General features: G+C 44.6%; 1 protein-coding gene across 1 annotated transcript; it reads left to right on the top strand.

Annotated features, from left to right (window-relative positions):
* The first annotated feature begins 36,980 nt into the window (after window positions 1–36,980).
* Window positions 36,981–48,784, top strand: BOD1 (biorientation of chromosomes in cell division 1). Its single transcript, XM_081900135.1, has 5 exons — window positions 36,981–37,027; window positions 39,819–40,350; window positions 41,833–41,957; window positions 46,115–46,314; window positions 47,958–48,784. Exons 1-4 carry the CDS (start codon window positions 36,996–36,998, stop codon window positions 46,311–46,313), a joined length of 888 nt encoding a protein of 295 aa, XP_081756261.1. The 5' UTR covers window positions 36,981–36,995; the 3' UTR covers window position 46,314; window positions 47,958–48,784.
* The last annotated feature ends 23,305 nt before the right edge of the window (window positions 48,785–72,089 follow it).

The raw sequence follows: 72,089 nt of genomic DNA, 5'->3' as shown, positions 1-72,089 counted from the left end.
AACATAGGCTCAGTGCTTTTTTCTTGGGGGACACAGGGGTACACATGCGCCTAAACATGTTGTGAATCTTTGTATTTTCGTCTATTTACTGTATTTATTTTTCCCAATTTGAACTATAAAATGGTGATTTTCTTGAGTCAAAATGAGAGTACCCCTAAACATTTTCTTAGAAAAAAAGAAGAAGCACTGCATAGGCTTATACCAGACCGGCAGCCATTCCAGTCCAATATTAGGATGAGTTAACATCAGTACCCCTACTGAAATCCTCCAGGTTTTGTTGACACCTTCCCCCACTCCCCAAAAGGCATTCCCTCTTTGACGTTGCTTTGAAAAAGTACAGGAACCCTGTGCTTCCTTGCATCTGGCTACTTTAAGCCAAACACCAACGAAAAAGAGCAAAGAGCTCTCTGTAAACCTATTGCCAGGAGCCACACGCCTTCTCAGTTGCTATAGCAACCTGTCTGACTGGCCAGATCCCAGAAATAGGGCAGCTATGAAAGACAGAAGTAACAGCTCTGGGTTCTTACCACCCTGATGGGCATGTGCTCTTTTGGCACTTGATAACTTTTTTTCTTTGCACTATCCGTTAATTGTGCAATAACTAGGCATTTCTTTATTGTGTACCTGTCCTTTCTCTCCCTGCTTCCTGTGTTCCTTTGGTGTGGATACCACATTTCCTGAGTGCTCAGGGCACAATATTGGATGGGGCCAAGCTGCTGCTTGATACCTGATGATGGAAAGTCATATCTGTGAATTTATTTATTTACTAAATTATTCTAGACCACTTTTCAGGGTAAAGTACCTTCACAGGTATATTACTGGCCTTAAGGCATTATTTCTAAGTGCCCATTTCAACTTTAGGTCAGGACCATGCCCTAAACAATGAGAATCCTGCAAAGAAGAATTACATGAACAATGCAGACAAATTTGAAGTCCCATCAATGAAACACGGTCAGCTTCATAGCTGTGTACAGTCGAGGGCGAACAGATAGTTCTTTGACTTCCTTAGGGTTTCATGGAGTATAAAATTGCCTGGGACTATAGGGAATGAAAGCTCTTGATTGCACCATATGGCCTCTTGCTGGCCCCTGCAATATTCCTATTCTCTTTGTTCATCTGCAAGATATTAACATAACATCCCTTCGACACACCATTAAATGGAGTCACACACACAGCAGAATGTAATTTTATGGCCAGATCCTGCTCTTAGGAGCGATGACGACCAAACTAGCTAATCAAATCAGCGCAAATTTGCAAACACCATCTCAGCAGCTGTGACTGTAAATATCAGCGGCAGAATGTGAATAATCCTGTCCGCAGGATGACTTGAGTAATGGGTTCCCAATGGGCGTTCCAGCCATCAGTTTGCTGCCTGGCAACCCAAGGGGGACTCTGATTTTGATGAGCCTGAAACAGCAGATGCCGTTATCATGATGTAGCAGCTATAGCTGGCTTCCCAGAAAAAATAAACTTATTTAGACAAATGGAAGGGGAGATGGAATGCATTGCATCCTGCCTTTTGTGACTGTTGATGTGTGCTTCTTTAGTGGGCCTACATGTGTGGGAAGTCTGTCTGTTTGTCTCTCTCTCTCTCTCTCTTTCTCTCTAGCGTTCCCTTTGGCATTTTCAGAGCAGCTGCAGCAGACTGCAGTTTTGGGTAATCTTTCAAACAGCAAACCATCTGCATCTTTTGAAGAGTGGGGGCTGGGGAGGCATAGATTTGCAAGCAACATATATGTTCCAGAGTTTTGGTACAATTCTGTATTTATGCCAGTTTCTGCAGGTGTAAACTAAAGCTTCCAGCAGCCCAGAGGTTATGGACATATCCAGGGACGACTCAGTCCATTTTGCTGCCTACGGAGAAAGACACGATGGTGCCCCCTCTCAATTCACAACAGATCCTATTGGGTGAGATTTACCTCGTAAGCTGCACCATTGGAGGCCCAGCAGAAGGACTTCTGCTTGCACAAAAGAACTGCCCCATTCTCCTTCCCACAAAATTGGCTCAGTGGGGGCAACAGAACCCACCCACCCCCCAGAACACCACATGTACCCAGAACACCACATGTACATTTCCAAGTACAATTCAAAATGTTGATGCTGACCTATAAAGCCCTAAATGGCTTAGGCCCTGTATACTTGATGGAGTGTCTCCACCACCATCATTCAGCCCAGACACTGAGTTCTAGCTCAGAGGGACTTCCGGCAGTTCCCTTACAGCAAGAACTGAAGTTGCAGGGAACCAGGCAGACAGCCTTCTCAGTAGTGGCACCCACCCTGTGGAACGTCCTCCCATCCGATATCAAGGAGATAAATAACAATACAACTTCTAGAAGACATCTGAAGGCAGCCCTATAGAGGGAAGTTTTTAAGGTTTGAGATGTTTTATTATGCTTTTATATTTGTTGGAAGCTGCCCAGAGTGGCTAGGGAGACCCTGTCAGATAGGTGAGGTACAAATAATAATTTTTATAACTATTAATGGGTGGGTGGATTTTTCTGTTTGGCAAGCTAAGATGCTTGCACAGACGAAATGTTAGCCATAGTGTAATGCTAATTCCACCCATAGTGGTACCTGGGTTTTTTCCTAGGTAAGTGGGGCATCCTGTTGCAGCCTAATTCACATGGGCTGCAACTCTAGACAGGCCATTTTACATTTCTTGAACTTATTTAGGTTTACCTTGGTTGTTGATGGGCTTCACCTTTTATGGGTTTGTCTAAGCCAGAGTGGCAGATGATATATGTATATTCATCAGATTGGTGAGCAGATGTTTCTGTTTTGCTTTTGGTACATTTCATAAAGCTGGTTGCCTGGAGATAACAGGGGATAAGTAAAATGGAAACTAGTTGAGGGTGAGGCAGTTCTGAGCAGTCTTGACAACTGATACCAGAGGGATCAGAATGTGGGGACAGTTGGGGCAGTTAGGCCCAACTGTAGTGATTGTAGTAATTTAGAGACATGTCCTTAAAAGAAACACTGGGGTGGGTGTTTTAGAGATTATCCCTGGAAGACAGTGTGTGGAAGTGGCGCCTGACTGGCTGAAAGAGGTCCAGCAGAAACTTCTTGTTGTAGCCGCTAATTAATTAAAGACACTATGTTAAGCCTTGTCTCAAGGTATAGAACCCAAACATATTACATTTATCCTTTGCGTTGTGGCAATGACTCCCCTAAGTATATTTTTGACTGTGGAATTGTGCCTACCAGTTGTTCACACCATTGGGTGATATTTTTCTTCTCGACCTTTTTTTAAAAAAACCTGAATATTTTGCTGTTCATTTTATCGAACAACAACACACTTCTATGGCTATGTAGAGGACTCTGTTCATAATGAATCCTTGCAACTCCTTTGTTCAACTTGTCGTTCATTTTTTAAAGAAGGCTCAGTGAGAAATCCTGTGTCTGCTCCCAGAGGTGAAACATTAAACGGGTAAATATAAACAAGGTAAAACTTAAAACACGTTCCCATCCTCCTACAAAGGGTCATGGGAAAAATGTGATGTCATCACAGGAAGTTCCTGTTAATATCCCATAATGCTGCATGGGAAGCTGACAAGTACATGATAAATGACGTATATATTTTCACACACTGAAGATTAACAGCCCTTTTTCTCCCAGGACATCAGGCTAATGTGGGGGAGAGATCTCCTCCAAATTTCCCAGCTTCTGAAGCCAAGGGGAGGAGAGGAGGCATATCAGTTACACATGGGGGTAATGTGGGCTTGCTTATTTGCTGGGCGAGTCACTGTCATTGAGCAGAGATGTAGCCTTGGTTACATTCTGTTCGGATTAATGTAGCACACTCTAATTGGGGCTTTCTTTGAAACATACTCAGAAACTTCCAACTGGCTTAAAGAGCTGCAGCCAGATTGTTGACCAGGGCTGGATATAGGAATTATATAGTTGGCAGGGTAGCTAAATTGCAGCTAGAAAGCCATCAAAACAATGTGCAGTTTTGATGCTTTTCTTGAAATTAAAACAATGTCCGAATACTTCTTAAAATATTCAGAAGCTTTTACTTGCAGAGTCTATAGCTAAAGAAAGTACTTATGCAAAGTACTTATATGCACAGGTTCATCAGTTACCCACTGTCTTAGCAATCCGCTCCTGATTAGTATTCTAATAAGTATAACAAATCCAAGGGATCTCCTCACCCCTTGTTACTGGTTTGGGAGTCTTCTTTAGCTAGAAGAACTCTCCCCTCCTGGCTAGAAGAAGATGTGGGGCGTCTGCATTCCCACAGCTTCTACCTCTCCTGGCTCAGACTCAGCCCTCCAGCCAACTCCTGCTGGTATACCATCCCCACACAGTCAACCTGCTCTTCCTATTTAAGCTGTGTGGCTCTTTCCTCATGCTTTAGATAGTCTTCTCGGTGTAGATGTTCCATTCAAATCACAGTTCTCCCACAGTCAAATCCTATCCTAATCCCTATCTCCCACCTCAAATCAAGCCCAATCTAACTCTCTCCCTCAGAAACTGCCCCTTTTATTCTTCCTCCCAAAGTGCTGCTCCACCCTGCCATGGCTTGCTGTCAGGAGCCAATCAGAGAGAGGCTCCATCACTCAGGTGGAATTTCTGAGGGACTGCATCCCTGGACTCTGGTCTGGCCCTTCTGTACATCCCAACTCCCTTGCTAGAACAGCTCTGCCGTTTCCAGGCACAATTAAAGTCCTGGTTATCACCTATAAAGCCCTACATGGCTTAAATCTGGAAGACCACATTCCCTCATACAAACCTGCCCTGGTTTTGAGATATTCAGGGGAAGCTCTTGACTCAGTCCCTCCACCCACACAAGCACCCTTGGTGGGAACATGAGAGATAGTGTATGCTTCAGCAGAAGGAGGTGACTTTCCCCCCCTCTTCCACTGTTCTTCCTCTAAATTGTTTCCCCTCAACCCTCCAGGGGCCACATGAGGAGGAGGGAGAAAATTCTGTTACATGAGTGGACCTTGATCTGCTCGTACCTAAGGGACCACCTCTCCCGGTATGCCCCATGGAGGACGTTAAGGTCCATAAACAGCAACACCCTAGTGGTCCCGGGGCCTAAGGAACTTAGATTAGCTTCAACCAGAGCCAGGGCCTTTTCAACACTGGGTCCGGCCTAGTGGAACGCTCTGCCTCATGAGACCAGGGCCCTGCAGGATCTGATTTCTTTCCGCAGGGCCTGTAAGACAGAGTGGTTCCACCTGGCCTTTGGCTTGGAGTCAATTTGATTCCCTCCCCCTCTTTCTTTTTCCTTTCTCCTCCTGTGATGAGGCTACATTTTAATTGTTTTAATGTTTTATGTTGTATTTTAATCTTGTTTTTAAGTTGTATTCATTCAACTCGTTTTTATTATTGGTTGTTAGCCACCCTGAGACCGGCCTTGCTGGGGAGGGTGGGGTATAAATAAAATTTTTTATTATTATTATTATTATTATTATTATTATTATTATTATCATCATCATCATCGTTGTTGTTGTTGTTGTGCAGCAGTTTAGCTGAATCCCACCATTGGTGTTTTTAAAAAAACAACAACTTGAAGTATAGGTGGCAAAGCTAGGTGGCTATTAAAGAAGGTTTCATTGTACATTCATCTCTGTGTGGCTCCTCACTTGAAACATAAATGATATTCACCAGACTGCAGTGGAGGGAAATAGGAAAGGCAGGGTCTCAATCAATCTTGCTAAGAAACCAGCCCCATCATAACAAAGTACAGGATACATAGGCTTTTTGGATAAAAACCTAGTACTGGAAACATAGTGTGTGCACAGTAAACAGGAGTGTGAACACAGCCTTAGGCTGCTTTTGGGTTAGATGTTGAGCCATGACTCTTCCACAGTTTGGGAGCTGGCAAGTAGGCAGGCCTTGAGGGTTCATCAAAAGTCAAACTGAGATCTTGGCCCAAACATCTGAAGATTATAATATGAGAAAGAATCACTGAGAAGACGAGAGACTGGGACGCAGCATCAAAATTCAAACTGGTATCTCTTGATCCAAATGTCTGCAAATCTTAAGGAAACATTGGATCCAAAGTACCGGTGCAGAGATAACAAAATAACCTCTTCTGAACTGCTGCCTCATACCTTTGAACTAATCAACAGAGATCAGGATTTTTACAGAGCAGGGTGTAACTCTGAAAGTGGAACAAAATCACCTCTCAATAATTGATTCAAATATTGCAGCAGCTGATGCATACCTAGCAGTCACCATCTCTACCACAACATCAAGTCAAACACTTTCCTCCCTGGCCAGCAATGATTACCCTACCACTGACGAACCACCCAGAAGGGAGAACATTAATGCTCTTTAATCTCAGTCAAATGCCTACCACCTCATCAAAAAGGACAGGAATGAATCCCAAGTCATTAAACCCTGGGCATAGGCCATAAGTGGGTAGGTAAGACATCTCCAGGTGCTGTGAGGCCATGCAAGGGAGCCACTATGCCATAAATGTAAAATGTTGCCATGGGCCTGGAAGGAAGCAGGTCCCTTTAGTTTGATGCTAAAGTATGTAGTCATATAGACTTCATAAACTGGTCATTGGTGGGTTAATCCATTGACCATGGAAATTGTTTACAGAACAGTACACAGAATCAGATAAGTAACGACTGATAGCCTTGAACCTTCACTCCCCAGAGTGAGACTATGGGGGCAAGCTCTGTACAGCTAACTATGAGGAGAAGCAACAGATTTAACCAAGATTTCAGATAATGGGGGGTGGGGGCACATTTCAGCATAATCTGTCTTCCTGGCATGTGACAAAGTGATTCCCATTTTAGGTCATGCTGGGTGTAGTAAATAAGAGCATCCCAATGTCATTTCAAGCAATGACAAGGACATTTCAAGTGAACTTTTACATCAGTGCTATGGATGGATCCTGCGAAGTGCATAAAGAAAACCCAGGAAAACGGGCTTGCATTGGAAATGGGCTTGCTTTGGATGAAAGAGACTGACAGTCAAACCCTACACAGCCACAGTGCTCATTTTAGATGCTGGACAAGGACCAATAAACTGAAGCTGAAAATGGAGGCCTTGTGGGTGAGTGTTCCCAGATCCAGGAATTAGATGAGTTATATGTTCCAGACAGGTTGCACTCTACTTTAAGTAACAGGTGTATAGTCGGGGGTACTCCTAGAGCCATCACCGTTACTGGATGTCTGAATGACCACGAAGGCTAGGAGTGTTGTTTACCATTTTTGGCTGGTATGCCATTTCTTTCCAATCCAGGATCGGATTAACTTGGCTACAGTGGCCTGTGCGTTGCTAAACTCAAATGTGGATTGCTGTAACATGCTTTATGTTAGCAAAGTCGCTTAAATAACACAGAACTCCTGGGAGAAAAGTATTGATACCATTTTACTGGGGGAAACTGAACATAAAACTACAGCTGAAGGAGAAATAAACAGTGAGGCCTTGTACATAGCAGGACAACATTCAACAAAATATTTAGAGAGAAAACCCCCTCAGAACTAGAGCATGTGCCACCTCAGTAAACATTGTGCCATTCTGTGTGGTTGCCAAGCTACACACCACTACCTGTCCCCCTCTTGGCTAGTAGATTTTAACCCTAGAATTAATCCCTCATAGACAAAACTGACTGATCCCTGCTGCTGTATGTCCAACGCTCTATGCAGGGCTGTCCTTATGCTTGTGCAGAAGCTGCAACTAGTTCGCAATGCTGCAGCTGGACTGCTACATGCCTGCAACACCTCTCCTGAAGGAGCTGCAATACTTGCTAATATGCTACCGAGCCCAGATAAAGGTTTTGTTATTGACTTATAAGGCTCTAAACAACATGAGAGGACGTCTTTTGTCATATGAATCTGCCTGCACTCTAAGATCTTCACAGGAGAAGGTGTCCTGGCCTGGACCTGTCCATCTAGCGGCAACCAGAACGAGGACATTCCTTGAAGTGGCATTTGTGTTATGAAATAGTCTCCCTTCCTAAATATGGTGGGCACTTTGGATGTTAAGTTTCTACCAGCAGTTAAAAACTTTATTTTTACACAAACATTTACTTGCCTTCTATATAGACTTAACTGTCCTCTACTTAATGATGTATTTTGTTTACTGTGTATTTATCTTGTTTGATGTGATGTGATTTTTATTTTATCCTTGTATACCACTTTGATTTTTATTTTATTCTTGTACAATGAAAAACAGTAAATAAATATTTTAAATAACTCCATTTATAATTACATTAGCGATACTGGCATAACCATACCCATATCTTCCATAATTATTCCAGCATCTCAGTGATGGCCCTCCAAGGACTATGGAGACATGATCTGAACCATTACTGCAGAATACATTAGTGGTTTTATGACCATATATGTGTCTGTACATGTAATGTCTGTCACTATTCACAAAGAAATACAACCTACATTGCTGTTCTGCACATAAAACACCTCTGTGTTCATTTCTAATGCACACAGACTCTTCTCTCTAGTTGCTTTAACCTACATAGGTTATATTCAAGCTGTTACCAAAATCAACTCACAATAATCACAAAAGCATTAAAAAACAACAACATTGCACTCACTATAATATCAAACACAATAGCGAACAACAACAAATTCATCCAAACAATACCATTCAATGAAGCCAAAGTAATGCAAGGATACTTTCTAATCACATGAACTCTTACTCCAGAACAACAAAAAATGGATTAGCTGCAGACTCCTCAAGTGTCCTGAATTAATTGGGACATCATGAATTGACAGAAGCTGCCCCGGCTTTTGTTCCCAATCCTGAATGTCCTGATTTCACTCCCCTCTGCTGGTGGCGCCAGCAAGGGACCAGAAAATGGGCGTGGTGAGACTTGGCGTAGGCTGGGGCGTACTTCCGGCAGGCTGCAACAGTCTGTGCCACATTGGGAAACTTGGCGCAAGCCGGGGCAGCCTTCAGGGACGCGGACTTATAAAAAATATTGGGGGGGGGGCCCCGGGAAAGCTCATGAATAATAAATAAGCTCATGAATATGCAAATAAAGTGGCGCCGCCTCCTCGTGAGCGAATAGGGGAGAGCGTGCTGCGCCTATTAATCAGCTCCAAAGGAAATTGGGTGGAGCTTTTGCTCGGGAGGGAGGGCAGGAGGCATGCAGCCCGCCCCTCCCTGTGCATTTTGGGCTGGGGGAGGGGCGGCGATGGCGCTCTGCTGGAGGGGCGCCGGAGATTATTGGGGGGGCGGAGCCCCCCCAAACGAATTTTTGAGGGGGCTCGGGCCCCCTCAAGCCCCATGGAGTCGGCGCCTATGGCAGCCTTCCACTAGGCCACGCCGCTTCTCCCGATGCAGTGCAGGCCGGGGCAGCCTTCTGGTAGGCTGCTCCAGGCATTGGTGCTTTTTCCGACACTCCCCGGAGGCTGCACAAAGGGAGGAGGTGAGGAAGAGGTGAGCGGGCAGGCGAGGAAGGGACCAGTGGCAGGGAGGGGGTGAATGATAGGGTCACTTTCTGGGAGTCCCGGGCCCTATATATAGCAGCTGGTCAACTTTAAGGGGGATCTTCATGACTGTTTTCATTGGCATAAATCCAAAGGGAGAGAGGAGCTGCCACTTCTACCCAGCAAGCTACTATCCCTCAATGGAAAACACAGACAACATTATCTCACTGGACCTTTCTCTTTGTGCTGAAGAGGTCACTGTCACCTCAACCTGAAGGTGACTTGTTTACCGTGGTGAAATGGAGATGTCAGTCAAATGTCAGGAAAATGCTAATGAATGGGAACAGCTCATGTCAGGCTGAATGTACACTTTGCTCCTGAATACTGAAGCATGATGGCACACAAATGACTAAGCAGCCTTGATAAAGATTCAATAGGCCAATGTCAGCTCACTTTGATTAAACAGTCCTCTTGTATTGGTGTCAAGGCATTGAAAGGTGCATTAGGTTTTCTCCTCTTCCTGAGTCTAGCTCATGGGTAAACAAACTAAGGCCCGGGGGCCAGATCTGGCCCAATTGCCTTCTCAATCCGACCCTCGGACGGTCCGGGAATCAGCGTGTTTTTACATGAGTAGAATGTGTGCTTTTGTTTAAAATGCATCTCTGGGATATTTGTGGGGCATAGGCATTCATGTGGCCCCCCACAAGGTCTGAGGGACAGTGGACCGGCCCCCTGCTGAAAAAGTTTGCTGACCCCTGCTCTAGCTCCTCTTCAGCACTAAAGCTATGGAAACAACTTTAATAGCCAGCCAAATAAAACAGGCACTCAGAGGCCCCATATGCACAAGGACCAAAAATCACTAGTAGTACAGAAATAGCTAGGGTTGCCCTCTTGCAACCTAAAGATGTTACCTATATTTTACCATATTAATGCAGCAAAAGAGGTTGCCATTTCTGCATCTTCTAGTCCATACTTCTGGTCTATGGCTTTGAAATGCACAGGGGTCATTTTTCACAGTGCACTTTTGTACATAGAGGTTAGCAGCTGCACACACCTTTGCACAATAACATCATCTAAAATGGCAGCTGCTGTTCATGTGGTCTGTATGGACAGGTGGGCATGTTTTCATTCTAGTGTGCAACAGTGTTCTCTACTCCCCTTTCCTAAATTAGTGTTTCTACATACCTATTTTGTTTTTAATGCAGTCTTTCAAAAGAGAGGGACGGGAAACTGGTGTGTTTATATATACAGAGGATATATATTGGTATAAAGAGTTGGCAAGGTTAAGTTACTGTATTGCTTCCTATTCTGCCTATTTCATTCATAGACCAGTTCAACATAGGAGGGGGGGGCAGTGACACAGCCCTGTCCCATCAATGATGTCGGGAATTCAAGCCCATATCAGGAGAAACTGGCAACAATCGTAGGCACCCGGCTTGATTCCCTGTTGACCTCCCTGTCTGCATTCCCCAGCAAGCTCAGGCTAGGTCTCAATCGGCGATTCTTCTCAAACGTGAGAAGAACACACCCACTCTTTCCTGCCCCCTGGCAGGGGAAAGAGATAGACAGAAACGTATTTACATGCCTTTATTTCTGTCTTTGCAGCGTTACAAAAAACATGACTGCTCTCTTCAAACTCCACTTCCTGCACTAGTGACAAACACTTCCTGCACTTCCTGGACAGGAACAAACGGAAGAGCTCATATTACACTCTGAGCTAATTCCGGTGCTTCGCACAGTGAATTGACTGTCCCTCTGTTTCCCACGGGCAGTCCCAACATTCCCATCATGTTTACTTTTCAAGCTAGCACTTTGCAGCTGCATTGCTTCAATATCGTAACAAATAGATCTGCCCCACAGGAGGTGACATGGGAGAGAGCTCTTTGCGTACACCTGTATGAAGCAAGAGCATTCTTGACCCAAAATGGATTACAACCCTTCCATCAGAATGTGGTTTAGATTGGTAAATAGTGTGGGACAGGGATGACATGGGGATGATGTGTATACAGTACAGCACATTACCACACAGTGTGTGCATGCCCTACAGCAGATAGAGGAGAAGGGTGGGAGGTGCAAACAGTGGCAACGTCTTGCACTGTGTCAGTAAAGGTAAGTGATCTGTGGTGCCATATTGCAACTCCAGAAGTAGCATCAGTGCTTTCCCCCACCTTCAATGATCTTCTGTATTGTTCCACAGAAGGTGCCAGGTCTTCAGAAAAGGCTAGGTCAAGTCCTGCCAGAAACCCTGGAGAGCCACTGCTAATCAATACACACAATACACAAGATTGGCAGCTGAACTTCATATAATCAAAGTTGTTCTCAACTTCAGTACACCCACTAATCATGTCCCTACATCCATGCAAAGGTGAGACAACATTGTACTACCTTTTATTTGCAAACAAGAGCCAATGCTGATCAAAGCACCCTCAGGCTGTTGTGGAAAGCAAAATGTAAGCAGATGTGTATACCATTCCAAGTCAAGCAGAATTTGAAGCTGTAACTGAACATGAGTGGATATAGCGAAACAATACATCTACAGAAGGTTTGTGCCAGCTGAATTGCCATGGTTTCACCAAGTTATGTTTGGTGATTAGTGTGCTGAAACTCCTCTGCTAGAGATCACTGGCCTTTTCACATAGAACGACAGCTTTGAGTGTTCCCTGTGGGGAAAGGAATAAATGTTAACTCAGGTTGTCAGAAGTGAAGGACAAGATGGTGCCTCCTCCCCATTCTACGTAAATAAGTTGACTGGACTGTTGACTCTTACTTCAAAACTGGTGATGGGATTGAGTCCTCCACCATGATTGAGGTAACAACCCAGATGGGGGAGTCCAGGACCGGCTGTGTGGCAACACAGGGGAATGACTGGGAAGGATTCAGAAGGAAATGCTGGGGGCTGCTACTGCTGCCCCAGAACATGTGGCGCCTGAGGCACTCACCTCTCTGCCTAATGGTAGAGCAGGCCCTGTGTAGATATGCCCTGTGTAGCTACTATCACATAAGCAAAAGTTGCCCTGAATATTGTGACCGGGGGGCAGGTGTCACAATACTGGTAAGAGTAAATGTGGAGAAGCTTGATTCAAACATCAGTCAATTCTGTGCTGCTATTCTGTGTCGTTCTAGCCTCTCCTGTACAAATCCTACACCATCAGATGTTTTGCTTAAAAAAAACCCGAGCCCCTCACCCTCCATTTTTTAGGTGACTTGGGCAGACCTAGGATTAAACAAACAGGCCTGCTGCAGTCACATGCAGCTTGAGCTACAGGGCCTGTGCTATAATTGAGCTTGCCAGACTGTTTTCTGTTTTATTCCCCCAGAGAGCGTGCATCTGAACTGATTTGCATCTCTAAACAGGGCCAAAAAATAACGGCAAGGATGTAAGCTGGAGCAAACTGATAGTGTTGCCCATGGAGAGATGCTTATATCTATCATGGACTTTGTCTGAAAACAGTAAAAAGCTCCCTGGTGCTGCATTCACAAGGGAGGCTGCAGTGCAGTGGTGACAAAACATAGGATGCCTAGCTGTGTGCAAAGAGCTTTGTATGGATTCCAAAGAACAGAATGGAACTTGTCATGAAAACAAAGCTGGAAAGGAAGTTGCCTCTGGCCCTCTCCTCCATTGTCAATAAACCCCCGTTCTCAGTGAAGTAGTGAGCCTGTGTCCATATTAGGATCATGGGAAGCTGCCTTGGACCAGCTCAGACCATTGGTCCATGCAGTCCAGACTTGTCTCTCCAATGACCAGAAGCATCTCTCCAGTTTTTCAGATGGGGTCCCTTCCCAGCTCTACGCGGAGGTGCCTGGGATTAAGCCTGGGATCATATGCATGCAAACATAGCCTCTAGACAATCCCTCTAATCTTTCTCCCAGGTGCAGACTCAGCAGACTCAGCTCCTCCATTTATTTATTTTTAAATTCCCTCTGCATTAAAAATTAAATATCAGGGAGAATGAGTGTAGCATTCTCCTTGACATGCTAATTTTCTGTGGTGAGGGGCCAAGGGTTAAACTAGGTGGCTGCTTGGATCTCCTGCAGGTTTCCTAAAAATTAAAACCAGCTATGGAGCTTCTGGATCAGATCAGGATCACAGCACCAGATGACAATTTCTTCTCCATTAAGAGATTTCCTTCTGAAGCTGTTATTGGCCCTTTACCTTTTACCTTTACTTTGGACAAAACAAGATGAGGTAGCAAAAGAAGGACAATCATATCTCCTACAGTCTTTAATAGTCAGGAACCTCTGGAATCTTGCGTTGCTCGTAGATTGTGGTGGCATGCAACAATACAGAAATGTATTATGTTAGGGAAATTACTGTGCATATTTTTGTCAAAACAATATACAAAAATGTGCTTCTGAGGAGAAATTCACACAAGAATATCGAAGGGTTTTTAGAAAGAAAATCTGCAAATTGCTGCAGGAGAGCCGAATTTAAGAAGGGAAAAATGAGAATCTGAGAGAATCAAAACTGACAGATCCTTCTATTCCTAGCCCTGATGAAGACAGCTGAGCATACAAATTTGTCAAAGAATTTCAGTGATTAGGGAGGTGCTACATTTTATGCTGCTAGAATTATTTCCTAATACGGAAAATAAATAACCTTGAAATATTGGATTCCATACCCTCTGTCAATCGGATCTTCTCTTCTGTAAGCAGCAAGACTGTTTGACTGGCTAATCTATGGGTGCCTACTCTGGGTGGCTACCCCTCATTCACAGCATTTACTTTGATCCATTTTCCTGGGAACTGAACATCAGCTGCTGCCTATTTCAGCTTTATCATCTCTCCGTCACTGTCCTGTTCCTGCCCTGAATGCACCTGATCACGAGGCGCCCTAGCTCCTGCGCTGTGCATTCAGATTCAGTACTTTTTCCTGCTTGCTTCAGCAGTTTTTGGCAAAGTTCAGTGGCATTCGCTGGCTTTGAAACATAATTTCCTGACTGCAGCAGTGACTCCGGCTTGTGGAAGCAAAAGGGGAGGGGGGAATAACCAAGTGGGTGGAGACACAGCTTTGATGAATACATCGGAGGCAGTGGTGTTTTTTTTTCTTTTTCCCAGGGATGGGGAGTATCTATTTTTAGCAATGAGCGAGAACTAAAAGGAAAATTAGGAAACAAACAATAGCTATTAGATAACATTAAAGCACACACATATGCAGGCTCACTGCCAGCTGAAAGCTTCAGAGAATCATTTACTCATTCTTAATTCTATTAATAATTGAGATTCATATGCCGACACCCACAAATTTGCCACTGAAGCTTAGGTATTTATATTTCTCTCTCTGTGTGTGAATTTAATTCCCTGTTGACACCTCTGTGCTTGGATTTCATCTCAGAGGCATGTCTGCAAAGCTCAATGGAGACGTACCAGAGCTCCACGGAAACTGATTCTGTGTAGTGGTTTTTCCAAAGCAAATGCATCATACGAAGCAGATAGATATCTAGCTGTATGATTGGCCTGTCAGATGTGTCTGTTTGTCAGATTGCCTCTGTGCTCAAGTTTGCCAGCCATAATAACCCAATTTCCTAGAAAATCAAACTGTATGCTCCTTTCTGCTGTGTGTATATTACTGCTGTCAACAGCAGCTACTGTGGATAGAGAAGAAACAGCACTCCTAACTCCAGAGGGGATTACTGTCTATAGTTTCAGGAGACAGGAGGATGCCTGGGGGGGAAGGGTGATTTAATATTTGGCTGAATTTTCACAAATTTGTTTAGCTCTCCTCGGCTTGAGCAACCAGGGTGGTAACAACTGGATTAAGAAGGTCAAAATGGCATCTTGAGAAAGATGTCTGTATGCAGGCCGTTATACAGCCACCTGGCTGAAGGTAAGTTTGTTTGGGTCTATGTATTCCTTCCTTTTTTATTCCAGTCTCACCATCTACTTTCTTTAAAACTATTATTTATATCATTTGATGCTTGTGGACCTGGCCAGAGTTTTTAGATCCACAAAGCAAAACCTAGGAATCTTCTTAAATAACAACAAAGAACATGGGAGGAAAACAAGATACACGTTCAATGGTATTAGAAAAAGAATAAAAAGCAAAATGCCACCTCACCAATGCATTGTCTTAAATTAAGGGCTGGCGTCTAAAAGACAGAGCAAAAAACTTAGAATTACAAGAATTCATTCTACTCTCCATTTGGGGGGAAAGCATCCCAAGCCTTTTGGACATATAAGGCCAGGAGCAGTGGACCTGTGGCCTAGGAGCCAAGTGTGGTTATGCACACACACCCCACACACATACTGTCAAGAGCCCCATTGAGAACTCTTGGCAGGGCTGGCTGGAGAAGGAAGAATGAGACGAGAACCTGGAGGCTGACCCAGGGGAGGGGAGGGATCCAGTAGTTTAGGAAACTCTGAGCAAAATCCTGAGGAATGGCTGAGTAGATTGTCAGAAGAAAACCCTGCCTCAATTCCAATTGACATTCCTGACACCAAGGAGCCACCTGCCCCAGTCATGGTTCCCCCTCTGGACAGTGAAGTGCTTTCTGCCCCTGGAGAAGGGCCTAGTTTGGGCCAAGCCTACCCCTGACTCATGTAATGCTCATTGCACCAGTGGAAGCAGACCCAGCCTATTGGCAGGAATGTCTGCTTGTTTGCCCACTCACATGGCTGAGAAAGACAACCATGTGAACGACTGTGCCTGGCCCACTCTTGAAAAATTATATGTCCAGGGGGGCGTACGCCTAGCCATGAACCTTATTGCTCTGAAGTTGCCCATGAGGGAATGTAGCCCTCAGCTGAAAAGGGTGCCCCACTCCTGTGTTATGCCATGTTCATGGAAATTAAGGTACACCTAAGCATGTTGGAAAATTGTTGCCCAGTGTTGCCCGTTGCCCATTGCCCTATTGCCTATTGATGCCCATTGGTGCCCATTGCCCGATTGGTGGCAATGGAAACATGACTATATGGGGTGGAGAAGGAGAACGCCTCTGGCATGGGGAATATGATGTAACTGATGAGTGCCATTCCATTCTGGAGTAGGTGCGTAGATTTTATTTATTTATTTATTTATTTATTTATTAACATATATAAACGGCTTAATATTTCAAAAATCTCAAATCAGTGTACAGTTTAAAAACAACAATTAAGCCAATATAATAGCAATATAAAAGCACAAAAAACATAAAAGTGACTAAAGCCAAAAACCCGAGGATTCAAACACACAATATATGCCCAATCCTAGGTTGAGGTTCAATATAAGCTGGGACCTTGTCACATACTCCTTCCTTGGCTGTTTTAGGCCTGCTTTCCTGACTTCATCCAGACCCTGCAACCTTGATCCTGAAGACCCAGTTTAGCAGACCAGTTCAGTGGCACCCTGACTGCCCTTTGTTGCAAGAATGGTGGTCTTTAGAGGAGGTATTTTGATACGCTGATTTGCAGACCCCAGCTTCACTCTGCTTGAGGCGTGCTTCAAATCTCCACCAGCTATAATGGTCAGGAATTTTGTCGCCGCATCCTTTAAACCCACAGAACACAGTAGGACCACAGCAGCAGCACCAACAGCAATCCGTTCAGCCAGACATCTGGCTCCATTTCAGTAGCCTTTCCGTGTAGCTAATGATCTTGCATTCAGGTAAATATATTGTCTAGGATTTGGCTTGCTTTAATATCCCTTATCTGTGATGCGCCATGCCAATAACACATTGCAAGACCGTATGCAAGCGGGGTAGATGAAAGGTACAGAGAGGGGTGTGTGGCAGGTGTGTTGTCTGTTCCATTAGCTCTTGATGAAACAAAGGGGCTCTCCAATGACATCCCATTTTATAAAGCAATGAGATAAACTCCATTCAAATGGAGTCCAGGTTGCCAAGGGATCAGTTAGAAAGATATTGCATCACCTGGCAGTAAAAAAAAAAAAGAGAAGACGTGGTCTCTCCATCCTTTTCTCTCTCTTTAAGACACACACATACACCCAACTAGATTACACTGGTGCATATGGACTGACTACTGAGCATACCTGAAATTTTGCTCTATCTGCTTGCTGTATCTGTTGCAAACATGTGAACAAAAGCGCTTGCATCTCACTTACCATGGCTAGGAAGGCACCACTTCAAGCTGAAGCGAAATGGATGAGCTTCCTATGGCACTGTAATGTGGTGACCATTTGGCAGCACCAGAGGCTACGCAAGCCTTCTTGGCAGTTGCTTTTCGCAGATGTCGCAGCGGTAAAAACTTGGTCCTGTTATTTTAATATGGCCAGAGTGGCTTTAAGTGGCGGGGATTCAAAAGCCATTGAATGGCGAGGCTGCACTGTGACTCAAGGCCCAGCTCATGCTACACCGAGGAGGATTAATTGGATTGGAAACATTCATGACATCATGTTTGACTCGTTTGTTTTGAAAACCTTCCACTGACGTAGGTCCCCCAACCTCTTATACTAACTTCTTGTTCCACTGCCCAGCCACTCTCTAAATCAAAAAGGGTTTCATAATTCCGATGTTTAGATAGCCAGGCACTTGTATAAAAGGGAGTGCTACGCGCAGGATTACAATGACCCAGGCCAAAAATCATTTCTTTAATTCCGTTTCTATCTCACCCCTTCCCTGGGGCTTGGGGTGTGTAATAAGTATAGTCCATAATAAAACAACACGGGCAGAACAGAAACAAAATGTCCCATTAAAATTCACCCATGCCTCCTTAACCCTGGCTGTCCAGTGCCAGCCCAAAGAGGAAAGTTTTATGGCTCTTCTGGAAAGTATTCAAGCTCAGCTGGAGCACACAGTGCATATTCAGACAACTTTAAAATAAAAAAAAACTTCAGTTCTGAGACTAATCTTATTGCATTTCTGTCCCCATTTTAGTGGTTATAGTGAAACATTGATTTTGGCCTCTTTTATTACAATATTTTATACATTTGGAATCTAATCTAATGTCCCCAGGTCTTTTCTTCTGGAGAACGCTGGGTTTATTCAATCTTTCTCGCTTTACCATCTTTCCAGCTTTCCAACATTTCTTTAAAAAATACAAAGCACCCCTTCCAAGAGCTAATCTTTTCTGAGTAATGCAGAGTAAAACATTGCATTTGGCTTTGTTTGGTCCTCAAAGAAGTTATTCTGTGTCCCTCTGAGTTCAGTAGGTGTGTTTAGGACTACAGCTTAATTTAGCTGAAATAATTTCGTGTAGCTGGACGAATGGTCGGGGGATTAGCTTTAGACTGGCTGAAGAAAGAGCTCAGTGGTAGAGCACAGGGGGCCTCAGATTCAGGTCACAGAGTGGCTGTGTATCCTATTTGATTTGATGGTGTCCTATTTAATCCAAGTCTAGTTTAAAGATAAGGAATCATAAAGGGATAGCAAGAGCATTGAAGTTGCCCATCCACACACAAGTCACCTGGCATCTTCATTGTGAGATATTGTACTTCTGTTTAAATTATAGTGATTATTTCTCAATTAACATCTAAATTACAATATGCATTTCCTGCAAATTCAGGTCCTCTTTTGTCTTCTTTTTTGGCAATATGTAACTGGCCACTCTGTCTCTGGCATCTCAAGTTAGAAAGATCACGTCATAGCAAGTGATGAGGAAGTCCTCTGCTTGGGAGCCTACAGAGATGCTGCTGCCAATATGAGGCTAGATGGACAAATAACCTTATCTGGTCAGTATAAGACAGCTTCCTATGCTCCTTGCTAAATATATCATCAGTTTCAAACAAGATGGCTTCTTTGTACAGCAAAGAACCCCTCAGAGCCAGTCAAGAGGTCTGCTTCCTTCCTTACAGGTCAGTAGTTTGCAAGCGATGCTCAGTAAAATCCTGGGGTTCCTTAGAATCTTATCAAAGTTCCTTGATAATATATATTACTTACGGGCAAACCTCACCAACCAATACTTTGCTCTCAATCTTCCCTTGCAATTGGCGCTCTAGAGCTCAGTCCTGGTTCACACAGGGCAATGGTGTGGCCTTACTCCAATGGACTGAGTGTGTGCCCTGGCCTCAACGTGCCCCAGAGTCTTCAGCTATGCCTGGGGCTCTGTGGAAGACGCATACATAGGTGTTGTAGTAAAGTTAGTATTATTTAGAAAACCAATCTTTGGTCAAGTAAAGGGAGTGAAGCCTTATGGGAGCTCCATCAGCCACAAGGACCCTGGGAAAGAAGTTGTGTCTCTTTAAACCCTAGACTATCTGGCTCCTCAGCTGAAAGTTTTATTAGAACCCAGGATGCCTTAATTTAATGAAAGACCTACCACCTGAGTTCGATGGAGTGAACATCCCTCCTACAATGATGTTATCTGTCCTTGAATTGCCTGGGAATGTGTTTCTGGATAATTTCCACGGAAGGGAGGAAGCTCTTTGATTTAAAGTTTGAATTCCAAATTGGCCCAGCTGTCAAGTGGTAAATTGATTGACTAGCAAGCCGGTCATTGGTGTATTTGAAAATAATTTGAGTCTTATGATTGGCTTGAAAGTTACGACGCTAAGTCCGAATTGTGAATAAAAGATCAGGGAATTGTTTTGCTTTTGCGCTCTTCGCCACTGCTCTGCAAATCGCAAAGATGCCCGGCTGTATTGTTCCATCCTAATAGCCGTTGTTGTACCTTTTGAAATGGAGATCTTCAAAAGCCTTCAGCTTGCAAATTCCTAAAGGACTTCAACTATTCTATCTTGTGTTAGAGCTTGTGAGTATGTAAAGCTAGTTAGACTATGCAATGTCTTTATTTTTCTTATCTGTAACCTCGTAAAGATGTGCCTGCTATTCTAGCATGTTTCTTATGTTATTTTAAAATAAACCTTTTAAGAATGAAACTGTTTTAGTTTGTGTGCCTTCCCGGGGGAATAGCTAAGTCCTAGCCTTACGCTTGGTTACGCTCTACCGTAGAACTTCTGCCTGCAAGTCTGTGGATGCAGCTTGTAGAGTGGGGGACAGCCAGGATAACGGATCATAGCCTTCTCCCTGGGTTGTGATTTTGGCTCCCCTGGAACATAGGGAGTGGTGGCAGCCCTACCGGGTCGTGTTTGGTTCTGTTTTGAAAAAAGTAATACGCCTCCCAACCTTGCCCTGGGTGTCCTAGTCTGGCCGGAGAGCAGAGACAGGAGAAGGGAGGGGCAAGCGGTTGGGGGCGAGCATTACTACAGGTGTTCCCTAACAGGCAAGTAGATGTGGAAAGCATTCGCTAAAAGCAACTTGACAAACCACCGTAGCCCACAAATGATCTGAGCTGGCCTGAATGCTCTTAAATGGTTATCAGCAACATACTATGGGCTAAACCATAGGTAGGGTGCAGAATATGTGACTGGATCTCAGGGAAAGGCTATAACTCAGTGGTAAAGAAAAGACATAATTTTGCATGCAGAAAGTCCTAGGTTCAATCCCTGGTGTCTCCAGGTTGTGTTGTATGGGGGTACCCAAGGCTTTCATCTCCTGCAACTAGCAGGCACATGGGGGAAGGAGCATTGATTACAATCCAAAGAGCAGTAGGGATAAAGGGTTACAGCCTCCCTCCTGCTTGCCGGATTTATGTATAGGCTAAGTAGGCTGAAACCTGGGGCCTCTAAATTTTGGGGGCCTCGCCAGCCCATTCCCGAGTGGGCAGTCTCCCCTCCCAAAATTGCAAACCCAAGACTTCATGCAAGGGCAGGGCAACTCGGGCCCAGCAACTATGAGACTCAGGACTAGCCAGTGGGGCCCATTTTGAAGCAGTGAGGGCCAACTTGATTTTTTTTTTGGTACAGCCCCATTTCACAGCCAAAGTCTGCAAAATCTTATAGATATAAATAAAATCCATCTAGGTTGCCCTGGAGCAAGGGGAGGCGCTTAGGAGCGGTCCGCAGGGCCCAATTTGGCCAAATTGCTCCAATTGCCTTAAGGTCAGCCCTGATGAGACGGTGCAGAGGTCGGACTGACAAGCCCTGCACCTTCCAGGTCCTATTCAGAGTACAGACTCAAGGACTTGTTATGGAAATAAAGGGGAGGGCACTTATTGGAAATCAGTTTTGTCACCTATTGCCCCCCCCCCAAACAAAGTGGCACTAATAAATAAAAGTTCCAGGGTGGCAACAGAAAGGAAACTAAAAATGCTTTCGCAGTTCATCAGAAATATCCAGCAATATTTCATCAGAAATATCCAGCAAGTCATCAGAGGCAGCTGCACTTGCAAATGGAAACAAAATATCTATGAAAGGAAGAGGAGCAGGTTTGCTCAAGTGTGTTGCAGATGATGATGATGATGAGGTAGAAATACTGTTTGTAATGAAGTGAGAACAGTAGTTTACTTGCTCGAATTAACAAATAAGAAAGTTTTGAGAATTTACATGCTAGATTAAAAGTGATTAATTCATTGAGAAGAGGATTGTAAGAAAAACACTGGGGACTAATTTGAATAGTAGAGTGCCTGGTATCTGGTGGGCAATCTACCGTATTTTTCGCTCTATTGGACGCACCGGACCACAGGACGCACCTAGTTTTTAGAGGGGGAAATCAAGGAAAAAAATATTATCCCCCCCCCAGCCCCAAAGAGCAACGGACAGGCTGCACGCAGCCTGTCCACTTCTCCCAGAGCTCCTCGGGGCTGCGGGGGAAGCCCGGGTCCCCCCCCCAGCCCCAAAGAGCAAAGAAGCCAAGACAGCGCGTGGGATCCATAGCCGCGCAACTTCTCCAGCCAGGAGCTAAACCTCTCCAGTGCAGCTAAAGAAGAAGACAAGGCAGCAAGCGCGATCCATCCCTGCCTTGGCTTCTTCTTTAGCCTTGCGCAGCATCTTTAGTCTTGCGCAATGGGATGGATTGCGCCCGCTGTCCACCGGGGCTGGACTAGATGACTCCTGGGGTTCCCTTCCAACCCTGCAATGACCTCGGAAGGTGTTTGGGGTCTCCACCACTGGAGGCTTTTAAGCAGCGGTTGGGGGACCATCTGCCTGGCGTTCTTTAGCTGTGATTCCTACATTGTGAGGGGGCTGGGCTAGATGACCCTTGGGTGGCCCTCCCAACTCTATACAGTCCTACAGTTCTGCGGCAGGAGATCCACAGCCACTTCACACAATGCTCACTCCCAATTTTCATCTAAGAGACATGTGGCTTCAGTGTCTAGGTAGGTACCCCCCTACCTGCCACACTTCCCCCACCCCACTTAAGCTGAGGGAATTCCTGCCCAGAGAAGCTCCCAGCAATCACGGAGGAGGAATCCGCTGCAGCCGTGAGCAGCGGAGGATCCATGGTCCCCTTCCTTCTCTCCTCCGTAGTTGCTTTGAAGGAGGAAAGTGGGAGAGGAGCTGCTTACACGAGTGTAAGCTGCTCCCCTCCCACTTTGCTGCTTCAAAGGGAGCCCAGGACGAGGGAATCTGCTGCAGCCTCGAGCAGCGAAGAGGATCCATGGGTCCCCTCCTTCCCTCCTCCGTGGTTGCTTTGAAGCAGGAAAGTGGGAGAGGAGCTGCTTACACGAGTGTAAACTGCCCCCCTCCCACTTTCCTTCAAAGCAATTACGGAGGAGGAATCCGCTGCAGCCTCGAGCAGCGGAGGATCCATGGTCCTCTTCCTTCCCTCCTCCGTAGTTGCTTTGAAGGAGGAAAGTGGGAGAGGAGCTGCTTACACGAGTGTAAACTGCCCCCCTCCCGCTTTCCTGCTTCAAAGCAATTACGGAGGAGGAATCCACTGCAGCCTCGAGCAGCGGAGGATCCATGGTCCTCTTCCTTCCCTCCTCCGTAGTTGCTTTGAAGGAGGAAAGTGGGAGAGGAGCTGCTTACACGAGTGTAAGCTGCTCCCCTCCCACATTGCCGCTTCAAAGGGAGCCCGGGAGGAGGGAATCTGCTGCAGCTTCCCCCACCTCCCGCAGAAGCCGAACGCTCTTTAAAGGGGCTGTGCGGCTTCTCCTGGCTTTTCTGGGAGGTGGGGGGATTCCCCCACCTCGTAGAAAAGCCCGCAGGAGCCGCGCAGCCTTTAAAAAGGGTGCCGCTCTTGGGGGCTTTTCCCCCAGGAGGGAGAAGGGACTGCTGCAGCCAGTCAGTCCCTTCTCCCTCCTGGAGAAAAGCCCGCAAGAGCGCACGAAGCTTGTGTGCGGCTCTTGAGGGCTTTTCCCGCCTGCCTCCCCCCTGCATTCGCTCCATAGGACGCACACACATTTTCCCTTGCTTTTTAGGAGGGAAAAAGTGCGTCCTATGGTGCGAAAAATACGGTACTTTATTTCCACACTGTGGCTGCAGACCAAATCACCTGTCAGGAGAGCTATGAGATTCAGGATGTGGGTCATATGCCTTGTCAATCCCAGCAGGTATACAACAGGAAGACCGTCCCGCCAGGCCTGCGTCCTGGGTCTCCAAGAAGTAAGAGGTGGAGCAAGCAATTAGAACAAAGGAAGACCAGCAGGAGGCGGAGGATGATGTGGCGTATATCTGGCCTTGGGAGGGGCTGGAAGCCAGTTGAGTCAACTGACTCCGACAGTGAGGAATGAGTTGTGGAAGCTGAAAGCCTGTTATTGCTAAATAAACCTCAACTAGTAAAACTGCCAGCATTCCGTGCCTAGTGCTAAACCTACATTGAAAATGCCAAACTTAGACAAACAAATTTTGATGAAGTTTTGGATGATTTTGCTATGAGGAAGGCTAGGGGGGAAACATTTTAGCCTTACTGTATTTGATGGTTGTAGTTTACTTTTTAATATGGATTTTAAAACTGACTTTTTAATGACAACATAGATTCTAAAAGTGCCACACTGTCAGGTAATCATGATAATATTATTTACACTTGCCAGGCAATATAATTTGTAAACTCAAGGTGTTGTTGTTTTTTAAGAATAACATTACAATTTCATTTTCCTAAAAAAATAATGCTTATTTCACAAAAGGTTTACAAAGTTGTTATTGCAAAAGTTTTTCAGTGTGATTTTTTGCATTTTTAAAAATCACCATGGTATTTAACAATAAGATCTTACATCCTTTAGAGGAGAAATTGTGAATTGCAGAATTTTAAATACCCGTCATCATCCTTGGCTTCACTCAATTTTGTTTATAACACTCTTCCATTTTCTTCTGGTTGTGAGGGTGGGGGATGGGGAGGGGCCTCACAAGTGGAATAGCCTAGGGCCTTTCTTCATCTAAATCCGGCCCTGCTTGCCAGGGTCCCATTGTGGTCTCCTCTTCCCTAAGGTTAAGGGGGAAACAGATGCACAGGACCAAATTGCATTGCGTCTAGTTTGGCCCTATGTTGCTTTGAGAAAATCTAAAGTGCAGTGTTGCAATTTCATTTTTCATTCCCACTGGGCGGGGGGAGGGGAGGTTTGGAATTGCTGTGTGAGATAATTCAACCAAACCAATATTACCGGGTAGTTATGGTTATGATGATGCAGCCAGTCCTTTCAATGCCCAATTTATTTTGCCATGTTCGCAAATGGCTGATCTGCCCTCAGTTTGCTAAGTTCATGTCTATCAGGACTGCAAGGCTGTGCATGCTTCCCTGGGAGTTAGTCACATTGAACTCAATGGTAATTACTTCTGGATGAGATCTGTGTATACTTGTGCTTTTAAGTGCTTAATGGAGTGGGGGTGGGGTGGGGAATGACACCCAGTGATGTTATGGTAAATACAAGAAAGCTTCTAGAGGCAAAGCAGAAGTAGAGACAATGTGGCAGGGCTAAGGGAGAGAGGGAGACATTATAAGCTTGAGCAGAGAGAGTTGACAAGGCAGAGAGACACAGGGAAGGAGTATTGCATAAAATGGATTAAGCCAGAAAAGCAGAAAGCATTAGAAAGAAGGGCTCGGGGTAGGAAGAGGGCACTCAAGGACACTGCAGCAGAATGTTCCAGCACTGGGTATCTGCAGTGAACTTTACATTCCTAGCAGCATTCATTAGACTCTGCTGGGGGGGGGGCAGGCACTTGCTGAGGTAAAACATGCCTTAAGACTCTGCAATATTTATGTAGCCATGTGACAGTGGTGCCACACAACCAAGAGCATCATCACCACCATGGTGTGGGATTGAGGAGCCTCAACACAGCAGTATAGCACCAGAGCGGGAGGCAATTTTATTTTCTCCACTGGTGTTTGCTGATGTCCTGCCAACTGGACTGCCCAAGAGGCACTTCACCTTGGGAGGAATTTGAATGCTTCATTTTCATCTCCAAAGTGTCCCAGGTTCTGCCGTCTGCATGTCAGAAGCATGAAAGGTGGCTTGTTTACTAGGCCTGAGCACTCTTTATTTTTGAGCAATTAGCCACTTGACAATCTTGATACTGTCTCTTTCTAAACGACAGTATCAGCAACTGTTTAATTATGGGCTTATGCAGCTCTGACAGATAATTAATTGCGCACACACACAAAATCACATCAAGGTGTTGCCAGTACCATGACTGTGTCATGTTCCAAAGGTCGGCTGGCAATGAGAGAGCTGCGCTGAATGGTAAATTCCTCAGGTGGCTCATAGGGAGAGTGAGCCATATCTCCTACGCTCCAGATATTAGAAGGCACTCTCTTTTTGAGGGGCTATGTGGTCCAAATCCTATTTAAAGATAAAGAATGCTAAGAAGAGAGAGTGGGGGTCTTGAAGTAACAATCTGCACCTTAATAGCAGGCTGATCAGGCACCCAAGTCACATGTCTCACCCCGCTGTGCTGAGATGTATTGCATTTCTATTTATATTATAGCAATTAATTCTAAGTGTGCATCTCTACAAATAAATTAGCATATGCAAATTTTATGCAGATCTGTGCCCTTTTGGGTGCCATGAAGCATCTCTTTTTTTTTGTGATGTGCAAGTTGCCATTCTGCTAGTAGAAGCCAAGATTCAGTCACAGGCCCGGGGGGGGGGCCTCCGATTCCAAAGGGGGCCTCAGTCAGCATATTTATCTATATTTTCCATTTTGTCTTTATATGCAGATACGGTTCAAGCCTTGAAATAAAATTATTTGTCAGCATAACGTTTGTGAAAATTATTTATATACTTACTTATTTATAAGACTTCAGTTATCCCCAAGGTAAAAAAAGGGGGGGCACATTATCTACCTGGCCTGGGCTCTGCAAGGCCCTGTTCTGTCAAAGGAGCAAAGGGCAACCTGCGAAAGGCTGGCAGAAATGACATGTCGGAAGGGGACATGTGAACACGAGAAGCTGCCTTACACTTAATCAGACCACTGGTCCATCCAGCCTAGGGTCATCTATTCTGATTGGCTCTCCCAGCTAGAAATGTGAGAAGACAGTTGTTTGCCAGAAGCAGCACCATTTCTGGCGGCAGCACAAACATATATGTAAGCAACCATAGGAAAGAGGCTATTTGTATAGGGCCCACAACATAGAGAGAGATTAAAAAAAAAAACTTCCCCCTTACCATTCCCCAGATCTGCTATTTGGCCTGCAGGGGAAAACATACGGTACATTGTTTCCCCTTGAGGGGCAAATATTAGTTTGGTGAGGGGAGTATCTTGTCTATTACTGTCTGTCCTGAAGAAAGACGTACTTGTGCCTCTACAGGTTGTGCTGAAGAACTAGAGGTTTCTAGGGGTTGTTACCTCTCCCTCCTCCCTTCCGGTCATTAATTAATTAGCTTTTCAGTCCCCATTAGTATGTATTCAAGTGTATCAACTTCCCAGCTCTGATATCACTGGAATTCATTGAATTAAAATTCAGCAGGATTGGGTTACTTGCCTGTTGGATAGCGAGCGTCATTCCATAGCAACGGGCATTGTGTCAGGGCCAAAGGGCCGGAGGATCACAAAGAACACCAGTTCCCCGAGACCTGCCAAGCGAGCCCACAAGGCCATGACGACAACAGCAACAACAAAACGTTTGTGCCGTTTCAGAGCATGACAGAATGTACACGGCTCTCAACCACTGAAAGGTCTGAGACTTTGCTGATTGACTAACAAGACCAAAACCGATCCCCAGGGTCGGTCCCAGGTCTTGTATATTCTTACATATATAAAGGCCTTGTGAACGAATGAAGTTGCTTACAGTAATCAAAAAACAGAGATCCTTGCTTTTACTATGTAAAGAACACAGCAACCTGCAGCACATAAATCGTTTGAATGAACCTGTTTCTGGCAGGAAGATAAGTGGAGAAGATAAGTAGCTTCCTTTGGCCAAAATTTGTGTGTCAGAATGGAACTAGACATTTGATGGGTTGTTGAGTTTGGGCGGTAGGGATGCCAGGTCTGCGCGGGGCTATACTGCCCTGGAAGGAACAGATGCTTAGTTTGAGGATGCTCCTTGATCCATGTATGTCTTCGAGGAATAGAGGTGTTAACCTGTCCAGATATTAAGATGAGCAAGGCTGACTGGGAGTGCTTATTTTCAGCTTTGATTGGCCCGCCAGCCTTTCCTGGATAGGGAAAGATTGGCCACAGTGATTCACATGTTGGTAACTTCCAGATTGAATCTTTGCAATGGACTCTACCTGGAGTGTCCTTCAAGATGGTTTGGGAAATGCAACTAGTGCTGCAGTTTGCAACAGCAAAACTGCTGATGGGCATTTCTGGGCAAACATATTATACCAGTCTCGAAAGATCCACACTAGTTGCCAATTCACTACCGAGCCCACTGAAAGGTGTTAAGTACATTTTTATTTATACCCTGCCCTCTCCAGCCAAGACTAGGCTCAGGGCGGCTAAGATCAAATATCAAATACATTAAAACACAATCAAACAATTGATTAAAATACAGCTTTAAAATTAGAATGAGGATAAAATTAAATAATTGCCCATGAATTACAAACATATTGGTCGGGAACCTCAAGTACGTATTCATCAGGGCCAGCTATCCATGTTGGTACCACATGAGCCGATAAAAGGCCAAAGAGGTAACTTAAAGGGTCCCATAGAGGGGGGTGAAACTGGGCCCAGACCGAAAGCCAGGTGGAACAACTCCGTCTTGCAGGCCCTGCGGAAAGATGTCAAGTCCCGCAGGGCCCTGGTCTCCTGCGATAGAGTGTTCCACCATGCTGGGGCCAAAGCCGAAAAGGCCTTGGCCGTGGTTGAGACCAGTTTAACCTCATTGATACCCGGGACTTCCAAGATATTATTATTTGCGGACCGTAAGGTCTTCTGCGGGGCATACCAGGAGAGGCGGTCCCGTAAAACCAGCACCTTAAACCTGATTCTATATTCCACCAGGAGCCAGTGCAGCTGGTATAGCACTGGATGAATGTGGTCCCATGGCAAGGACCCCGTAAGGAGCCTTGCAGCGGCATTTTGCACTCGCTGGAGTTTCTGGGTCAGCTTCAAGGGCAGCCCTGCATAGAGCAAGTTATAATAATCGAGCCTGGAGGTGACCGTCACATGGATCACTGTGGCCAGATCAGGGTGAGAGAGGTAAGCGACCAGCTGCTTAGCACGATGAAGGTGGGAAAATGCTACCTTTGCTGTAGCTGCAACCTGCACCTCCATAGAGAGGGAGGCATAAAAGTTTACACCCAAACTCCTGATGGAAGGCTCTGGCATCAATTGAGCCCCCGCAAGAGATGAGAATTGGCCCCCCAGCCCCATGTTGTTCTGACCCAGCCAGAGGACCTCTGTCTTCAAAAGATTTAACGCGGACCAATAAAGCCCTAAATGACGTTGGTCCCAAATCTCTAACACCTGCTCAGGTGTTAAGATCAACAGGGGAGCCTATGTTGGTACTGCTGCTATCTGTCATGGATGTTTCAGCGCAGATTCCTGCATTCAGGTGCTTGGACTGGATGACCCTCAGTTCCCTTCTAACTCTACAATTCTATGATTTCATGACACCTGGTTCCCTTAGTATATTACAATAATTTTTCCTTGCTTCATACTTTACCGAAAAGGGAAAATCAGGGTCATTTTTGACTGTCAGTTTCTTTAAAAAACAAAACCCAACAGGCCTCATCCCTACAAACACTGAAGCAAATTAGGTCACATTCCTGCATTCATTCATGGGGTAGCCAATAGGGAAACATATGGAACTACTCAGATCAAGAAAGCGAAACACATGCATAAGCTGAGAAGATTCTGAAATGCTTTGGAAGGGCTCAGCATTGTATATACTGCAGAGAGCATATCCCACAACGTGAGTGACAAATGTACCAAGGGAGGAACATAACACTGTTTCCTCCAGCTATGAATCTTAACAGAGGCAGGCAGGGTCAACTGAAGCTCTACATTCTTTGGGAGAGAATTATGGACTGGGCAAACATTCCTTCAGCTTCTCAACTGTTGCAGTGATTTGCCACCTCTATGACCAAGCTGCTCACTCTGTAAATCTCCAGGTTCTTGAAAACTCTGCTGCTTCCTCCAGTTGCCAAGGAAAGCTAAGTATGGCTTTGACCCCAGCCTCTCGGAACATGAAACACATGTTACTTTAACCAGAGAGATATATGGCTTGAAGATTAAATAGCATTCACACACCATGGAGAACAATGTTGGCTGATATACTGGTAAAAAAATTGTCTTGGGTGGGCAACTGAAAAAGAGCTCCTGCTTCTTGAGTAGTGGTGTACAAGCCACAATTTCTGTAAAAGTAGCTTTTCATGCAAACTACACTGGCTGAAATTCCATCTTCAACTAGGCTATTAAAGGCACAGGCGCCCTGGACTCTTTTTCACCAGGACATCCCATTTTTTCTGCCCTAGCAATTAACTGAGCACCTCTGTTCTCAGGCTGCCAAATGTTTAACAACTTTCTGCTCCTGCACCATTAATTGCTGCTTGATCAGTACATGTTCGGGGTGATTTTATCCCACGCTATGAAGCTTCTCCTGCTGATTCCTGCATATCAAGCTGCTCTTAAAGGTACAGGAGCAGGCCAGGGAGCTGCTTTTCTGGCCAGCTGACAGTCCTGTATGGTAGTGGCTGCAATCTCTGGTTTTAAAGTAGCTAATCAACATACTGCTTGCTTATAAAAGCATAAAGTGCACTCACGTTAGATCACAAGTTCTCTCGTTCAAGGGCCCTTGAAGCTACTGTCAGGATGGTGTGTGCATGTGCTACTGAGCACAAGACTAGACTTCCTGAGAGTCTCATCCTTCACTTCAAAACAACAAAGCAGGCTTTATAGCCTTATGGCTATAAAAATGTGAACCTTGCATTTACATAGGGCTTGCAAAAACAGAAAAATACACAAAACAATAAGGAATACAGTATAAGGTATGAACAAAAAGCAGCAGCAGCAGCATACTTTGCATAATTTATTTGGGCTGCAGCATTCAGGATTCCTTGGCATGGAGTCTGATTGCCTGGGCGCAGACTTTCAAGTTCAAAATGTTTGATAGATGCAACCATAACTTGCAGACAGGGCTGGCCTGAGACATTTTGGCACCGGAGGCGAAACATAAAATGGTGCCTGCCTCCCACCAGGGAAGAAGGGCAGAGGAAAGTTCTACATCAGGAAGAAGGAGGGAAATGAAGATCTACATTGGGAACAAAGGGATGAATCAAATCAACCTTACCCAGTTGTTGAAGTAGGGGACAGCCCCCACCATTTCCTCCCTAGGGGTGGGAGGAGAACAGCGATGCTTCCTATTCACTGAGAGGCTATTGTAGTGACGGCATTGGTGATCCAGCCTCCAAAGAGCATGCCACAGCCATTGCTATTGCAGCAGCGGCAGAAGCAGTGGTTGATGCATTCCTTGGAGGCTGGATCTCCTGCCCTTGTGAATCCTGCCACCCAAGGCCAATGCCTCACCTTGCCTCATGAATGGGCCGGCCCTGATTGCAGAAGTGAATTTCTGGGTATAAAGCTGATGGGAGAGTGGTATACATGCTTAGCTTACATATACTGAACCTATCTTAGAACTTTAACCGTCAGAGCATCTTTTCTAACCACAGGTAAAGCAAACTCCAAAAACCGGTTAGATATGTGGCAACAACTGGAGGCACAGAGATGGATAAAATAAGTGCTGAATCTTTTAAACAGGTATGGCTCCAGAAAATAAGGTGCAGTCGGAGTGCATGCCTTGTTGCACCGGAGACGTGTAAACTCACCTAAACATGCCAAACAATGATTTGTCATGCGGCAAAAGTGGGAACAGATGGGTAGTAGCCTCAAGGTAACTGTTGCAGCCCACAACTGGCAAACAGATGCCAACTGATACAGTATGATTCATACCCTGGCTCGGTCTCATCCACACTATGATTCCATTCACCTTTGTTAGGAGTCAAAATTGCAGTTTCAAGTTCCCATGCCGCAGCACAAGGCAATGCTTGGCTTGCAAACACTGCTCATTTGTCAACAACAAAGAGCTCTCTGGGATGACCTCATTTGCACCCCTCCTTCCCTAGCCCCTATGAGGCTCTATACGGATGTAATACAACCAAGGAATACAAACATTCCATCAACGGTCTCTCCCTCTTCCTTCTTTTCCTAAGCTCTTTCCCTTCATGCCCTCCCCACCAATATAGCAAAGAAGCTGCAAGGAGTTTCTTTCAGAGGTATCCCTTCCTGAAAAAATGCCTTCTTTTCTCATTTGTGATTCCCCTGTAGGGTTGCCAAACTGCCCACGATCCAGGTTTCTCTGCCTTTAATGTGTAGTAGGGAGACTGGCTGGAGGTTTGGCTTTTCATATCATCACGGGGCAGCAAGGAGAGAAGCCTCATCTGCCGACGTTCTCAATTGTATTAAAATTGTATTAAAATGTAGCTCCCAAATGGTATATGGGTGTGGGTGGGTGTTTGATGGGATGCAATTGCCTTCAGTTGTCTGCTGAGGGTCAAGACCACCTCACCCATAGGTACTAGGGGTGTGAGGCACCCGGGCGCCAGGCTCTCAGGGGTGCCAGGCCGAGAGTCCAGGGCCCGAGAGTTGAGTCCGGGGAAGAGCCCGTCTGTCTGTGCCACGAGTTCGCAGGTGACTGAGCCAGAGATACGTTGAGGCAGCAGGCTGGCTCCGCCCGCCTGCGTGCCTGGGACTGGGCAACATGGGGGGGGGGTATTTGCACCCTGGTGCTGCATATGCTTACGATAGCCCTGCTAAGGGTGCTGGGAATTGTAGTTCTGTGAAGGGAAAACCCAAAATTTACAATATTAATCCTGAGTTGCATTACAGCCTCTCTCTCAGCTGCAATTTCTCAAACCAACAACACGAGAATAACAGGCTCTGTTGCCATTGGAATTTTTATATGATTTTAGATGTTTAGAAACTATGTTTGCTGTGGCTGGTTTTACTTTGTTTTATATTTCATGTTTGTGTTTTCTTCGTATGGTTTAAAATTTTACCTTAAACTGCACAGAGAATCTTCATAAGTGGGCAGCAAAAACTGCAAACAGAGTAAATAATGAATAATAAAATAAAAGCCTTTCAGAAGAGAAACTCACTTATTCTAGATTAATTGCTTCTAAGATTAACCCCTTCCAGAACTGTTTCCCCTTATGAATGGGGTTTAGAGTCAACATTTGGAAGCAAATTTTCCATAATTTCTCAAAAAGTAGTGAGCACATTTTGAGCAGTGTTTTATTCACCAAAGCCATGCGGATAAAAAATGAAATTCCTTGCCTCTTTCAATGCATGCTTGCAGTAGTATTTTGGTAATCCAGGGTGTCTTTGTGCTCGGGTTTAATTAACCTGGAGGGTTCTTGCAATCATGAATACAGATTAGAATTGCCACTCCACATCAGGAACAGTGAAAAATATCCAGCCATTCAACCCATCAGTTCCACCACACCACACACACACAACTGCTTAACCACTTTAATTTAGGAACTGAAGTGTGGTCATATTACTAATTAAAATCTATCACTATTAAGCAGTATTTGAGAATTACCCCTCTCCAGTGACTGAACTCTGGCTGTCTCTGCCACCTGCATGTAAATGAACAAGTAAACAAAAGAATTACATAGATTTCCCTGTGTGAGAGTAACATGTAAAGTTACCCATAGCTGACAGAGAAGAGGCAAAGGAACGATCAGGAAAAGTGGGTGTTTCAAAGCCCTCCAATGAGGAGTAGCCATGGGACGTAAGGAAGCTGCCTTACACTATTGGTCCATCAAGCTCAGCACCATGGGCTGATAATAGATCTCCAGGATTTCAGGCAGAGAGTCTCTCTCAGCCCAACTAGGAGATGCTGGTGACTGAACCTTGAGGTATGAAAAGTTGGGCAGCCCCGATCTATAGATGGCGTCTACAGAACAAGGCATTGCATTGTGGGTAAATTAAGATGGTGAGCAGCCACCGCAGATGGGAGGCAAGTGGGGCTCCTATTCAAAAGCAGCACAGCTGCCTATCCACTGCTAAAATTCCACCCACAGGATCAGCAGAGAGGGCAATGAGTGGTGTTGCTGCTTCTGCTGCTATGAGTACAAAAGTTGTTGTGGATGTGAGAGTGGGTGCTGGGCAGGCGATGGGAGCACCATTGGTAATACCATGCCAAGAGTTTGTTGGAGTCTGAAGCTGACCATGACAACACGGCTGATGCCCTTTCCTCTGTTGCTATTTCTCCTTATCTACAGTATATTGAATAAACATGGGCATTACTCCAGAATTGTTCAAAGCAGTCATCAGCCAGGAAGATCAACTCACAGTAACAGATCCATTTTAGGATTGCTGTATCTCTGCTGACAGTTTCCCCCTCCTCACACACCCGGTTCATTTAGAATACCTTTTCTTTGAGAGTCCACAGCCTTTGTTGTTGTTCAGCTTTTTATTGCTGTGCAGCTCTTGCTAGTACCTTTGCGGTAGAGAAGGTGACTGATACCTTCACAAAATAAGTAAATAATGCCTGCAGCACAAAAGAGGAAATGTTAAGATTGCAGCTTCACAGCCCCACCTGTCAGCACAATCCTCCTCCTCCCAGCTACGGCGCCAGAGGAATGTGTCGATTGAAATTGCCAGAGTTCGATAATTGTGTGTGACTGAGTGTGTTTGTGTGGGTGCATTATGGGCAGAGTTGCAGACACAACCTTCCCTCTTCTGCAACGATTTCCTATTGACATTCAGTCTGCATTTCAGCAGATACTATGCCTGGCTAAAGCCACCTATTCCAGATTTCTCTGTCTAATCATTGGCAAGGACAAAGCCTTTTGAAAGTCAGTAACTGACTTTTCAATTTCATGGCCAGAGGTTGTCAAGACAGTTTAGGAAAACCTGCCAATTATTTCTCCTGGGCACACAGTTTTACTGCCGATGTGAGGTGCAGCAGTTCAAAAAGGTCTCCTTCCTTCTTAAAAATAAAATAAAGCACATCTTTTAACACGGAAGTTTCCTCCATGCAGTTTCTGTGACTGAGCCCTTTTTATTTCCCAGATTCCCAGTAAAACGAACAAACCCAACACCATACTCTGGAGAAATGGCTTTGTTGTTGAGCCAGACACCAGTCCTGTCCATGGGAAATGATTACAGAAGGAAAGTCCCCAAAGGAGCATTTTGCCTCAGCCACAAATGCCTTGCACAAGCAAGCAAGTCTCCTTCTCCTTCTCCTTCTTGTTCAGGAAATCATTGATAAAAAGGACCTTCAGGCTTTCAAAGAACCGTGGTTGGCAGTGGGCTCAGGGCTGAGAGGAATGATGCAACTCTCATTTCTAGAAGTTACATGGCATGCTTGCTCACCACTGCCACCAACACTTCTCCTTTTCATGGCTGGGAAACTTCTGCAGCCAATTCTAGCTGAGCCCATCTAGGGATGTTAGGATCTGTAAATTTTGGTTCTCTCCATTTCTCATTTTTCCAAACTTAAATTCATTTCTCCACATTTCTGCATTCATTTTTTTTGAAAAATCACCAGTGGCTAACATATACCACACTCCCAATTTAGTCCCCTAGTGCACGGCTGAAAGTTCAGGAAGGATTATTGTGGGGAAAGAAGTGCTACTTGCCAATTTCAGGGATTTGTTTATCTTTCTGTTGTGTGGACTGTGCCCTCAAGTCTCAGCTGAAGCCATGGATGCTTCTGTTTGGACTTCTAAAGGATTGGCACTGAGTTGGCACAGATGTGGTACAACCTGGGGAGGTCAAATGCACAGGACAGCCCCCCCACATGAATGCCAACGCAAACCCTTGTGCAAATATCACATTAGAAGGCCTAGCGTGGGACCCTTTGAAATGCCAAGTGAAAATTGGAGTTTAGTGTTCAGATCCCTTGCCACCTAGGCCAACATTTGCATTCAGATCAGTCTTTTTCAGTGTATAGGTTTTATGCCTTTGAATGTGAGTATATATCTATCTCCCCCCCCCCCTCGCTGACAGATGGCACTGGGTAGCTTGCACTGCTTCTCAGGGCAGCTGAATTTTAATCAGGCACCAAGGACTGTGTTTGCATGCAAAATTCTGCCTCCTGCCACCTGCTTCAGTAGTCAGAAGAGATGCTACTCCTGTACTTAATGTACACATTTGGGCTAATGGTCTATCAGCTACAATGACATCTAGTCATGGGGATAGATATACCTAAAAGTGACTCCCACAGCAGGAAAATGTGCTGGCATGGCAGTAGAAATTGCCACCAGTGAACTCATGCACTAAATTATCCACATGAGTAAGCTCTCATGTGGGAGGTTTATTTTGTATGTTTGAGCTGGCCTATAGTAAATATCGGTGACAAGTCCAAGAAACCAATCACCCTTCTAGCTTTACCCTCTGTGACAGAGGAGAACCAGAATGTTTTGTGAACTTCAGGGAGAGCAGGCAACAGTCTTGACTGCTTGCTGCTTACAAAACGCTGCGAAACACCTGCAATTAAGAAGAAACAACTGAGGAAAACCTTGTGCGGGCGGATGTTGCGAGCGATGGTGTCTGTGGTAATATTGGTTAGGAAAACGTCCATTCCTATGGCACAAGAGTTTAGTTCACATAAATCCCTTCCTCTTTTCTTCTACTACCTAAAGTCTTGACTCAGTCCAGCAGGAATGATGGATCAGTGCTCATGGGATTGAGGTGTCAAGCTTGCTCTTTTCCTTCGAATAAAACCCCAGTAGATCTCACAGTATCTGGAGGACCTGTGGATCTTGCGCATTACAACCAATAACTGAGGCCCAAAATTTCAAGGACTTCTTTGGCTCAGAAGAAACCAACTCACTTTTCCAGTTGAGACTGGGCCATTGGGCAAATGGGTGAGGCACTCTTCCACAAATCTCAGCCCACCTTCATATTCCTACCTTCTTATTTTCAATGAGTCCAGGGAATGGCACTGCCTGTCATTTTACTACTCCTTAGTCTCAGTGTTGCCCTTTGTGGAACTGAGAAGGGAGGAAGGTGGGAGCAAAACTAGAATGTAATTGGCTCTGGCTCCTTCTATTGTTGGCACCTCTGCCTTCCAACCAATCAGTCCCAAGGAGCACCAGCTACCACTGATTTTTCCAATCATTTCAGTGGGCTGCCAGGTAACACTGTGTGCTTCAGTGCTAACATTGGAATCCAGACATCTGAATAGTGGGGGAGGTATACCCTTCTGTCTGAGGCACACCCACCCTTCCCTGCAGGGCTTTCCCCCCTCCATCAACCATGTAAGATCAATGTGGGAAGTGTTCCTGTGTGTCAAGGGAGTTGGAGAGCCATGGTTGCTGAGCTGTGCTACTGCTGCTGGCTGAGTGTTTGGATTTCACTCATCTTGTTCTTGCAAGGATTTATTCTCAGAGATTAGTTGCCATGCAACAAGTGCACATTCACGTGACTCATAATCATCTGGGTATCCCCTGTGATAATTTGCGCATTATTATACATGCAAATTACCACAAAAGGCAGTTAAAAGCAAGCTGGCTTTTGTGTTGCTGGGATTGAAATGTGGAGGTTCACAAGAGTACATCTCCCCAAATTGTAAAACAGCCCTATTTACTGCTTACATGAGATCAAGGGCACAAGTCAGCGAAAGCAGGTGAATTTTACTACAGTATTTTTCAACCTGTTCTCAAAGCTAATTCAGAGCAAGCCTGCTCTCCACACCGCCACCTTATTTAACAACTGTGAAGCTGCAGTACCCTCTCGTGGCCAGTTTACATATCACACTTAGGACTCAGCAGCACAGCTTTTTAGGCACAGCTTATGTGTCTGAGTGCCTCTTCTTCTTCTTCTTGCCCAGCTTTCCGTGGGAAAACCTGCTCTTTAATGCTGAATGAGAACAAACAGAAATCCAGGTTTTTCATGGATTGCCACTTGCTCCAATTGGGTTTATGCAGGGAACCGCTGGAAGGGAAAAAAAATACTCAGACAAGGAGTTTTAAAGTGCAGACACCTCTACCTAGAAACATGGCACAAGTCTGGATGATCCCTAAGTGACAACTGCAGACATGGCAGACATGTTAATTTAGTTCTTCTCCAAGGAGATCAGAGGGTTAGCCCATTTTAACCTCACCTTAACCCTGTGAGATGATTCAGGCTGAGAGAAGGAGGGTGACCCAATGGCATCCATGGCTGCAACTCCCAGTTAGTCTGCATTTTAAAGTGAAGCAGCCTGATTCAGGTAGCATGGTGGTCAGGGGTGGAAAGATGCAGGCGGTAACTCATGTCTAAATGGCCTGGCAAGACTTTTAAAGAGTTGGTTCTAGTGGAGTGGAATTGGGGCTGAGTTTCAGGCAGCATAATGTAGTGAGCAATGTCATCACACAGAAGCATTTAGGCTTTGCTGTGGGTACATTTGAAAATTATTTGGATGTAGATTAAGTGACTCTAAATGTTTTAGGTTGAGTTTGGGCATTAAGAAAATGGCTTTTAATTGGGAGAGGGGAGTTAGGAACATTTATGATTTATACCCCACCTTTCTGTGAAATAGCTTGGTGTACATGGTGCCCTCTCCCACACTTTTATCCCTGCAAAAAAAAAAAAAAAACCCCTGTGAAGTAGTTTAAACTGATAGTTACTGGCCCATAATCGGTCACTGAGCATAATAGCAGACTAAAAATTTGGACCCCTATTTCTCAGGTCTTAGTCCAACACTCCAACCACTACACCACTCTGGTCCAGCCTGCTGGTTCACACATGCTACAGTTGCTGAGACAAGCTATTGCAGAGTAAATGAATATAGCACGTAGAGGAGAGCCTTCAACGAGTGTTAAATGAGGGGCTCAGGTAGTCTTACTTTCCTACAAAAAATGGGGGTTACATGTGTCCCTGTTTTCATCTGAAATGTTGGGGAACACGTTAAGTCAGCTCCAAGTCCTGGCGGGCCCCCCCTTATATTGATGGCCTTAGCTGGCAGTCCAAGGGTAGCTCCCATTTCAGTTCCCCACAATGCCCCAGAGCACCTGACATGGTGTCATTCTGAGGCATCATCGGAAATTAAAATGGAGGCACACAGCATGGAGGGCCCAAAGCTGATGTCAACGCTGGACAGTCCTGCTGCCTTAGGACACCTGATGTTGGGCTAAGTTATGACTCACCAAGCCTCAGAACTGGAAATGTTTTGAATTGCAGAGCTCAGCTTTGGTACGTGCATGCCAGTAATAAGATACTGCCTCTAAATGTATATGTAGCACATTTGCCTCACCACTGACCATCCACAATCCTCCACCAAACATCTGAACTCTCCACTAGGTGTCTAGACTAGAGACAGGGCCCCTGGTGCAACAGGAAGTTCCACAGGGCTTACTTCTGAGCAGGCATGTTTATGATTGTAGGGTTGCACACCCTAACAGCGCATATGTAACGTTTGTGGGCATATGCATGGATGAGAGCGCTAGGGACAAAGATGCACACACACAAATACCCCCAACTCAAGGGATTTGTCTTTCAGAGGGATGTCAGGTGAAAAAGAGGTTACTGCACCTTGAACAGTTGTGCAGAATGGAGCATTTCAGTCTGTTCTACAAGTAGCCCTGTCCTCTTTAGGGAAGAACCTGAAGGATAACTACTCTAAGTAACCCACACGAAAGGAAGTGTAACATGGCATCCCCAAAGGCAAAAAAAGAGGGAATAAAATGGGTACTGTGATGTAGGGTTGCCATTATTCTGAAGAGCAAAAAAGAGGACACATTTGCCGACTTCTACTTTTAACTGTCGGGTGGCACTGTGGGTTAAACCACAGAGCCTAGGACTTGCCGATCAGAAGGTCGGTGGTTCGAATCCCCGTGACGGGGTGAGCTTCCGTTGCTTGGTCCCTGCTCCTCTCAAACTAGCAGTTCAAAAGCACATCAAAGTGCAAGTAGATAAATAGGTACCGCTCCGGCGGGAAGGTGAACGGCGTTTCTGTGCGCTGCTCTGGTTCGCCAGAAGTGGCTTAGTCATGCTGGCCACATGACCTGGAAGCTGGCTCCCTCTGCCCATAAAGCGAGATGAGCACCACAACCCTAGAGTCAGCCACGACTGGACCTAATGGTCAGGGGTCCCTTTAACTTACTTTTAACTATGGATCGCTATGACGACTCTCATTTTACATCCCCATGAAAAAGAGGACGTGTCCTGGAAAAAAAAGAGAACATACGGCAACCCTATGTGCAAGGGACTGACAACCAGAAAATCCTCCTGCTAAACCAGCCGTGCGGGCACATGAGGCCGGAGGTAGAGGAGGGAGTGCACAGCCCCGTCTTTTCTGGCGGCCCCAGGACTTGCAGCATTCAGGGCTGCTTTCCTTATCCCCGTTGCCCTCCCCATAACTCATCTAGAACCCCACCCGCACTTGAATATTGGCGGAGCGCGATGACTCCGCGCCAACCAATCCACAAATTTTGCAGGCTTTTGCAGCTGCGGCAGCTGTCAGCGCGTCCCAACGGAGCCTGCCAGATGGCTATCGCGATAAAAGCCTCCTGGGAGTCTGCGCCCTCCCAGTCCAGAGAGAGGAGGCCTCTGATTCCCAGCATGCAGCGGGAAGGCATGACGCGAATGCTCCGCGACGGCAACGTCACCAACAGCTGCCGCGGCGCGATCAGCAGAGGGTGCCGCGGCGGCGGCGGCGGCGGCGGCCTTGCCACCATCGCCCCTGCAGCAGCAGCAGCACCTGGCGGGAGCGAGGGCGGCGGCGGCGCTGCTGTTCCGGCGGCCCGTCGGGCGGCGCTGGGAGGGCCGGGCGGGGGGATGGCGGAGCCGGGCGGGGCGTCGTCCGGCACGGGCGGAGGCGGCGGGAGCTCGTCGGGGCCTGGAGCGACGGACCCGGCCTCGCTGCCCCCTGGCGACGCGCAGCTCATCGCCCTCATCGTGGGGCAGCTCAAGAGCCGCGGCCTCTTCGACGCCTTCCGCAGGGACTGCCTGGCCGACGTCGACACCAAGGTAAGCGCCCCTCCCTGTAGCAGCCCCGCGGAGGATGTCTCTGCAGGATGGTAAGGGGAGGCCTCGGCTAAGGAGTTGCCAGGATTACAGGGACTTTTCTTTTTATTCCCTTGTCCTCTCTTCTCCCTAGTCCCCACCCAGCCCCGTTATGGAGGAACTCGCTGTCAGGGGTGGCGAGAGTTGCAGTCGCCCGGCTTCCCTGCCTCTTCGGATGGGGTTGTGTGTAGGAGCCGACACACGAGTTCGCAGGAAAACCACCTCATAGCCTGCACTGTATCCCCTCTAATCCAAACTGTCGGAGGTGGGGGAGCTTTGCTGGCTCTTGTGGTGTGGTCTGTTATGGGAAAGGTATACACAACCCCAGGCAAAACATTTATTTTCCTTTGGTGGTCACATGGCTTGCACTCTTGTTTTTGTGTTTTGTGCAAGTCGTATTCCAAGATACACCCATGTTAACATTCTTATGGGGTCACAGGTTTTGGAGCATCTTTGTAGCTTGCCCTTCTCTTATAACTTCCTGTATATGTTTCCTGGGGGGGGGTGCTTTATTATTATTATTAGGAAACTCTCAAAAAGAATAAAATAAACCAAAATAAATACATTCCAGCCCATGTTACCACTGAAAGGACTATAACTTAGTGGTAGAATTAGAGCATCTGATTTGCAGGCAGAAGGTTTAATCCTTGGCATTTCCAGGTAGGGTTGGGAATGGTTCCTCTCTGAAACGCTGGAGAGCCATTGCCAATCAGTGTGGACAATACTGAGCTAAGTAGACCACTAGTCTCACTTGGCATAAGGCAGCCTTCTTTGAACATTGAGCAAACAAGCATCATATAGTGGTGTCCACATCAACATGTTTTTTTCCCTTCATGTTTTGGAAGTTAACCCCACTACATTCAGTGGCCTACATGTAAATAGGCGTAAATGGTAGTCTTTCTAAGCCTTATAAAGGAGTAGGAGGAGGGTATGTTGGTCCTGTATTCCATCAAGATTTTCTGGGAGGTGCAGGTACATAGATATTGGCTGAATCTCATTGAATAGGGTATTTAGGTGTGTAACCCACAACAACTTAATTTTACCATGGCTTCGCATACACTGGTTGTAGTCTAACTGGAGTTTTATTCCAGGATTTAAATGACAGAGCTAGTTGATTATGGAAAAATCAGTTTAGGATATTCCAACTAAACATTAGGAAGGACTTTCTATCTATAAGAACTGTTTAACAGTTGAATGGACCAACTCAGGAGGTGTTGGAATCTTCTTCAACTTATTCTAAGGTGTGTGTGCTCATGTAATTTTTCTCGGCTACATTCATAATTTGGTTTTTCATAGGTAAAAACAAACTTGCTAAAGGCAAATGACACCAATCCTGTTGAAATTTAATTGTAGGGTAAAGAAGTGTGTTTCAGTGTGGTGTCAGTGGTCTGTGTGGATTTTGAAAGAAATACTTCAGAATTGTATTAATTGATCTATTTTGTTTAGCCAGCCTACCAGAATTTGAGACAGAAAGTGGACAACTTTGTGTCTACCCACCTGGATAAGCAGGAATGGAACCCAGCAATGAACAAAAACCAGTTGCGGAATGGCTTGAGGCAGAGCGTTATTCAGTAAGTAAAAGCTGCTAAAATATAAGTGACAATAATGAATTGTTTTTTAACCTTCTACATTTGCACAAGACCCCTAAATTTTGATGGGATTGTCTAAGAAACACTTCTGGTAGATTGTGGCTCACCATCCATTGAAATTACTCAAAATTTCATGCTAATCAACACCAGGTTTCTTCAGGAGTGTCACTTGTGGCTGTCTAATGGAGATCTGCACGCATCCACAGCTTTACGAGGGAAAGAACATCTGATGAACCTGCAGTCTTAGTTCTGTTTGCTTTTACCAACTTCCAGCATGAGATACAGTAGCATGATGAGCTTAATGTCACTGGGGTTGGGTGCTGTCCAACAGAGTGAAGTAGTGTTTTGCTCCTTGAACTATTGCTGTAGTGTAACTAATCCAGTTCACTAAACACTACGTGTTCTTTGCAAACACATTCTTCCCTAATTTTGTTGAATGCCAGGCTGGGTTAGCTGTATGTTCAATGTACATAATTTTAATTTTATATAATAAGCTGCTGTGTTCCTGACTGATAGTGATAGGATTCAAGAAATGGTTATTGAAATGTGCTTAGAATGAGAGCGGGAGGTGACTTGCAAGCTTTACGGAGTACTTCCATGAAATTGCTTGGAAGTCAGTCCCATTGTATGCAGAGATGCTTTTTTCCATATATGTGTGCATAGGGTTGCAGCCTTAATTTATTAATCTGTATTATGGCAGATTAGTTATTTAGAAGATTTATAGCTTGCCTTTTGGCTACAAGAGGCCGCATGGTGGCGTACAAAATAAGTTAAAAACAAATACAGATATAAATCACAGTAATAGCACAATAAAATTAAAAAGAAGTAAGTTAAAAACTAAAGCAGTACTGAAAATCAGCAGAATTCAAAGTTAAAATGATCCCCAGTGCCTGGTGAAATAAGGTAAAGGACTCCTGGATGGTCAAGGTCCAGTCAAAGGCAACTATGGGGTGTGGCACTCATCTTGCTTTTCAGGCCAAGGGAGTTGGCATTTGCACACAGACAGTTTTCCGGGTCATGTGGCCAGCATGACTAAACCGCTACTTGCACACAGAGGACCGTGACAGAAACCAAAGTGCACGGAAATGTCGTTTACTTTCCTGCCGCAGCAGTGCCTATCTACTTGCGCTGGCGTGCTTTTGAACTGCTAGGTTGGCAGAAGCTGGAACTTCATACAATTATTGAAAAAACCCTTCCTGCCAACCTTCTGTACCTCTGAAGGCAAGGAGTGCAAGGTCTTTGACAGTCATAAAACAGCAGACAGACTCTGGTGGAAGATGGTCCTTTGAATTGCTTCGCCTCAAATTATTTAGGAATTTATTGGTAATCACCAGCACCTTAAATTGTTCCTGGAAAGAGATCAAAAGCCAGTGTCTTCCAGTAAGCTGGTTACTACCTTTTGTACTTGCTAAAGCTTCCAAACAATTTTTAAGGACCACCTCACATGAAATATGCTGCAAAAATCCAGCCTGCATGTGGCCACATCTGCTGCGTCTTCAAAAAGGATGCAGCCAGCACACTAGTTGAATCAATGCAGAGACATGCAACAGCCAGATTCGCTTTAAACTGCACTTCCTTTAAAGGATCAGGTCCATAATCTAGGGGTGTTCCTTGATCTGGCACTGCTCCTGGATGCTTTGGTTGCTGTTGCACTCCAGACTACAGACTTTGGGGTTTTTTGCTGTTGTAGTGTTCAAGCAATGGTTTATTACCTCCATTGGATGAAAAAGAGAAAGCTGGGTGTTATATACATTTGGCAATATCATACAAAACTTCACCAGGAAGTGGTTTGACCATGACAATGCGATCGCTTGGACAACCCTTCCTGTGTTTTCAAACCATCCATTTCATCATCACCAAAGACTTAAGTTGAGAGTGTGCCTTGCTACATGTATTGATTGATGTCAAATTGAGGCAGCTCCATGGCTGCCATGAAAACCATGAAATCTAGAGGTGGTCTTGGCATGAATACTGGAGAAGCCTTCATTGGGGTGTACAGTCAGAAGTAAATGAACATGGGCTGTAATAATTATGATGAAGCTTAAATGTAAAAATGACAGGGACCATTCACAAAACAATATTGCTAAAATACCTGCCATCTGGGCATTGAGTGTTGGCATTAAGCTGTGAGTGTTGTCCATAGTTGCAGACAGTGAACCTATAGGGTCGTACATAAGTCTGTCTCAATGGCTGTATGACTCCATCAACATAAAGCACAGCTTACATGCTACGTATTTCTCTTGTATGATAAGCTCATGGTAAGTTATTGTTGAAACATCCGGAGTTGCATTTATAAGCCATCTTCCTTGATGGAGGCATGTTCAGGTTAAAACCTCTAGTTTCATAATTTTCAATTGTGAAGTAGGACAGTGAGGGCTCATCCACAGGTCCAAGTGTTTTTGCTCTCCGCCCCCCCCCACCCCCGGAAAACCTTTTATCACTAAATTGGAGCAAATGCCAGTATGGATAAAACACAATTGACGTTTGCTCCAATTCAGCAGTAAACAGTGGATTTCCCCAGGGCAAAGCAGCAGGGTAGCAGGTGTGGGTGAGCCTTGAGACAGTGGTTACTATGAGAGCTTTCCCCAGGCCATCTTGTCGTCAGATTCATGTGCTTCTGAAGTGGTTCAGCCATGGAGCAGAAGTTGCTTATGCATTGTGCTCCATCGATTCTGTAACAGGTTGTTTTGCTGCAAGCAGTCAATGGCGGGGAGACATGCTAAGCTCGTCATGTCCTGGTTGACTTCCTTGCTCAGTTTTTGTATGGTTTCGAAACATGTTGTGTACACCACCAGCTGAGTTCTCTTTTGTTTGCCTTCATTAATTCTGGGGATGCACAAATGCAGACACTTCCAGACAGCCTGTTTAAATGTACAAATTTGGTTGTTACCCCATTTCTAGTGCAGTTAGCACATCACTTTTCTCACTGGAAAAAGTCTGGTAAGAAAAGTGATTGGAAATGTGGCTAGAAATTGTGTGACAACAACCCCTAGCTGGCAGTGCCATATAATCTCCGCACAAACATGAACATTCAATAAACTGGTGTTGTATAACCTCCGCAAGTTTTGTATGACTATATTGGCATGAATGCTTTTCCAGCAGCCAGCCTGGAAGCTCCTTGTGTCTCCATCTGCTACTCTTAAGTACCCAGGGGGCCCTGTGATGAGAGTATTGCTGCAGCTGTAGAGGGCCTGCCCACCAGGCTGGCAGCACAGCAGCACCAACCTGCATTGCACGTAGCTGCCATTTTTAGTACGTGGCACAGTGCACAAGCTGCAGGAGCTGGAAGAGCGTTGGAACAATCTGACCCTGGAATTTGTGCCAGGCCAGGCATGCCCTTCATGGAGACCAAGTGTCAGAGACTTCAGATCTTCTTAAGTGCCCACGTAGCCTCAAAACAATATTGGCTGTTTGGGTGTGTTTTTTCTACCCAGGCAGCTGCTTCCCAGCGGCTGTGCAGTGTCTCTGTGTTTGCCTCCCCTGGCCTGTTGCAGACATGACTTAACCCCACCAGACAGCCCATGCCCTGCTCTTTTTATCCAGCACAGCCTTGAAGTAATAAGTCGCTTTTTGGTTTCTGACACTGTTCCCAGAAAAGCTCTTTGTCTTGTGTTGCTTGTGTTTATTTTTGTTTGTCTTGTAAAAAGTGCCGGTGTGTCTAGACTGGCAGATGTGGGGAGCAGCTGATCGTGGCAGGTCCTGGGGTGAAGGCCGCCTTTCTGCTTTTTCGTCATAAGTGCACTAGCCAAAAAGATCACCTCCCCTCATATCCCGCCTATCTCCTCCAGTGTGATGTTTTTTCCTCTTGTTGATGCCAAGTCAGGTTTTATTTGCTGCTTTGTGTACCATGGACACCCTGCAGTGGCTCCCACCCAGCATACATTTTTTTAAAGCAGTTGGGTGAGCAGATGTCTGCTGCAGGTTCTGCTGGGGCCCTCAAAGGCAGCTGGTTCAAACCTCTTGGTTTTATTTTCACCGGGTAGAATGCCTGTCTAGTGATACAGGAGCTACCAAAAGAGCCATAGTTCACACCATGTTAATGCTAATTGCAGCTGACATGACGGCTGTGGAGGGCTCCAGTGGGGGGAAGAAGGGAAGCTTTCTGGAGGAGCTGAATGACTCCTTTGTCTCTGCCCCAGGTCGGGGATGCTGGAAGCTGGAGTGGACAGAATTATTTCTCAGGTGGTGGATCCAAAACTAAACCACATCTTCAGGCCGCAGATAGAGAAGGCAATTCATGATTTCCTGGCTGCACAGAAGAAAGAGGACTCGGTGCCAGCTCCTCCCCCAGAGCCGGAGAGTCAGGATCCTTCCCCTCCATCTCAAGATGCCTCGTAAGGTCTGGTATTGCTGCTTTTCTCCCTTCCCCCTCTGCATGCACTTGCAGCCCTTTTGTGTCATCACTCATGTGACGAATGTCAATGGCACTAGCTAAAAGGCCAGAACATGCTGGGCTAGTGCCAGAATTGCTGCGAGAGGAAAGAACAAGCTGTGATCTTTCAAGATCACAAGCCTCCTTAACAGAATATGATTAGAAACTTCACTTTATTCTTCTTGGCTTCTTTTCTTTTTAGCAGCAATGCACCTTCAAATAGGCTATGGACCTACTTGGATTACTGAGGAACTGCTTGGGCACAGAAGAGTAAAAGATATGCATGAGGAAGATGCTATCTGGAAGATCTGGGAGCAGAGGCTGGCTCTAATGAGAGTCCATTAATTCTGTGGACCAAGCAGTTCTTGGAAAATGGGGAGAGCTACTTTAGTTTATTTGCAGAGGCATCCTGCTTTGGTTGATTTAAAGTGCAATCTTATGGATGTAAAGCTACAGGCCAGGCAAGCTGTCTGAATAATAAAAATTGCTAGTGGCGTTCTTCTATCCCAAGATGCCATACTTGGCACTACAAAACTCAACATTCTGCATCAAGAAGTAAACAGCTTTGAGGGTCAAGCAGTACATAAATTTTATAAAATAAAATAAGTGATGGATTCTGCTAGGGATCATAATTTTTCTTGCTTTGTATCCTCTCCTGGTCACATAGGCGTTCTGAGGTTGTGCCATCTTATCCTCTAGGTCTGCCTCCCACAGCCTGGTGCTGTCCAGATGTTTTCGGCTATAATTCCCATCAGTCCTAGCCAGTGATCAGGGATGACTGGAGTTGCTGTAAATCAACTTCTGGAGGGCACCAGGTTGCAGAAGGCTATTATAGCGTGCATGACCTCTGCAGAAGCCAAATGGCCATGGAAGAAATGGATCGGGCAGTTTGCCATCTCTTGTTAATAGAAGCCTACTTCATCAGATCTGACTTGCTCTTCTGTAGATGGGTTGACTGTGAGTGGACAGGTGGACAGGCACAGGTCCTGGCACTCTTCAATGCAGAGGAGATGGACTAGTGTGCAGAGGTCCAGAAGTGGAGAGAGACGGGCTGGTCTCTGACATCATGCTTTATGTGCCTCCAAAGTCTAGTGCAAGGTCTGACCCTCTTCTGGGCTCAAAAGAAGGGTGGAGATTCTCCCTGACATCACACTGTGCATTGGAGGTGCTCTGAAGCTGCCATCTTTGCTGTTTTCAAGCCTCTCATTACTTGCCACAGTGTTGGGGATGGGATCCTGCCCCTCACTGATAACCACAGCTTCTGGCTTTGGAGAGACTATATCTGTGGTTCTCTGCCCTTGTGCCAGTGCTGAAATTATGTCTTATTGCCACTGCATGCTGGTGCACAGGATCAAGCTGAAGACAAACTGTGCAACCAGGTTTAAGGTGGATTCAAGGCCCTTTTTGTTTTTCCACTACTAAACTTAAATCAAGCAACTTTGTGGTATTTGGTGGCTTCAGTTTTTGTATGCTCACATGAAGCTCCCAACTAAAACTTTAAATCCCAAAAAGGTAGCCATCTCAAACTTGGTGCAAGTAACTTTATAATTAACCAGCAACTGTCTTTTAACTTTACATTACGCACTAATTGTTGTCTATTCCTTTTGCAGAACATTTCGGACGTTAAAGCGGCTGCAGTTGCAGAACCCAGACTGAATCTGGCAGTGGGCTACATACATATCTGCAGGAATACAGTTTATCAACCGTGGCTGAAGGGAGGTTTTGGCAAAAGTCATGTGGTTTCTACGTAGTGCAGAGGGATTGGTTAAATGTTGAAAATGTATTGCTATGGGCAGAAGTAGCATGTGTCTTCACTAATTCTGTATTTGGGGGATTCTTGCCACCTTTGTGGAAGCAGTAGGGTGAAAAATGGTTCTGGTGTGATATTAGTGAAATTGACGGTGGTTGGGATGTAGCAATAGGAATAAGGGGGTTTGGGGTATGCTTGGTTTCCTGGGAGGCTACAGTCTTTCTAGAGGGGTTTGGACAAGGGAGCGTTCAATGTACGAGCATGAAGCTGATCATTTACCAGCAAAGGATCACAGAGTGCTAGATGCTTACTTAAATTCAGTAATAACTCACAGTGCCCACCTACCTCTGACACAACTGTATAAATGGTCCATTGTTGGCTTTCTGGGTATATCTAGGGGTAAGCAATCAAGCCTCTGTCAAATTTCTGGAAGTGGTATGCACCATGTCTTGCAGTTCGGCTCTTTGGCCAGGCTGATCAAGAAAGTGTGTCAAAGTGAGTGTGGAGCAAGAGACTTCTTTTGTGAGCCTTTCAACCGAGGGAATGTTCTCTTGCCTGTGATATTCTTCAGGTGCCTGTTAGAAGCTGCTTAGAGGGTTGCATAAGCTCTCAAGTAGGCATTTGTGCTCAAGTATTTGACTAGCAAATATCCAGATTTTTTTAATAATAAAATACTAGAAAAGCCTAGTTGTGTGAGAGATTTTCTTTCGATACAGTTCTTCTCATACCTAGGAGGTGATGTGCCAACACAGTGGTCTCCACTGAAAGATAATTGTCCACCTTGAATTTCTTCAGTGTCTATCAGGTTGCAAAGCTTTTTTTTAAAAAAAAATAACTTCTCGACATTTGAATTACTATTAACATCACATTGTGTTTCCTTATAGCAGTCCCTTCACTGTGACTAGAACATAGTACTCTCTATAGAAAGTGGCGCATGAATATTTCTAATATTCACAGAACAATCCAAAGCCTGGCTGGGGAGCAGTTAGGCAGAGCTGAGCAGTGGATCAGCAACTACATCTGAAGCTCTGCCACTTGTACCAGCCAAAGTGGGCAATTTTGTTAGAGATTTTTGCTGCACCAGCTCCAAGGTTGAAATGAGAGACCCCATTTGAGCCCCCTCTCAAGGGAGATGGAGCAGCTTTGCCTCCTTGGCTGACTGTTCTGCCCCTTTCCTTATAATGATTTCAGTCAAGGACCTACACTTGCTACCTCAGCTGCCTGCATTTTTCAGGGGGCACAGCAGTGGGGGGGGGGGCGCTGCTGACAAAGCCCAGTGGAGGGATGCTTCCAGCAGCCCAGGTCTCAGGGTTTAGGATTGCTCTGTAAGGAAGCAAGTGATAGGAGAACGCACAGAGGTGTTATTTAAGGGTGGGGTTTTTTAACATTTTAAGAGGCTGTGAGCTTTGGAAATATTAAATGTAAGAGTCAGATGTTTAGTAGGGGAAACTTCCTGACACTAATACAAAGGAATGTATTAGCTTCAAGCAATGTTTTTTTTTTTGCACAGTGTATTTATTTATTGTGTTCTGAACTGTTTTGAACATTGTTAATTATTGTAACTCACCGTGGGATCTTAGGGTGAAGAACAGGTAATAAATCAAAATAATAATAATAGTAATAATAATAATAATCAGCAGCTTTGGGAGATGGCTACTGCTTTTCAGTTGTAACAGAAACTCTTGTGTATCTGCCTAGAAAACAGTTGACACCAACAGAGTTTCTGTCGAGACGTGTCTTTGCCCATGCACCTGAAGTTTGTGCACCTAGTGCCAAATGAAGGATCATCTCATTCCCTTATATATCCAGTCGATCACTGTGCTTCGCAGGTGAGGGCATCCTGCAGATACTGTCTTCCCTGGAGGTCCAAGATTGGGATTGGACCTATCCTTTAGAATTTCCTCCTGTTAAATATTAGACAGGCGCCTTTTCTATTGTTTTTCCCCAGCACCTACTGAAGACCTTCCTCTTTTAAGTAGAGGGCTTTCCCAATCTGCATGTGCTGAAATTGTTTTTAAAATGTTTTAATTGTTTTGTGGCTTGTGTATTTGCTGTCCTGGGCTGCTTTGGGAGGACGATGAGAGACAAATTTAATTACTGAAATATAAATCCAATAAATAGTGGCAAAAGGTAGAACAGAAGGAATTCTCAATTGCTTTAACAATAGAAGTAACAAAATGGCCCCCTGCCCAAATTATATTGCTGTAATGAAAGTATGAAAGCTTGGTCTGACCAGGAGTAGATTTGTGGGTGGAAGGACTGTGAGCCCTGCTCAGTTCCTGCACTCCTGGGCTTGGAATTCTTTAATTCTAAGTTTGTGCCTTTTATACCAGGTTCTGTTTGGTGGGTCTCGGGGTTCTAGGTCTGTTTTTGACGATGTTATACTAGAGTAAGTATTTGTAAAGTGATATTCTAATTTTGGTAGAAGGCTTTGGATTCAGTTAGAGTAGAAGTGTATTTGTCTGTTTTTGATTTGGATTTCATTTCAAAGGTAGGATATTTTTAGAAATGGGGATGGGGGTTGGTTTATAAAAGTACAAGTTGCTGTATCAGAAGCATAATGCACCTGCACTAGATTTGTAAAAGATATTCATCCACTTCATCCTTTCTTATCCGCGCTTTCTTTATGCCAGCCTCAAATCTCTGCTTCAGCAACCTTGAATTGAAAACTGGGGAGAAGGGAGTACTTCTTAACTCACGTGAGCCATGTGAAAGTACTGGTTGCCCTTAGCCAATTTTTTGGCAGGTTACAAAGTGTCCCAGTCATTTGCCAATCCCTTTCACTGATCTGTGCAGCCTGGCCCCTGTGGCCGAATATAATATCCAGTCCACGGACCTGGCTTCTCCTCCCAAGCCTATTTCCCCTCTCCCCTGCCCATATATGACCATTATTCAATCTTGTTTCCTCTCCTTGACCTTTCATAGCAAGGTGCTTCACCTTGTAGGAATCCTGCAGAGACTTGGACTATCCTAGCAGAGTAGCTCCTGGCAGTAGGCAGCTTCCTGTGCCATTTTTTTTTGTTTGTTTTCTTGGTATCCCTCACTAGGGTGGGATGGGAAATGCTTGCAAAGAGATGGAGTGCAAATGCTCAGCTTTTAAAGGAGCCTGATGACACCTTGGCTTCATACTTGGGACTTCCTTTTGTCCATCCCGGCATACGCAGGAAGCAATGCTGTTGAAAGGCTATACATGGCTTAAGAGGAGGGAGCAGACTTGGAGGAAGGTCATAAGAACATTGCAAGTTGCCTTGTCCTGAGTCAGAGCACTCACTTGTCTAGCTTGGAACTGCCTGTGCTAGGCATGGGGAACGTGTGGCCCTCCTCCAGCTTCCGTCAGTGCCTGCTGGCATGGGCAGTGGTCAGGGATGATGAGAGTTATAGTTCCAACATCCAGAGGACCATATGTTCCTTAGCCCTGGTCTACACTGACTTTACAGTGGCTCTCCATGGTTTCAGACAGGTGTCTTTTTCCAGCTTTATGTGGAGATGTTCTATGAATCATTGGTTATTTACTTTGGCTCTTAAGGGGCAAAATGCAATCATCTAAAAATTCTGACACCACCTTGCATTGCCTCTGAGGAACTAAGCAAATAAAGGCACCCAGTGTTGATGAGAAGTCACCAAAGAAGGTGTCTTGCATTTAACTAATGAATGCAGATCAGATTTCCTTAATCTTTATTCCATAAAGATATAGGTAAAGGTACCCCTGCCCGTACGGGCCAGTCTTGACAGACTCTGGGGTTGTGCGCCCATCTCACTTAAGAGGCCAGGGGCCAGCGCTGTCCGGAGACACTTCCGGGTCACGTGGCCAGCGTGACATCGCTGCTCTGGCGAGCCAGAGCCGCACACGGAAACGCCGTTTACCTTCCCGCTGGTAAGCGGTCCCTATTTATCTACTTGCACTTAGGGGTGCTTTCGAACTGCTAGGTTGGCAGGCGCTGGGACCGAGCAGCGGGAGTGCACCCCGCCGCAGGGATTCAAACCGCCGACCTTTCGATCGGCAAGTCCTAGGCGCTGAGGCTTTAACCCACAGCGCCACCTGCGTCCCCTCTTTATTCCATGCTGCTAGTCAAAAGAGCAGAATTGGGGAGCTGGTTGTGCATGATCTTTTATCAGACCCTGGATTTCTACGGCATAGAGGAGGAATAAGTTAGAACTTACGTATTCCAAGGCCCTTATGTAGATGGTGGTGAAGGGTTTAATAGCGTCGTAAATCTGGCTGTTGGCTGAAATCTGTCCCTAAAAGCAGCATCACACTTCACACAGTGAGCATTTCTGCATTCCCACCCGTGTTAATTAATGGGGGTTAAATTTGGAAGGACATGCATACTTCTTTTAAACACTTGAGAGCACATTTCCAGGAAACCTGGACACACATTATTAGCAGCTAAGCTAAACTGCACCAATATGGTATCTTCTACTAGGCACAGTCATGCTGTCTTTTGAGTTGAGTCTCAGCTACCTATCTTTGTTAAGAGTCATTCTTACCCAAATTGCCCTGGGCTTAGACCATCTAGAGGAGTTTATTCTGTTCAGTTGATGCCATGTTTTCCATCCTTCTACCCTGTCCTGTCATATTTTGAGATGGTAAGTGCTTGGGTGAGGACATCCTAGAGGTGAAATGACTAGAAGTGGTAGGCCCAAGTGATGCTGGGTAGAAGAAAAGGAGACCCCTTTTCATGGTTTCTGAGGGATTTGAAAGAGTAGACCAGCCAAGGAGAAGAGAGGAAGGCAGACTCCCAATTCTTCTGACATGTTACCATTCGAAAGAATCATCCTGGGTGAGTATAGCTGCCTAACAGTTTAAGAAAGTAATCCTAGTCCTACACATGTTTAGAAGTAAGCCATTTTAGGTGCTGGGGCTTGCTACCAAATCAGTGTGCATGCTAAGGCTGCAGTCCTAACTGCATTTAATTGAAAGTACCATTGAATTTGATTTATTGGAAAAGCATGTGCTTAAGAATGCAGTGCAAAGCCAAAAAGTAATGGGCCCACTCTGTCTGGCCTTTAGCCCCCACTGAAGCATCTTGGAAAAGTTGCTGACTTTCTTCTGTCTCCTTGGAAAACATCCCTAATTATTCCACAATGAAAAACATGATGCAATTTAATATTTTAACATCTAAATATTTAACATTGACAGTGGAAGCCTGTTTTACAGCCATCCAAGTGGATTGCCTAGGGCAACAGTGAAGGACATTTAGAGCAGCCGGTTTTATTTATCTGTCATTTGTATACCACCCAGCTAATGTCCTCTGAGTGGTTAACAATAAGTTAAAAACCACAAAAACAAACAAGAGTCCCTAAAATTAATAAAATCACCCGTGCTAAAAAACTGAATACATAAATTAAACCACCACCAGCAAACTTACACAGCACAGCTAAGTACTGGAGATCTTAAAGTACCTGGGGAAATAAAAAGGTTGCTTGTCATACCAAAAAACCAAGGGAGCTTCTCTGTGGACGACGTTTCATAATTGGGGCACCCTCACCAAAAATGCCCTTTCTCTTGTAGCCACCAGTCATACCTCAATGGAGGGCACTGAGAAGAGTCTCTGGAGATTTAGGGCCCAGGTAGGTAAGTTTACAGAATTTGAATTCGTCTTTCTGTATAAAGGCTGAACCCCCACAGCTGCCATGACAGCCATTTTGTGGCTATGCCCTCAATGCTTTTTCAAAATTCCAAATATTGGGTCAAAAAGATTGGGAACCCCTGATACAAGTTGATCTATTGACAACAGCAGATACATTTAGGAGGTCTCGTGGGTGACATGATTGTAACTTTTTCCAGCATTCCTGGGAGCAAAGTGCTTAGGTGTGTTTTGTGATACCCAGGGACAAAGGAGACACAAAATGGATGAAGCTTGGGTCTTAAACTAGATGTCTTCTTGGGTAACATGAAATACTTGGAGGTGATAGATTATTATTATTGTTGTTGTTGTTGTTATCCTTGAAGTCCCCACCCCCACCCCAGATTTCCAAGGTTGTGAATCTTGTAACCTTAAAGGCATCCTCCATGACCCCAGGCCTTCTGATAGGAGCATCCTTTCATATTCTTAGTGACTTCTTGGAAATCTGGATAGAAAGCTTTCAAGGACTCTTTGGTTTAATGTGCTTTGTTGTTGGCATCTGTCTGTCTCGAAAGACAGTGGAGTGCACCTCCGGGAGTGAAGTCAAACTGCTGTATTAGCAGCACTGAAGTGACCCTCCCAGGGCACAAGCCTGGGCAATGTGTATGGAGGTCCTGGGCTGCCCAGACATCAAGACCCCTCTCTCAGCCTCCCTGATGTGGTCCAAAGGAAACCAGAGCAATACATTTGGCAGGAGCTTGGCTTGCCAGAAAGAGGTATGCAAGACACCATCCAAGCATCTTAGGGACTCCACTCTGGATTTGTGTAGGGTTTACTTCTTAGCTTTTCCTCTTTTTTTGTCCTGAAGATATCCCACAAGGCAGAGGAGGTTTAGGATCAGAGTTTTCCTTCTAGGTGGGCTACCTTCCCAGTTGACAAGCCCCATCCACCCATCACTTCCCTCTACAGCATGTGCAGAAATGGCCTTCTTGACCGTTTGATCCGCTCTTGGTTTCGTCCACCAGAGCCTGTCTTCTCATGCAGGGGAAGTCCCTAACTCACCAAGGGCTTGAGACCCATCGGCTACCCTCTCCTGGTTTGGCTGGCCAGTTGAAGCCATTCTCAAGGTGTGGCTGCTATTGCATACTGATAGCTTCTAGGAACCTGAGGTGAAAGCTAAGTGCAGTTTGGGAACAAAGGTGTACAGACTACCCCAGAAGGAACATGATGTGTCTCCCACCAGAGGTACTACCCCTCCCCTAACACTCCATGCACCCCAGTGTTCTTTAAATGCTTAACATTAACTGCACTGAACCTGTATTTGTCATGGTACTCTTAGCTGGCTATCATGCCAAGTGAATTCTAGCTCCGTAAACTAAGCATACTCACATGGAAGTAAGTCTCATTGATTATTTTTTTCAGTTGGACTTGTAAGTGTGCTTAGAATGACAGTTTACATGATATTTCTGGAGCAAGAGCCATGTATACAAAGTAAGTGGAGCCATCACACAGAGAAGGTCATTGAGTTGGCAGTTTTACATGCGTCTCTGGTGTTCTCTTGGGTTTTTCTCTTTTCAGCGCAGCTCAGGAGTGGGAAGGGTTTCTGTTCCCCCTCCCCTCCACCGGTATTTCCTGGGCAGCTGGTGAATCGGCCATTTATCTTGTCTGTCTGGCTTTTAGCAATGGCCTAAATTAAATAGGACAAGCCATGTGAGCACTGCGGCTTGTCTGCAAAGATGAACGAGTCTTATCAAAGGTGTAATTTAAGAGGTAATTGGTTGCTTTCTTTGGAAAAGGTGCCTGAGGAGCAGACAGATAATATTTATGGGTTGTGGCTCACAGGATCAAATAGGCCTTTTTCTTCCTAGAATATTTCTTAGGTTCTAATTGAAATGGTTCCTGTTTCTTTGAGCGGTCATTTAATACCTTGAATGTGCTCACTTGGAAGAGCACGCTAATAGGCCTCAGGAAGTTGCTGCATTTTTTCATCGGATACATTCATAATGTGAAAGGGCTTAAAGGATTTTCTGCCTTCTCAGCTTTCTCCTATCCTGGCCGTATGTATTAACCTGCCGAGTCACAGCAGACCAGCTGTGGATTTATTTGTTTATTTATTGCCAGAAGCTCAGCCAGTGATTGGAATTGCATTTCCAAAAACCAGCATAATTCTTTCAGTGGGTTCCATCTATATTCACAGATTGGCTGATTGCAAGGTCATCGATCTTGCTAAAAAAATCTCTCAGTACATCAAATGGAAAATTTAACCTCCTTGAAGCATGCTTTTTTTTACTTCTTTCTCATTCACACCTTAAGGAAATCTTTTGTCCTTCCCTTTATATTTTAAGTGTGACAAATGATGCCAATGTGTATTTGAAGCTACAGGAATGCAAAATTTATAATGCTTATGAAGTTCGTCGACGTTCTCTTGGTACCTCCCATTTGCAGGCTTTAATATTTTTCTTTTGGGGGATAAATAGTCTGAGAGATGCCCTATTCCTCAGGCTGTGGAGATATTCTCTGGTCCAAGTGGGTGGCAGACTACCCCAAACATTCAGGTATTTAACTATTTGGATAGGTGGGTTTCAGAGTTCTTGGGTTGTTTCTCACACAAAAATTTATTCCCCTCCTCTGTACTGCAAGGATTTGGAGAACCTTCCTGAAGGCCACATGGAGACAATTACATCAAGTGGCAGTACCTGAAGAAAGGTAGATTGGCACTCCTAATGCCCCCCTTGCTTGCTTGCCACCAACCAACTACTGCATCTGCCTCAGAGTGAGGTAATTCTAAGCATACTGACTCATGAGAGCAGCTCACTTACCACTGCTTTTGCCTATAGCTTGTAGAAATTCTGGTTTAAGTTATTTTAAAATTGGGTTTAAAAAAATTTCTAGCTGCGGTGACAAAAGAGCAGCAGCGCTCTGTTCACCTTACCTACAAGGCCTTGCTAAGGGAGAGCGAGGCCTGAAGGCCACAAATGCTGTCCTCATTAATGGGGCAGCAAAACAATAACCAGTGGGGAGAGGAGGCGAAGTGGGTGGAAGAGGCATTTCATAGCTAAAGCAAAAAGTCAAAATGACTATCCTCTCCTGTTATGTTTTCTCATGCACAATACATGAGTTAGAAGCAGGGAAACGGCACCTTATCTGGAATCTGCTACCTCAGGCAATTGTTTCAGGGTAAGAATGACCCTGTAACAGGGCAGGTTATTGTACACTTGACTGGAATTAACACTGGTGCAGAGGGCTAAGAATAGAAAGGAGCTGGTATCTTTTGTCCTTATTAAAAGGAGAGCATGTGCTGACTCAGCGGCAACACCGGCTCAGCTGCTGGGATGCACATTCTGACACCCCACAGTGGGTCACACTTTGGTCAAGGATGTCACAGTGATAGCTAGTGGGTTATGCTAATCAACTTTCTCCAGCTGGCTCTCTTGGCAAAAGCACAGCCTTCAGAAATGAGTCAGCTGGAAGCCAAGCATCAGACCCACATTTCTGTGGCTTTGTTGCTGAGTTGTGGATACAGAAGCTGGTACTTTTTATGATGCACAGAAACTGGTGTTTTTTTATGATGCTCGTCTCCTAGGACTCCCCTCCTCCCCCAAACCTAGCTTCAATTAAACCAAGATTACCTTTTCCCTGAAGCGTATTTAGGGTTGTCTACTGCAGTGGTGGCGCTGTGGGTTAAACCACAGAGCCTAAGACTTGCTAATCAGAAGGTCGGCGGTTTGAATACCCACAATGGGGTGAGCTCCTGTTGCTCGGTCCCTGCTCCTGCCAACCTAGCAGTTCGAAAGCACGTCAAAGTGCAAGTAGATAAATAGGTACTGCTCCAGCAGGAAGGTAAACGGCGTTTCTGTGCGCTGCTCTGGTTCACCAGAAGTGACTTAGTCATGCTGGCCACATGACCCAGAAGCTGTACGCCGGCTCCCTCGGCCAATAAAGCGAGATGAGCGTCGCAACCCCACAGTCGGTCACGACTGGACCTAATGGTCAAGGGTCCCTTTACCTTTACCTTACTGCAGTGGTGAAGCTCCATGCAATTGGTTGTGGATATCTGAATGCAGTGGGCAACTTGAAGAAGTGGCCAGAGTAAATATTTAAAAATCTAGAACAAGGTTGTAATGGGTGGGGGAAGCTGAAGGGTCTTTTTAAAAAATGCAGGCATAGGCAGGAAGGACACATTTGAGGGTGTACTCAAAGTATCCGTACATGATAATTGACTGCAAATAGTATCAGACAGTTTATATAGTAGTTGGAGTAATATGTAGGCCATTCATATAGACTGAGCAAGGGGGTTGGGGGTCTCTTTGGTTGCTGTAAAACGCAGGATCTGCTTTAATAAATATAATGGGAGGAATTCAGCATTGTGCTAAGGTGATTGTTCAATCAGGGCAAGCATCTCCTCCCTCCGCCACACTGTCCCAAAGATTCTCATTTTGATAGGACTACTGATAGGGTGGGGTACAAATAATAGTAATAATAATAATAATAATAAATTTATTAATAATAATAATAATAATAATAATAATAATAATAATAATAATAATAATAATAATTGAACTAGATCACTGTCAAGGGTCCCTTCCAGCTCTACCATTCTCTGGTTCTCTTCTCTATGGGACCATTGTTCCTCTTCCTTTTCCATATGCAAGAGGTGCTTGCATTTCTGTTCAGAAATCAGGCTAATGCATGAATGGGGAGCTGTGCCAAGTGCCCACCAACATCACCCCAGTGTCCTAAAGTGCAGTGTGAACTGCTGCATGAAGGGGGCCTTCACATGTGAACAGCTGTATACATGAAGGCTGCTAAGTGATGGGTTAGTTGATGCACATGATGGGGCCTGCATACACAGACTTCCTCAACTGCAGGGCTAGTCTGCACAATGTCCAATGCCAGTGTGGCTACCTGCTGAAGCCCCATTCTGCACCCATGCATTGGGACTTCTGTGTGAACATAACATCTTGGTAGGGCTACTGTTTCAGTGAGATAATAGCATGTTTTTATGTTTGAGTACAGAGGCAGCTGTTACGTGATTTCTTCCTTACTGATAGATACTTCAAGCTTTACTTGGGGGAGGGACCTTCTCCTCGCTGTGATAATCCATCTTGTCATTTCCCCCTTTCTAAAACAAAAACTGCTACTCTGGTGAAATCCTTATCTGATTGTGAAGCCTAAAGAATAGCTGTAGTCATGAGCAGCTGTACTGCAACCAGCCATAAGAGGGAGATAAGATATCACTTGATTTTTCCTTCCTCCATCTTGTACCGTACCTGGCTTCATTTAAGTAGCTGACATGTACTGTTGTAGTGGCATTATTAAGGGAACATGCATTGAGCATGATTAACTTTAAACACTGAATGTGCTGTGGTAAATTAGCCAAATTTCGTCGGTGGACAACCTGTGGCCCTGACCTCCATTTTCTAATGCCTCCTGAAGCTGCCCTCATCCTTCCATCCCATCAGCATTCCTTCCTCCCTGTGGGCTTCTGCTTTACTTCTCCTGGTTTTTAAAAGTACAGTTCATGTCATTTCAGGACAATCGGCAGTCTTTCCCCCCCACGATAATTCATTTAGAAACATACATTCCTGGTTGTACGGCATGGGGAATCTCCCTCAATCTTCAGTTATACACACGTGTGTTTAGATAGGGATTGCTTTTACTTGCTTTCCTCTACACTAACTATATTAACTTGTTTCACTGATGGAAGAAAGGGAAATTCTCTATATTCTTAATGCGAGTAGCCCCATCAAACCCAGTGGGGTTTACTTCTGTGTACACATGCCTATGATTTTTAATTTTAATCTTAGGTAGCCATGGTGAAATGGAAGTGGTGTGGTTCTTATTTTGGATTCATTTAATGCATAACACTTTTTTTGTCTCTGGCTCCACCTCAACAGCTCTGGCTTTGCCTATTGCTGGCCTGCTGCCACCAGACAGATCACCCCCATGGGAATGTGTCCCTTGAAGACAAAAGGCTACCCACCCCTTGGCTAATTTATCATTGTACACTGTCTTGGTGGGCCATTTTGAGGTCTGAAAGGCAGCATAGAAATGTTTTTCTATAACTAAATTAAAAACAAAATAGCCATATTAAGTTAGAAGATGTTCCAAGTATTCCAGTCATCAGATGTTTGGCTCCAAGTAGTACTATAACTCATTGGTCGTCCCCTGTGTTGGTGACACTAACTCGACGTCAACACAAAACTGAACCTTTTGTATCATTGGCCCAGTCCTGTGGAATGTTCTTCCCATAGAGATTGAGCAGGCGCCTTTTATTTTAACCTTTAAACAGTTCCTGGAAATTTTTCTGTGCTGCCAGACTTATGCACGCAATTAAGAAAACATCTCTAATAGTTAGAATCAAAGATCGCCGATCAACTATGTGCGTTTGTGTTTGTGTGTATTTGTTGTAAACTGCTTTGATATGTTTTTTCATGAAATGTTGTGGTATGTGGGTATTTCCACGAATAAATGCTGTTGATCTATATGGCCATGTTGCTGCAGGGTGATATATGGGATCTGCAAAGCACTGACCATTAGATGGTGTTTGTAAGTTAATTTGCACATTCTTGTACATATGGAGGAAGTTTCTGTACAAAACATTTATTTGCAGTATGGAGGAAGGGATCTATGGGAGTGGATATTTGATGATAATTGTATCGGTTTGTTTCCTTGTTTGCTTACAGATTTTAAAATATTGTGGTTTTAAACAGTGTCAACCATGTAAAATATGAATCAATATTCATTAACACAAAGCAAGAATAAAACCTAAAACAATATGAGAGCATCTAAAAGCATGTAAAATAGGTTTTCATAACCATAAATCATTCTTTCATTTCCTATGAACCTAAGCTGGCCGCAGACCTATATACACATTTATCTGGGACCGAATAAGTCCCACTGAACTCAATGGGGCTTAATTCTGTGTAGACAGTGTGACACACACCTCCCAAACATATTAATCCCAAACCTTCAGTCTGTTGGTGGGTATAATCAAACAGTCCTGAGAACCCAGAATTTCAAGAGCTAGCCAATCAGCTTGAGAGGACAGAGGCTAAAACAAACACTTTCTGCACCATCCTCTCAGATATAAAGGCTCAGTGCTGTGGCTCAGATATTGAGAGTTGGCAAATTTGGCGGCATCTGAATCTACCCTAGAACTTCTCAGCAGAAAGCCATGAGGAGAGCCTCTCTGAGTAACCTGAATAGGAAGGAAGAATGTGAGAGGATATGAGGAAAGAAGGGGAAAGAATGAAAGGAACTGTTTTGTCCTGCTACTGGATCTCAAAAGATCTGTGCTAAACAATGGGCGTAAGTGCTGAAAACCAAACACAGGATCTGACTCAAACCTAGACACATTGTTCCCAGGGGCCTTTTATGACGGAGTTGTTGATTGTCTATAAACTTTGATGTGCTGGCAATTAGTTCTGTGATGAGTGCCCAAAGTTTGGCAAATGTTCGGATTCTGAACTAATTCCGGTCTTAAACAAAGCTTGTGACAGTTCAAAACCTCAAGAAGAAAAGGGCTACATCAGTTGCCAGTTTGTTTCTGGATCCAATTTAAGAGGTTTATATTAATATTAAAAGCCTGAAATGACCAAGGTCCCAAATATATGAAAGGCCACCTCCCTATTAACACCTAATAAGATCAGCAGAGATGTCTCCCTTGGTAGTTCCACTACCCTCAGAAGTAGTTGAGGTGGGGATGGCCCAGAAGAGGGCATTCTAAACAGTGGGCCCAAGCCAGGGAATTCTCTCCCTTTAGAGTTGAGTCTGGGAACATCCATCACATAGTTTTTATCATATGCTGAAGAGTAACCTCTTTACCCTGATCTTTGATGCATGGCATGAGATATATTTTAGGACTCACCCTATTCTTTTGACTAATTTGATTCAACTGTTTTTAATATGGTATTTTTTAATGGTTGTTACTTGCCTGGGACCTCATGATGAAAGGCAATGAGATGATGAACATGACAATGAGAATGACAATAATAATAAAACATAAGTCCTCTAAATGTGACCCTCCATATTATAGGTCCAAAAAGTGAGGCAACTGCTGTCATATTTTTGTCCCACTCATTGAAAGCAATGCAAGGTAGCAAGCATAGTTTTCTCCTTTTCCCCTCACAAGTCTATGAGGTAAACCAACCTCGGAGCACACATTTAAAGCACTCCTATTCCAATTTTAAGAGTCATGGCTTCAACCAAAGAATCCTGACAAATAGTTTGTTAAAGGAGCTGAGAGGTGTTAGGAGACTATCATCAAGCTACAGTTCCCAGCATTCCTTGAGGGAAGCCATGATTCTTAAAGCTGATTCTGTGCCGAACTCAGGCTTGAAAGACTCCTCCTGATGACCAGTCTCAGCCACAAATGACAACTCTCTCTGTTACCTTACCCCCTCAACCCCCAAAGCTGTAGTTGTTTCAGATATTACAAATGTGCTAATATTGCCATCCCCCCCCCCAAAAGGTGGGGGAAATCCTGTGTGTATGACAGGCACACACTCCCAGTCAGTATTTACCTGGAAGTACTAACGGTACAATATTTATATTATTGCTTAATAGTCATTGATCCTGTGGCTTGCCCAGATGTTGTCAGATTTCAACTCTCATTAACCTCAGCCAGCATGACCAGTGGTCAGGGATGATGGGAATTGTAGCTGTGCCACAGGTTTCCCATCCCTTCATTACTGCTTTAACTTCTTTCAAAAGGTAAATGAGGATCATCAGTTGGAGGGACTTTCTCATTCCTTTTAGAAATGTTCCAGCCTCTGTTGGATATGTATATGCAGAGATGTCAAAAACTATCTTTGAACAGTAGTGCAGAATTGGGGAAATAAAGGTTATGAAACTCATAACTGCCGCATGTCTTGCTCATGCTGTCACCTGCGATTGCAGACATGGATACTCCAAGGTAGGATGCATACTACAACTTTGTGTGCACTGGATTTATCTTCCACAGATGATAAATGATGCTTCCTGGGCATAACACAATATCCCCCCTCTTGCAATCTGTGTCAAAACACAGGTCGTTCTGCATCAAAGACTGGGAAATTAGTTTAAAAGCATATTTTGATGAAAAAAGGGCAAGCATTTTGGACTCGTTGACATTAATGACTGGAGAATGAGGCCAGCAGACTTCCCCAAAAGAATTTAACTCCAGCTGGTACCCATTCCATAGACTGTGTTGTTCTTGGATGGCTCAGTTAGCAGTGTAAGCAAGTTCAGGGCAATTCAGGTGTTGCATGATTCTTATATGGAAAAGCACTGTTGATTAGATAGTGGAGACCATTCTTAAACACTAGGGATGAAAGTAAAGAAAACATTTGCATACTCTTTAAGGCTTTTTAGGTTGTTTTATTATAAAGGGGGGAAATTAAAATTTTCTAAATAGACTCCTTCTAATAAGGAACAGTAGATTTCATTTAATAAGGGCATGTCCACATTTGAGCTGTTAATCCACTTCCCCCTCCTCCACTTGAATTAGACAAGAGAGTTTCCCACTCACTTATATTCGAATGTGATTATGAGGAGCAGTTTTGATATTTCTTGTTTGTGCCAACAGGCGTTTCCTTTTGTATTTATTCCCCCTCCCCGCCTAATTTGTTGATTCTGTTATGCTGATTTAGTACCAGTGAGACATGTACACAGACAGCTGTGTGCACCGTGTCATTTTTAAAAATTCCCTGCCTCTGAAGGAATAGCCATGTCTGCAAACTGCATCTAAGTGTGCCAGATAAATAGACTTTCTTCTTCTAATCAAATTGTAAAGCTGCCTTGCACACACCCCTGGAGGTATTCTCCCTGCAAACTCCCTGAACGTGGGCTCCTTTGGGAGAAAGGGCAGCATATGCATCAAAATAAAATAATTAATAAATTAAAATGGGCTTCTGTTGGGGCTTCTGTGCCTCCAAATTTCATCCACTTCTGTGACAAGAAAAGCTATAGCCATATTTATTTTCTCCATTATAGTGGGTGGGGGAGGGGGAAAACAAATTTCCCTTTTTTATAGATATAGTTTGTCCTAAATAAGGAGTTGAAATGGAAAGTCACAGAATGACTCTAATCGGCATTTCCAAAGCTACAGATACAGCTACAAGTTGAATCTTGATGCCAGTGCACATTCCTAGATAAGAATATTTTGAGAACATAAATAGGTGTGTTGAGAAGTGGTGGACTTGTGGCTCCTCTTCTGTGGAGGAATTTAAGCAGAGGTGAAGCTGAATGGTCCACCTGTCCGGGATACTGTAGTCGGTTGTATCCTGCACTGAGCAGGAGATTGAACTGGATCTCCAGGCTCCCTTCCAGTTCTATGATTCTAATATCTCTAGAAGAAACCTATATTGAGGCTTTGATAATATGTCCATCAGTTAAAAGTCAGGTTAATCAGATAAGTATTCCATTGATGCTTTCCTTTTGTTATAAGTGTTATAAGTGCTATATGCATTTTGTTATAAGTGCTATATGCATTTTGTTATAAGTGCTATATGCACTTTTGTTATAAGTGCTATATGCAAACAGATTTTTCTCTAAACACAACACTCTGAGACTACTGGGTTTGCTGAATGTTCTTAAATGTCATAGCCTTGCAATCCAGTTTTGCTAAGTGAATTGAAAGACAAGTTGGGTCCCCATCACTCCCATGGCTTATATATTTGTTATGACCTATAAATACTTAACAGTTGAAGTTAAATGTTTCTGTGGAATGTGCACAATTTAGGAGCAAACGGGGGCCCCGCTACGAAGCATTAATTCTGTGTGATTTGAGTTGATTAAGTGTTGCAAGAAATGTAGAAAGGAGACTTGGCTATGATCATGTGCATAGTGAGCAGATCGGTTTTGGAGAGTGACTTTTCTGTCCATTACTGCACTGCAAAATAATGTCACATATAGTACTGTGCTCTGGTCCATGGGGTCACGAAGAGTCCGACACAACTAAACAACTAAACAACAACAACAATCTGTATTATAAGATACATAACATAATTTATTTTAAGGTTTATCCATTGTATGGCAAGGTGACAAATACTAGTAAACTTGTGATGCTTACTGTTTTGATAGTGTTAGCTGAAGATATTGCAGCTTGTCCTTGCTGTGAATGTGACATGGTAGCAATCATGAATATATGCACATACACTGTCGCACGCCCACAAACAAGGTCCTGCAGTTTCAGTTCAGCACAGCTTTATATCAGTAATTGGAAGCAGTAGCATATTGATGGAGTGTGGGATTGGGGCCATATTAATGGGATCTTGCATGCCTTTCTGCCATGTCATTCTTGCCGACTTCACAGACTGCTAAAGGGTCAAGATGTGCTCTGTGTGGTTTGAGGAAATTGAATGCACTAATGTATTCCATACGAAAAACTTGTGTGACCAGGCTCATTAAGAGTGAGTAGTCTCAGTCTGAAACACTGGCTGGCAATCCATTTCAGAACCTCATACGCATTTTAGAACATGTGCTTAAATTTTGGGTAAGAGAATGATTACAGCATTGAGTGTCATTGGACATTAGTAAAGCAAGAAGGATACTTCAAGCTGATGTCCTGCAACTACTGTTGATGGCTTCCTACTGAGTGGATCAGAGGGATTATTGACTGAGTCTGTTAATTGCCTCTTGAACTGCTTTTCGTAATTGCCCTTTTTTGTGAGTTTCTTTTCTAGAAGAGGCTTTAACTTCTCATCATTTTCTCCTTTTCCTTTTCACAGTGAAATAGCAGTATTTTAGTATATAGAAGTGAAAACAAAATATAATGGGCGGAAATGTAGTTTTCAAGCATTCCTGCCCAGGAACTGACCTTAAGAGGCAATTAAGAAATGCTATCTGAAAGTCAATTAACAGGCAAGTTATCAGCAAGCACACTGTGCACAACAGGAAGTACTAAAAGTGTAGAACTGTCAATTAAGAAGCTTTTAATTAAAGACACAGGAGCCAGCTTTGCCTACCAACACTGGATAGGCAGATGCTGTAATTGTGTTGGAAAATAACTTAAATAACTACAAATCAGATATGGGGAAAATATGGAAGAGCAATGCAGGCAGCCAGTGATTTGACAATGACATTGTCTGGATTTTCCATGCAAAGTGAGCAAGCAAATCATGGCAGCTTGTGCAAAAGCAACCTTAGATGTTACAAAATATATGATGTTGCTAATATGTACTGCTTGTCCCTTTGACCCATCTTCCTCATAATCTCTAGTATAAAGCAATCGGTGACATTGCAGCAGTGTCTAGTTCTCTGCTCCCGCTGCTGATGCCTAAGGATGTGAGACTTGGGCAGGACAATGGTAATATTATTGTGCCATGTGCTGTGTGATGCAAGACACCGTGAGGAAGGGGTTGGGGAGAGAAAGGCAAAGAATGGCAACAGCATCACTTGTAACATTTGCTTTTCTCACAGTAGAAGGAATGTCCCAGCATATCTGGAGAAGCTTTTCTGTATCCCATAGGTGAAGTGTGGGATGTAATCCACTGAGAGCAGTCAAGTACAACATTCCTCGTTTTACTAGAGTGGACATGCAAGGGAATGTTAGGTCCAGCCAGTTGAAACTTCCTGTTCCTCCTAGCCTGGAGCATCCTTCCTTGCTTGTGACTAGTGGGTGGGTATGACCTTTCCAGACCTGGTAAAAGGACAAGGCATGCTGCCGCTCTCTCTCTTTTCCATCTTCCTTTCATCCTATGAACTTCCCAGACTGCTAACTGCAGTCATTAGGTCAACCCACATATGGGGTAAACCTGTTTGTATATGCTTGTAACTTTAAGCCTTAAGCCTGCCTTCAGGGATCACACTGTGCTCTGCCTGATCGTGCGTAAACTTTCTTTTTATTGATTATGTATAAGACTGTGGTGTCTTTATTCTTTTAGGAGGGATTCAAGGCAAGGGGTCTTACCAGGAAAATATTTGAACACATTTCAGTCTGGACAAGCCAGATTGAATTGCATATTGTCTTAAGAAACTCACACGAGTTTGCAACTAGTTTTCTGCTGTGTAAAGGGGAATGCACTCTGCTAAGTAAAGGAACTTGCTAGCACAAGTTAGGAAGGATATTAATAAACAAGATATCCTCTCCTGCCACCCTGAACATTCCCACACAAAGGTGGGGAAAACCTCAGGCTCCAATGTGGCCCTCCAGGACTTTCCGTTCAGCTCTTGGGACTCTTCCCCAGGCCACACCCCACACTGGTCCTTCTCCATGTCCTCCTTGAATGCTATTACCTAGCTGGAATGTGCCCTTACATGTTTGGATGGAGAGGGCTTTATGTGTTTACAGAGGACTGAAATATATCATGCTGTAGAAGGGTAAGAGTCACATTCATTGCCTGTTCCACCCACTTTTGCCTCTGGTCCCACACACCGCTAGCATGCAGACCCTCACACCCCAAGTTTCCCCACAAGGGACTGCACCTTTTGGGCTGGAAAACCTTCCCCATCCCTGCCACAGATGTACCCCTTGGAAACTAAATATCTTTGTCATCATGACTGTTTGAAGAAGACAGTGTCGCAGTTTCACTTTATTTAATAATTAAAGATCTTCTGATCTTCAGCCTCAGTTTAATAACAGATCGTTTATATCTCTGGGCTACATTCACTTTCTTCCTAGGTGAACTCCTAACGATGCATGGACAGGAGTCTTCACATTTCTGTGTCGTACCAGTTGGTATCCTATCCTCAAGTAATTTCAAAGCCTTTTACCAGATGTCAGATTTCCTTTCCAAAACCAAATATTACTAACGTGGCTGGAATTTACACGCTCACAATGATCATCATGATCAAGATACATTATAGTCTCTCATTACCTTGTAATAAGAGTGGCCAGGCATAGCCATAAAGTTTCATGAAGTTCTGAAGGTTCTGAAGACTTTGGATGTTTTATTAGGTGAAACGGTTATTCTCCATTAAAAATAGCATCGGGTTTCATTAGTAAGTCTAATTTTTCCACTGTTAAAAATGTTCCGTCTCATCAGGGAGTGGCAGATAAAGTCTGCAAAGTTTTATGGCGTACTTGTCCCAAAAAAAGAAGCCACCTCAGCCGGCTAAGGCTGCAGCTCTGACCATTCTTTCTTGGGAGCAAGTGCCCTTGAAGTCGTGACACCTCAGAATAAACATGCTGAGGACTTGGCTGCAAATAACTTTACTCTATGACATCGAATATGACTATGCAATAAAACCCGCAGGTTGGTGGGATATTGAACCACGGTGATGTTATAGCACTTAGCACTTCTGGACTTCCACAGATGTCGAAGGGAAAGCTATTTTTATTTTTTAAATGCTGGAAATTGAGTTTGCCACAAAGAACAATTTAACACGATTCCCAAACTTTGGAAACAGAATGTGGTCTTGGAACTGATTGGGAGGTGGGAATTGTTTTTCTGGGTGGAGGGACTGGCAATTTTACATTCTTGGTGCAGGATCAATCCTTTGTAGTAGGATAGTTTCTGTCTGAAATACAGGAATATGCTTTTTTCCTACCCAGATATAGCCATTTAATAGGCTTTAATTCCAGGATTTGACAGTGGAAAGGTAAATGTTCTTTTCTTTCCTATTTTTCAGGCCTTGCCCATCTGAAGCATTTTACTGCTATCAGTGGTCGAAGCGGATAAAAGGAGAGGTATAGAGTATTAGAAAAACCTTTCTTCTGTTTTAATAACCAAGCACAGAGCTGGTATAAAATTATGGGAGAGTCAGGAAAATACAGGATCCACTTAATTCCAGGGTGCCCATGTAAAATTATTAGCTTTATAAGAACTGAATACAGAAATCAATTCCATACTCTGGATATGGGTAATATCTAAAAACTTAAGAGTTCTCTCCTCCCTCCCTACCTCTCCCACAACCATTTCTTCTCTACTGAGGTTTTGAAACTGATCCAGGGCAGACTCTCAATATGTTTTAGATGTATTCTGTTAGATCTTGAATTCAGTTTTGTTAGCTACATTCTCTTCTACTTTTACACCTAAGGTCCAGTCACTTCTACAATTACTCAGGCATGTACCTAGAGGAGTTCAGCAAGATCTGGTTTTTGCTACTAAAAGCTCAACATTTCAAAAACCTGAGATGCTCTGAAACTGTTGATATAGGTGAAATCCAATGAATGCAGTGCAAGCAGACATAGGCCTGTGCCCGGTTCTTTCCCTTTCTCTCTGCCCCCTCCCTGCAGCTCCCAAAACCTTTCCAGAGGATTGGGGGACACTTGCTGGCAGATTTGGGGGACGGAGGGTACAAGGGCTACAGAGGAAGAAGAGAAGCTGGAGGTCCTGTTGCACAAGTGGATTTCCATTGTGGAAGGAGGTGAACAGCACTGGATGTTGCCACTGTAGGACAACTGCACAGAAATTATGATAGACTTTACCAGCATTGCCCATCCAAAGTTAAGTGCTTGTGGCCCTGTTGATTTCTATGGGGGAGAATTAAGTGGGAGTTTTAAAATGATTAACTCTGTCTGAATTGTGCCCTGTGTTCTTGATTAAATGCAGTTTTGACAGACGTGTTTAAAACATTTTTGGCACAATCTCTGGCCACACACATGCACCACAGCATGTCTGCCATTACCAGCAAACAGGAAATCAGTATTGTTCTTACTTATGTATCCGTCTCCCCAAGGCGCCAGTTCTCGATATTCCTTCTCCATTTGGGGAATTTTGGCTGAGAAGCAAAATAAAAATCCAGTAAACAAATAAATCAAATATAACAAAATATCAAACTTCCCAATTCAGATGAAAATTGAAGGGGGATTACAAGAAAATATTTATCCAAGGGACAAGTGGGGGAAATAATTTACCAGCTCTTCCCTACCCACCCTCCTCAAATATTGTCTGAAGAAAAGAACATCTCTTCTGATTTATCTAATGTGATATAGCTGAAATCCTGATATATTAATTAGAGTTTAAAGAATCTTCCCCCACCCATATGCTACAATTACTTGGTCCAAAGTGATCCATAGTGTTCCAGTGGTAATAATTATATTGTTCTGAATGCTGACCGGCCGGGCTGGCAACATCTTTTGCTAGGAAAATTGCAGGTTACTCCCTCAGGGTGGTTGTTAGATATTTGTCTTTCGCAGGGATGGGGAACCAGTGTCACTCCTGAAGTTCGTGGATTCCAGCTCCCATCAGGCTCAGTCAGCATGGCCGATTGCCAGGGATAATGAAGTTGTAGTCCAACAACATCTGGAGGGCCAGAGGATCCCCATCCCTGGTTTAGGGAACTAATTGGTAGAGGATAGTTTCTCGATCATCTCTGAAAAGTAAGGGCCATTTTAGGGAAGGAAATTCACCACCCACACCCAGTTAGGGTGCTCTTAGCATTTGGTGTGGGGAGGGCTGCCATTTTGGAGAACAGAGTCATTCTGAGGCAGCGAAAGAAGTGGTGCGAGAGAGATAAGTTGTGAGCTGAAGGCACCTTTGGGTGTAGGTATTGCTTTCTGGGGGTCTCATGTGGATCTTGTAACTGGTAGGAGTGCTTGTGCTGTTTGCTTCCACCTATGCTCCTATTTTTGCAAAAAAAGGAAAGAAAAAGAAAAACATTACAAAAATCTCCTAAATCTATTATCTCTCTTCCAAAAGGTAGGCAATCCCAAGCAGTGCTATCACTGGAACTTCTGATTGCTTGGGAATGAGGAGACAGCCACCCGTAGCCAGAGGCGTAGCGTGGGTTGTCAGCACCCGGGGCAAGGCAAGTAATTTGCGCCCCCTAACCTGTGGATTTTAGCACTCGAGTCTCGAGCATGCCCCCCCAGATGTTGCGCCCGGTGCAGTCAGCCCCCCCTGCACCCCCACGCTACGCCACTGCCCGTAGCACTGTTATTTTTTGCAACTGAACACTTTAATACATTACTAATGTCATAATAGTACTTTCCTAAGGGTGATATTGCTTTTCATGTATTTACAGTGATATTTCAGAATGGACAGTGCTTGAGGGTGGGTGGGTGTACAAAGTAATGGGAACTTTATAGGTAACTAATAAAGTATTCTCCCCCCCCCATGAGAAGTCTGGATGGCCCTATCCATTTGAGGATGAGTGCTAATCATCTCTTAGTGATTGCTTAGGAACAGGAACTATGAAGAGTGCTTTAAAAATAAACCTTGCAACATTCATATGCCGCTGGTTACAAGACGGTAGAAGAACACACAACAAAGTTCTCTGGAAATTTTCAGGGTGGATATTATGTTGTTAAGTGGCAGCAAAACTGTAACATGGGTGACATCATGTTTGCCCTGCGCTGGTTTCCAAAACCATGAGGTAACTATAAAGTCTGGAGCATTTGTAGGCCAAGTTGGCTCGGTGTGCCCCGATCCTCATTCACCAGCTGTCATGCCCTTGATCTTGTGGAGCTGATATGGTTAACAGCTTAGCTTGGCCCACTGTGGGGCTGATATGGTTAACAGCTTAGCTTGGCATACCAGGTCTGTCAGTGTAGGAGGACATTAACACCATGTGGTGAGCACCGCTTGATCCACCTCTATATTGGGTTTCATCACGAGGATCTCAACTATGTGACCCAGAATATTTGGCCTAATGTCAGGACTCAGGAGAGGCCTGGGTCTATTGAGCTGTTTCACCAAGACTCCCTGCCCTCCCATCACCGCTGGAATCTGATCCAGTTAAAGGAACGTGTGAGAATTTTCAGCTGTCCCAATCGCACAAGAAACACTAAGAGCAGGGCCTGTGCTGCGCTTATATGTATATAGGAGCAAAGGGTATACCATCAACCTCATTTCCTTCACTTACATATGCAACAGGTCCTTGCGTATTTTTACTAGGACTGTGAGCCAAATGTCAATAATCAGGTTCTCTACTGTGGTTCTAAATCTGACGGAAGTATGACAAATTTGTGCTGGGACTGTTGTTGGCTCCTGTCATAGTCTGTGGCCACGATTCTCACACTGAAGAAGGGGAGGCATCACCCCCCCCCACCCGCCCGCGTGCCTGGACCATTCAGGTTCGATTATAGGACCATGTCTGACTCCTCTGGGTCACGAGAACAGTGCAGTCCCCACTGCCTCCACCCCATAGGAACCTGTGGTTTGGAAGAGCTCAATGGCCCTTTAATTGAGCATGGTGGGGCTAATAGGACGTAGATTGTCAGGCAGCCCTCAGAAGGCCCCTGTAACATGCTACTGAGACAGCTAATCTCTAGAGTGTGAGGTCAAGCTGACATTGGCTCAAGGAGCTGTCCAGTGGTGTCAAACTATCCTCCCTGAGTCCCCAATCTGCAAAAAGACATGACAGCTTCCTGGCTGGTGAGGATATCTCCATCTACTAGGATGTTGGGGGTGTGGGGAGTAAAAAATATGTTCTGATTCTGGAAGCTGGGGGGCACCTGATGCCTGGGAAATCCCGAGCACCCAGTGCTGCCAGCTCTGAACTTGGGCAACCTCCTTATTGAGCTCAAGAGCATCTGCTGCTGCAGCTATCAAGAGTTT

The sequence above is a fragment of the Podarcis melisellensis genome (genome assembly GCF_964234715.1).
Source record: "Podarcis melisellensis genome assembly, chromosome: 2".
In the NCBI taxonomy this organism is placed as follows: domain Eukaryota; kingdom Metazoa; phylum Chordata; class Lepidosauria; order Squamata; family Lacertidae; genus Podarcis; species Podarcis melisellensis.
The sequence above is the reverse complement of the archived record's forward strand: the minus strand, read 5'-3'. Positions and strand labels throughout refer to the sequence as shown.

Coding starts and splice junctions, on each gene's coding strand:
- BOD1 (XM_081900135.1), top strand. CDS start 36,996: ATGAGATCAAGGGCACAAGTCAGCGAAAGCAG. Junction 37,028..39,818: donor GCACAAGTCAGCGAAAGCAG/GTGAATTTTACT, acceptor CAAATTTTGCAG/GCTTTTGCAGCTGCGGCAGC. Junction 41,958..46,114: donor TTGAGGCAGAGCGTTATTCA/GTAAGTAAAAGC, acceptor TCTCTGCCCCAG/GTCGGGGATGCTGGAAGCTG.